Genomic DNA, 64022 nt, shown 5'->3' with positions numbered 1-64022 from the left:
TACGGAGGCGCTGTAATGTTTGCGCTGGCCCGAGAAAGCTTCTTGCACGAGCCGTTATGGAATGTTTAGGCGGCGATTGTGGACGAAGGCGTGTGTTTGTAGGTCTGTTTGTGTGTGCAAAGGTTTATGTGTAATGCTCATCTTTGTTCGTGTGGTGTATCTAAGGGAGAAAGTGAAGACAGAGCCTAATAATTTGATGGATAATATCTCAAAACTCAGATGAATTCAAAACAATGTGACACGCGTCATCGCACAGCCTCGTACATAGTTTATCTATGCGGCAACAACTCAGACGACGAGGCGCTAGACAGGGCTCTCACATATCCCATGTGATCAACGCCCAGACTAAGAGCTGGTAACAATTAGGTTGAATGCCAAAGCTAAATAATGTGATATTTTCTGGGCAGCCCAGTAAAATGAACGTCATTCTAGCTAAAATAAGCGAGATAAGGAACGAACTGTCGCTGTTATATGTGTCCAACGTATTGTTGAGTGTGCATGTGCTATTGTTACGATCTTACCAACCGATATATAGAATGCATTAGAATTGACATGCTCGCGCTCACAGGTCTGTTTCAGCCTGCACAGTCGGCTCCCAAAAGCCTCCCTGACCCCACTGCCAGGACCGGGTCGCACTGAGACGAGCCTCGTGCCAATTGTGTACTGAAGTGGGCCGACGCACAACGAGCCGGTCCCTGCTGCGGCCGTATCCGCCTATCTGTAATTGCATCGCAGCCGGAGACGCGGCGTATTCCGGGTGACCGGTCAGCCCGGACAGTAACACGGCCCGCGCCGGTCCGCCTCCGCAGCCCCGCCGCGCGGCTCCGACCTGTTCTCGGTGCCACGGGGCGACTCGCGTCGGCCGCTGCTGGGAGATGAATGAATGCTCCGGAGTCAGCCTGAGGCAATCAGCCAAGATTCTGACTCAGATTACAAATCGATGAATTGAAGCTGTGGATGTCTGCATTTACTGAAGCTTCCAGCAAATACATGCGTAAGGAAGACTTATTAGATCTTGATACGTCTAAGATTGACCTATTAATTACAAAGTTCAACGATAAAAAGACAGCACCGCTAGATACTGGTTTAATTCGGTGAATGGTTCACTGACAGGCAGGTGGTATTGATTAACGGACTAGGCTTTCAACGACTACAGATAGTAGGCCAGCGCACATTTTGTTCGAATGCGGTTGGCGCGCAGTGCAAGACAAGTGGTTGTGACTGCAGACTGTGCAGAGCTTGTCTGGCCTGTTCTAGTCTGGTGTGGTCTGGTCTGGTCTCTCTGCACAGCGGTCTTCTGTAAACAGACCAGCTGGGGTAAGTGTATTTTTCAATTTCGTCCGAAGCATATATCACCGACCCACATCAGTCTGTGTGTGGGGTTTCAGTCGCTGCACGCGGGACTGCACCGGCGTGGGGCTCTGTCTGCTACCGAGACAAGTTGAAAGTGAATACTCGCAGGTCACGTTCTTGCGGTCAAGTGCAAAAGCACGCGGCCGGTCGTCTTGCTTCACTGACATAGCATTTCTCCTTCCACGTCAGCTCACGTACGACTGTTGCCTGTCGCACTCTTTGACTTGCATGTCGCTCCGGGCCGATGCAGTGGTTACTCGGCAGTCCCCGGTACCATGCAGACGTCGCGGTCAGCGGTTTGCTGGCGGGTGATTGAAGAACAATCCAGGCGTCGGGACTACCTCGTGCGTAAAGCGGAGTCACACCTACCTCTTGCACTCCGACAATGTGTTTCCAGTGAGGAAGTGCTTGTTTTGTTTTGTTTATTGTTTGTACACGTGCTCGCGTAGGGTGGTCAGCCACCCCACACACGCACACGCTAAGGGCTTTCAAAATAACTACCAATCAATGCGGCGTAGCCGCTCCGAACTTTGTGTAATTTTAGGCGATTTAATGTCCGATATTTTGGGTATGAATATTAGATATTTCTCATTAGGTTCTTGACCTGCAGCAGGTCTACGCCAGTCGGAATTGCGAACTTAAGCCATGGCTTAAGTTCGCAATTCCTACCCAATATCCCAAACTGATGCGACAGCTAAGCGTTCCTCGAAGTTCTGCATGCCTCTTTTAGATTTTAAAAATTGTTTGGCATCACCTTTGATAAATCATAATCGTTTTGATGGCTTGACAAAACATGTGTAAAAATGAAAATGGCATTCTGCTGAAAAAGTTGCCTACTTGGGTAACTTTTTGCGCTCATTTCTAATTCCTTGATCACAGGGGCATGAACAGCTGGCTTTTGTTAAGGAGACTATTCGAGCTGTTTGTACTTTTCACTTGCTTTTACATCAGACGTATCTAATTGATTTTTAATGCGTTTTCTCAAGATGCCTCTGAATGGCTCAGACTTTTTATTCGAAATACCTGACTCCTGCGGGGTAAGCTTCATTTCACTCCATGCTCACCATTATGGAATTATTGTGTGACGTTTGTGTAACAAATTTGCCATTGCGTGACGTTTGTGTTATAAATTCTACGAAAGCTTGAAACGCTCGATTCAGACAAAAAGACTTACAAAGATCAAGCTATTATCCTGCAAATTAGACGAAACGTCATACTATGGCTTTGACGTCTCCTTTATGATGTTGCATTTACCACAGTGGCTCTTGTCGAGACGCACTTTGGTTTTTGGAATGGGGCAGAGGGCCATCACCGCAGCTTGAGAAACTGGTCGGGCTGGCGCCTGGTTAACGTTAGGCGGTGACGTCACAAAGTCGCAGTGGCTCGCGTTGCGGTGTTGCATGGCAACGTCGACTGCGTCGCGTGGAAAGCAGTCGTCACGCAGAAATGCTGTGGTTGGTCTTGTCTATTATCGTCAAGGCTGTGTAATACCAATGTAATGTATCAAATGTAATATCGTGATTATCGTGCAATGTAGCATCAAGTTTGTATTGCTGTGGGGCCTCAGTGCGTGCTATTATGTCGCGGATGGGAGAATTCTGAAGTGGGGTGTGAGCGTGGGGCAAAATTGAGCATCAAAGGCAGTTTTTTCGTCAGCAAGATGCCATCCTGTGGGGTGGCCCCTTGCAAGAATGTGGAACGGCATAAAAAAGACAATTTTTACTTTTCCAAAAAACGATCCAACTGTTCTGAAAACATGAGCGCACTGTTGCTTTTGGGCTAACACCATAAGTGCGGAGAATGCAGAAATCTGATCTGAAAATTTTCAAGAGCATTGCTGTGATCCCGGCCATCTGGTTAAGGCCAGTCTCGTACCCAATGTTAACACGTGCCCTGGTGGCTGGCTAAATACCCTCCGATCAGGTGAGGGTTAATTTGACCCCCCCCCCCCCCCCTGACATCTCAAGAACTAAGAAAGCTAGAAACGCCAACTTTACAGGATGTTTTGACTGCACGTGAACTCACTTAAGTCAAATTTTGAGTCTCTTAGGCCATGTCCCTCAAGTCAAATAAGGCCAAACACAGTCAAATTCCAGGTTGGTCTCTTAAGTGCTCCAGAACTTAGGCAACTGTTTCTAAGCAAAAGGTCACAAGCCCATTTGAGGTCAGTGACCTTGTTTGACCCTTTTAAGGTAATGGTGACCAAAATCATACAAGACTGTTCTGAGTTCTGCATTTGAATAAGCGACAAAGATTACGATAGGCAGTATGTTTCTAACACAGAACATCGACCCGGTTCATCTTAGGTCCATGACCTGTTTTGACCTCTAAGAAGTCAATGAAAGATGCATAATTCGATTCCTGCCGTCAATAAATTTGAAATGAGCACCACAAACTATCCCATACAGCAAGCCCTAGAGTAATAAATCAGGCTGGTTTTGACCTTGGTCTGACCTTCGTGCCCGAACTTAGGTCAGCGTAATTTGCTTATTCGATATTTTTTGTCTGAGAAAGCATCTCAGAGATGTGTGGCTTAATCAAACTCTCCGTCGTTGTATCAAATTGGACGATTCCCTAGAGACTGCCTTCGCTCAAACCATCGTCTGACTTTGACCTGCCATGGGTCAGTGACCTTACAAGGTACATCTAAATTTGTTTTATGTCAAACGATTCGCTATTCAATTGTCTACAGCCGTGCAAAATTTGATGCGGCTACGCCGCGCCGTTCGGAAACCATTCCGGAAAAACCTTCGGGGGTTCAATTTGACCCGCGCTCGAGCGCGTGTTAAACCATGCCTTTGACCAGGTATAGTTCCTTCTATGCGACTGGACATCGCCGGCAGCGACTGGACATCGCCGCCGAAGTGAGTATGCGTGTGCTTAAAAGGAAAATTCTCGTCTGTTTTATGCAGAAATCTTTGAACCCGATTCACAGTCACTAATGCACGCGTAATCCATGCGGCTCTGTGCAACTTGTAGACTACAATACGAAATTAAAGCGAGATTTTCCGACCATGCTCTTGTTTACAAAGTGGGGCCTGACTACCACACAAGTGACACAGCCATCCATGCTACACGGGCGAAGGGGGTGAGGGTCAGGGACGTAGCCAGGGTTTGCGGCGGGGAGGGGAGGGTGAGTTTGCACGAGCGAGTCCCAGCCCCATTGACAGTACATCTATGCGCTGTGACCCGACCAACAAATCCCACAACGGTTAATAGGTACAGTACCTAGCGCATCAATGAGCTTCTAATATTGGTTTGCCCTGGTGCCTTAAACAGCTCTTTCACCTGCGTACCATACATGTTCAGTCGGCTTTTTGCGAGCCTTGTCACTTTTGAACCACTTTTGGGCTCTTCGTGTTACTGTTCACGATAGTGTCTGAGGTTTCAAATGAAAGCTATTTACCTGGTCACCAAACTCCGGGATTACATACAGTAATATCGTGGTGAAATAACTGCTGCTGTGCCTAAGCCATAGACCTTGAACTTCACGGGTAGAGACGAATGGAAGCGGGGGGGGGGGGGGGGTTGAAGCCTCGGAGTGCAGTGCATTCTAGCGTATTTTTGCGTCGAAAAACAGTAATGGCGGCGCCAGCCTCCTGGCGAAGCCGATGCAATGAAATGGGACCATGAAACGGGTCCAGACAGACAAATCTGGGGTTATGGCCAGGAGCGGGAGATATCAGAGTGGTGCACGCCGCGAGTACTCGTCGGCCGTTGACCATCCCTCTTACCCGCTCGGATTATGTCACGCTGGACCACAGAAAAGGTGGTTGTGTACAAAAACAAGCATGCGATAACGAGAGAATGGGCATGTCCGGGTCCAAGACCTTTTTCTGTCGTAATGAAAAACAAAACTGGTGATTTGTAAAAAGGTCTGATTAATGTGCCTGATAGGTACGCGGAAATGACCTTCGTTATTTCGCAGATCCAAAATCCAGCTGTGATGGAAGCGGCAGCGCATACGGACGACGTGGAGGCCGCCTGCCTGCAAGCAGCCGCGATGCCACCAATGTCCGTCCTGAACGAAGTGGACGAGGACAACGGGTTCAACGAGTTGGGCTAAGGCAAGCTCCATGGCGGTGACGGCGAGAGGACCAAAAATGGCCCCAGCTGCGGCGACGTGATGGACGAGGGCACACACATCAAGTACGAGGCGCTGGCCCTCGCTGCGGGCTTCGTGGCTGTCAAGTGGAAACACCTCGATCCAGGTGCGGGACTGTCGACCCGAGATGCATCACCCAGCTGTGTGCCAGACAACTGGATACACACAATTAGACAGGGTGGTCTGATGGTGCCGTTGCCGGCCTGGACGAGCGTTGTCGAGGCTTTCGAGATCGTGTTCCAACTAGTGATGGACCGAGGAATGGACCGAGACATTGGCTTCGTGGACCGCCCCATAAAGCTCCTGCTGAGAAAGTTCTGCGCTGAACAAGCGGATTGCTCGGAAGCTGGTGAAGACGCGTATCCATCTGTGCCTTAGATGGCTTAGGCCGGGGCTGAGCGAGCTGCTGCCAGGCGCGCAGCTTAACAGTTGCGACATTAGGTGGACAGCGCGAAGAGAACATCGTTGTGCTTATGTGAGCACACGAAAGTGACCTTAAATGAACATCGTTATGCCATATGTTTTGTCTTGCATGGTTGTGTGTCTGTCTGAGGCAGAGACGGTTCCTTCGCACATAAACGTTTGGGTTGTTTCAGGCTGGTTGTCATGTCACATAGTTGTGGATTTGTGCTGGAAAATCTATAGCTGTGTTCTCCGCCCCCCCCCCCCCCCCCTGTTTATTTCGTGTCCTCGTCAAGTGTGCACAATGAAGTGTATGCTGGGCGCAAGAATCGCTTTAGTAAAATACGGCGAATTATGAGTCATGCGTGTGTCCGATAAATCAGCTGCATGGCGTGACGGATATGATCTTGATTAACGCCATGCGCCACGACCTTCGGAGGCTTCGCGGCATAGTTGACGAAATGTGCAATGTCCACAATGTCCTATGTTCTACCAGTCAGCATATCTCTTCCGTCGTCTCAAACTGCCTCAATCGCACACCAGTGCAACCCAGCGCGTTATTATGTATAGTGCTGAGGCTCAACGCCACAGGTCGGGTGATGATCCTGGTGCCGCTCAGTTCTTTCTTCGGCAGTGGCTGGACCTTGGGCAGGTTCGCTAACCTGCATTTAAAAGCTGTGGGCTGGCCAACTTCAATGCATCGCTATAGACTCAATGTTTGGCATCCCCAGCAAATGTGAGTACCATGGGACATGGGGTCCTGGTTCCTAGGCCTATGCTCGCTGTTTTACAGCAGGGGTGACAAAAATACCCTTTCATATTTCCTCAAAGTACTTCCTGAAGTGCCCGGTGGCGGTCAACGGATGCATTTGTTAGTAGGTGCAACGGTGTAGCGGACGCGAAGGTGATGCAGGCGGCGCGGTGATGGCAGGCTGCGACTTTATAACGTCACTGTAGTGGTGAAGGAAAGGTACCGGAAAATCCCAGGATGATTATGCCCTATTACATGGCCTTGCATGGGAGTGTCACATGATCCATATGACGCGTTGGTTCCAACTTCAACCGATGTGCTTCTCGGTAGCAGGCCCCTGCCCACTGGACCAATCACAAACGTCAGTTTATTTGCACCAGTTTGTACGCGTTGGTTGTCATGACGACATGAATCGTGACCGCAGGGAAGAAGGGTAGTGGTGTTATAAAGCGTTGACACCGTAGTTTGGATTCGAGAATGGTCAAAACTGATATTCAAATTATATTTTGATGGTGTTGCAGTGGTGCTACCAAATTCTTGTACAAGACTTAACGAACACTGAGGTTTCACGGGACTACAACTGCGATATGTCCTAAAGGTGGGACACTCCCTTTAAAAGGTTGCTGTGACAATAAGACGCAAATAAGCTTACATAGAAGTTTTCTGACCCTAAATGACCTCAATCAACTTTTCTGAGAAACTTGCCGCCTGAGACATTCTTAATGTTGATTTAAGCCCTGACATTACAACATTCTCGAATGTCTCTGGCTATTCTTTATCTTTAAAAGTCAACTGAGATTACTGACCTGATGTAAACACGAGTGACCTTCTTTGGAAACAGTATCTAGGCAAAATTTGTCTGCGTGAGTAGGCTTGTAGGCACTTCGGACAGGGTGCTTGGATTTTGAAGTAGTTTGTCATTATTGGACCCGAATTTCACCACCTGGAGAGCTGCAAGTATTTCACAAATGAGTTTACATAGGGTCCTATTTGCTATGTGAATTTGGTGCCTCTGGCTCTGCCAGCTTTTGAAATATCTGGCGCGTATATGTCAGCTCATCCTCATCCCCATCCGAGTGCGTTGCACTGAGAAGCCACGCCGACACGCGTTAATTTAGAACTGCACCAACTCTGAATTCACCAAGATACGTCGTCGCCTCAAAGCAACGCGGAAGTAAACGCCCCTGATGATCTTTGACGAACAGGACCCACTACACCCCATGGAGCCCCCTGCTGCAGAGCCTCGCTCGGGACACGTCCGCTCCGCCGTGACGTCACTGCTCGCGCTGCTCCCAAGGCTCCGACGTGACCACGTGACCGGCCGTCGGGTCGCGTGGTGCGCCTGGCGGCGGGCGGACGGGACTGGGTGCGGGCGCGGCGCGCGGCCGGCGGGCGTTAGTCGTGAGCGGGCGGTCGCACCGGGTGGGAGCGCGTCTCGGTGCCGTCTGGGACGAGGACCACGCGTGGCGCCGTCCGCGTCCCGCCGCCGCTCCAGAGACTGCAGCACCATCGCCGTCGTGCGGAGACTGCAGCACTCCGTGTGACGCTATCGTGTAGGGAGCGCGGCGTTCCACGCCGGCCGGCGGCGGCGGGAGACTGCAGGAGCGGCCAAGTGAACAGCACCCCGGGAGAGCGCGAGTGGCCATGGACCCGGCCGACTGCGAGTGACTGGGACCGGGGAGCCGGTAGTAGCGCTGCGCCGCTGTCCGTGAGGTCAAACCTGGTGACACTCGGAGGAGGAGGTCGGCTGCGGCTGCACCATGCTCATCACCAGCCGCTGCTCCTCGCAGAGCAGTGTGTCGACGCTGAGCTGCGCTTCCAGCAGCACCAACACCGAGCTCAGCCAGAACCAAGGCCAGCTGGACAAGATCAAGGTGCTCGTGCTGGGCGCGCCGGGCGTCGGCAAGACAGGTATGTCACGGCGGGCTCGGGAGATGTTGCCGGCTGGTTTGAGTGTTCCCAGGATTCTTGCTTCGAGGTACCAGGCCAACCGAGAAGCAATCCTTCCGCTGAGTACTTGGGATGCTGAAGTATCTCCCTCTACTTCCAATGCTGTGTTTCTTCAATCGTTTTTTTCTCATTCTGCAACATTTTTGAAAAATGTTAGCTTGAACAGGGGCTTAAGGAGCGCATGAAGTTACAAAGTGGATCTAGGTATATGATGAAGTATCTAGTATCTATCTAGTATCTAAGAAGTATCTAGACCGTACGTTTAAGGCGCCACGGGCTTAACAAAAGCAAGTGCAAGGAAGGTAACTGTTTTGCTCTTTTTTATTGAAAGAACATGCGTTTAGGGTTACAATTTTTCTTGATTTAAAAAGTGAGTTGCAAATATGTTGTCCCAAACCTCTGTAGCGTCAGCGCCCAACGTTATCGCAGCTGTCCTGCTCGCACTGCAGTTCAACCATGTGCACGTATCGGATGCCGACATATGTGTGCATCTGACGTGCATCGGATAGCTTGCGAGTTGCGGATGTCACGTTTTGGCGGATGAACCGCGCCAACTTGGCCGGAGTCCTGCTATTCCCAGTCACTGACAACCGTACCCCGCTCCTCGTTCAAACAGGGGCCAAGACTATCTTATATGTCCCTGTGTTCTTTTATGCTGCGCTGGTATCAATGAATAACTGGGTTGAATGAAAGGTCTGGTGGTCCTTATTTCGGAGGTTTTCTGTCATCTATATGTGTAAGAGCTTCTTTGCCCTCATTGTCATGCAATTGAGAGATCAGGAAAGCTGTACCGAATGATGCGGCACGCTTAATGTCGGTATATTAATAAAAACGTAGCAAAGATGCACTGTTCTGTGCCATTTCTGTTTGTATTACAATGTAGTTCTGGGAATGATCGTCTTTATGCATAGCTTTTGTCACCTGTGCTGAATGTAGTTTTTCCTGCGCAGAACGTCAGGTGAGGCGTGTTTTTTCGAGGGTAGTAAAAAAACAGCCTGAGCGCGCGAGCGACTATTTCAACGACAATAGGTTCCTCCTATCCAAATGCGCACCGCAAAGCTTCTAGCGGAGGGCTTCATCATCAAACGTTTATGGCGTAGCAGTTGTAGCATTCGTGACGTCCTTTTCCAGTGCAGAAGCGATTTTACCTACGCAGTGGACAACCTCCCAAAATCTATCCAAAAGACGACTGTGAGATATTTTCATACGTGCATTTCATGTAGCCAGACCTTTCGTGGTCTCCCTTTAGAATGGCGAAATAGATGTTTGTTTCCTCAAGTCTAGCACATCAAATTTTCTTCTTCCCCAAATCTTTCCCAAACCTAGCCCACACCTAGCTCAGTCTTAGGAGTATGCGGCAAACACTGCACAAACATTGCACAAGTGGCATAGGCACCTATCAAAGCGATAGCTAAAACTCTCTCCATGTCAAGGCGTGCTGAAAAAACATGGTGCGAATCGCAAGCTAATTAGCATTATAGTCGACGTTTTGGGGATTTTGTAAAGGTGCTCGAATCTTTGTGTTTATGGATCCCGATACTCTTACTCAACCCAATCGGACATGATCAAGAAAATCCCAGATTTGGCGATCTGAAAGCATCTACCTCACTCTTCTGGGAAGGGAGTAAGTGTGATTTACTGCTTGGAATTGTGGGATCTCCACCTGTTATTCCGATTAGGCTACAAACAGTGCTCACATCGGGCTGAAAGCCGCCATCTTTATTGATGCACCATCAGACATGAAGGAATCACATCCAAACGCTTGTGTCGTCCGATCGCCACAGTTTACTATCAGCAGGCCTTCTTGTCGTTATGGCTAAGGGCTTTCCCTGGGTAAACAGGATAGCGTTTTGGCATAAGCAATGCCACGTATTCCATTATGACGAGTTTGTTTTTCGTTTCAGCTCTGTGCGTCCGATACCTGACGAAAAGATACATAGGAGACTACAGCTCCAGTGGCGGTACGTTCATCCCGGCGAACAGCACTACATATTCATGCTTGGGAAAAGCAGGCTCATTTGACCACATAACTCATCGTTTTCGCGCGCGTTGACATATGTGCGACACGACAAAGCCATCGTCACACCTTAAACGCCGCGGTGACCGCATACGAGTCGCCATGAATATTTTCGTCCGTGCCCACCGAGGCAAAAGCGGATAACCTCTGCTTCCGGGTGTATCCTCTTTGTTAACGCGCGGCTCGCATGCAAACGCGCCAGCTGCCTGCATATGAATCGCGACCGATACCGCGCCAGAATTGCCGCCGCCCACTGCCGTGGTGTCCCACCCACTGTGACGGGCGTGCCTGACCCGCTGGCCTTGTCTTGCAGACATGAGATATACGCATACGGTGACCTTCGACGGCGTCAAGACGGGGGTCGACATATTGGACAGCTGCAGGTGCATGGTACGTGGGCGCGGATAAAGAACGGCATTTGGAGACATCTTGGGTTCGTGGACCTGAAGAATAACTTTGAGTGTAATGGCATTCACACGAACCGTTGCGTCAAAGCATGCACCTCCCCGAAAGCACTGCGTTGTAGCCGGCGCCAACACACCCCTCCTCCGTCCATTAACCGTGTAAGCTGTGCGATATGCATACAAACCATCGCCATCCCGATTTCAGGGAAGACCGATCCTCAGGTTCGGAGAACACCGATCCTCATGTTCGGAGAACACCGATCCTCATGTTCAGAGAACACAATCCTTAAACCCAGAGAGAGAGCCGATCCCCAAGTCGAGAGAAGGTCTGGCAGATTCCCATGGCTCACGCGCGAATACAGCGCTACCGTCACGATTCAGCCCTCGGACGGAGGCGCCGCCTGACCTCTGTTTACTGACGCGGGGCCGGGCCATTATCCACCGAGCGCCGCGTGCGACGTGGGGGTGGCCTGATGTACCGGCAGCACGCCGCCGCCCACGCGGACCGCCGCCATGAATCACGCTGCCCAGGTCGCGGCAACATCCGTCTAATGGGCTTTATTTGACGGCCAGGTCATTAGCCGACATTCTGAACATGTGCCGACGGCCGCGGAGAAATCCAAAACAATGGGAGAAAAGCCATAGCGCGCGCGGCGGGCCGGGCTGGCGCTCGCCGGTGTCTGTTTACGGACCCTCGACGCGACCAGGGGGCTGGAGACCGTCGTCAGGACAGTCCATCACTAGAGGGGTGTGTGGCCTCCCATTCACCCACATGAGAAGGGCGCATGGTCGCTTACATGAGTAATTAGTTACTTTGTCGCACGCTTTACCATGAAGTGATCTAACGCGTCGAATGAGCGTCATCCTAGGAGTGGTTATAATCATCATGATGCTTCTGCTGGCTACTCGCGGTCTCAGCATCCTTCGGAACTTTTTGGAGCAAAATTGATTCGTCACTTTTTTATCGACATTACTGAACTGCTACTACTGGCGGGGTCATCGCATCAGCTTATTCACGGTGAGCCGAATTAATTTTTCTTACGAAAACACACTGATGAAATGCCGCTTGCGCACCTACACGCATACTTACGCAGATTGCATACACATATCACAGGAAGGCACCAGACAACCTACAAGGGTGCAAGCCACACTGAACTAACCTGTTCCGATGGGCACTCGCGTGAATCTTTGATATGCACATCATGCACTCACGCTTGCGTCATGCTCTCTCCGTTGGATCTTGGATCTTGTCATGGCCGCCCAAAGAACTAAGTGATCACATGTGATGCGATCTGTCGCTTCGAAAGCATTAGGTGCACTCCACCCGGATGATAGATTTAAACGTGGGCTGATTGCTCGCTCTGCTAATGGCAGCAGTAAAGCCTCGGATAGAAGCTTTGCATCGGCTTTGTCTCATTGGGTCTCACATCTCAGCCTCATTAGCGCCGACCGGAGTGGATCTTGCCCTGAGTGGATCACGCCCGGAGTGGATCACGCCCGGAGAGGATCACTCCCGGAGTGGATCACGCCCGGATTGGATCACGCCCGGATTGGACCACGCCCGGAGTGGATCACGTCCGGAGTGGATCACGCCCGGAGTGGATCACGCCCGGAGTGGATCACTCCGACCTCACGTCGTGAGGGGTCGGAGGCAGGGTGGTTCCGGACGGTCGGTGCGGCACAGGCCCCAGGTATGCGATCAGCCTGGGGTATTAACGCACTTCAGTCGTCACTTAGTGCCCGAAAATAGGTCATTAAGGATTCACCCAATACCTGTGTCTTCAGTGATGTACTTAGTGTGTAGTAAAGGTTGTTGTGGATCAATTCAACCCAGACAGGTTTTACAAAGTCCCGTAGCCTGTGAGTATCAGCATGGCGTCACAGCTTACAGCGAAGCCGTCAGCTGGCTAAGTTACCCAGAAGGCAACAACAAAACCCACGCGGACGTCATCCCGCTCAAGGCTTCAACGCTCACGACATGGACGGCCTTGGGAAGCAGGATGGATGGCATCGTCTCATCCCCGCACATGTGCCTCGCATTCAGTCGCGCCAAGATTCTCCGACCCCCGAGCCTCGCCCTCCCGAATTCACGTGTCATGCGGATTCCCAAAGACGTAACGCGTCTCTCCGGCGTTGCAATGTCTTTTTCTTGCCAGTTCTTAATGTCGGCCAGTTCGCACGGCGCATCTGCACCCTCGTGTGACGGCAGCCCCAACGGAGGGGTCACGGCCGGCAGTGATGATGATGATGATGAGAGTGATGATGAAGGTGATGATGATGCGGCCTTAGCGGCATGATCTGCCGGGCGAGGAGCTCCCTCACAGGTCTCCGTGCTGACCTTCTCACGGTCGGGCGCCACCTCAGGCGTGATTAATGAAGGGAGGGCATAGAGGAGGCTGGCCTGGGTCCGCGGTCAGACCCGTGACGGCGGCGAACGTGACGACAGCCGGCCGGACTTTATCACGTCCACGGTTTTCAGTCACTGAGAAAAGGCAGAAATGAGTTATTAGCGTCAGTGGTTTGTGCTTGTCAGGTATGATCAAAATCGAGTCAATAGAGGAGAGCCTCGCATGTGACTGAAATGTCAGTGGGGCAAAACTGGCTCAAATCGAGCTATGCTTGCCCTTGCAACCCTCGCTGCTATGTGTTAATAATTGGAAGCTGTTACTGCAGGCCAAATCGAGGGAAAGCTTGCATGACATTACTCCTCGATTCGATTGATTTACTCCATTTCTGTAAATTTTGTGTAGTCCGATGCTTTTGCTGACGCTTAGAGGAACACAAAGGGATATCCGCACATTCCAGCACCTACCAAAGCGTTCAAGCCAATGTTTAGCGCAAACCTTTACACAAAGTGTTCATATTCACCACGTATACAACATACCATATTCCCTCAAGGCTTGTTAATTTCCTAACTTGTTGTTCATCATGCGTTTCTGTCAAGACCTACGGGTTAAAGTCCCCGTCCTCTCGTGACGTGTGTTCATATCACCTCCACCACGCGAAGGAATCATCATGGCGCTCATGTCATCCCAAAGCTAACCCTCTGCATTCAAACAGAAACTGGCGTCAGTTGTCGCCAGAAAGGCCGGAAATCCCTCCTAAGCATGCCAATCGCTTTTTAGCATGATTATGGAGTTCCTAGATGCTACTTATATATGCTTTTTCACATCTAGCAAACAAAAAAAGACGCAATACCTTAAGTCATATTTCAGATGAGGTTTGAAGCTCTTGCATCTCTATTTGCCCACATTTATGTTTATTTTTATTCTAGCTTATGTTCATTCCCAGGATTCTTTATGTCTTGATTTGCTTAGCTTTACGAAACACGTAATCAAATAACAATTGAAAATAAATCACGGGGCAGGTCGTACAAGCAGCATCTTTGTTAATCAGATTAATGGAACATATAAGTCAACTGTATCCGGTATGAAAGGTGCATGAAATACATGATGACATCCTTTTTAGCCGTGGGTCTCCCAGCTTGATAATGCCAAAAGAAGTGACCAATGTGTTGCACCTCGATATGTGGTCTCTCGCTTAAAGGCTACGTTTTTTACTCTTCAAATTAATGCTCGAGCGCATTGGTTTGCCTCTGGTTCAGAGTAAAGATCAGTAAAACATGTCATACGATGGAATTGTCAGACATACTGTTTAATTCCCCGAACTGAGGTCACATATTGAAATCTCGGGTTGCCTCAAAAGCGTCTGATGTAGCTTACTGAGAGTTTCAGGTCGCTTTGTTGGCGGCGTTTTTCGCGCAGCCGTACCTCGTTTAAAAAAAGTGTATTGTGTAAAAAGTGTTGGAGGCACGCAGAGGGTCCCTTCGTCCGGACTTCGTCTTGTCATGGTGGGAAACCAAATAATTTGACTTCCACCAATCTACCATTCCATCTTCTACCATCGGGCCTCCACACTTGAGTAAAATGTGGCAAGAAATACATGCAAATAGCCAGCGGGAGTGAACATCAGTAGCTTTTGTTAGTTTCCTCATAGACTAAAGTGCCCTAGAATCAGTAACGAACGGTCAAGCGCCCATTTCCTTCCAGTTGCTCTTTAAGAGTACACACGGAATATTAGGGGTGATCTATATACGATTAAGACGGAGCTCATGCTTTAGATCACACTTGAAACCGTGGCCTATAACGTCTTTCGGTATTGGTTTTTCTCCCAACGAAGGGCCTAAGGTTCCTTGCGTGCAGCGAAGCTGTCTAAAAGCTTGTGGGATTATGACGATTAAGGACTAAAGAAGGCTAAGCTACCGCGTTCAGTCATACCTCATATGTTGGTAACTACCGATTGCATGATGGGAGCAACTATCACAGCTGAGTGTCGCGGAACTACTGCCCTCTAATGCGTAGGTTTGCCATACTTTTGGAGACGTCAGACTGTGTCACCCTAAATGGCACCTATTTCTGCGTGGAATTTCCCACTTAGAGCGGATTTCAGTAATAAAACAATGCGCACCACTACTCGCTCAAGCACTTTTGTATATAGAACCCCAAACCCACCATTTCATTTTAATCAAAACGTTTTCAGTTACACCTGCGGCTGCGCATCTTCCGAACAGCTAGATCGGATACTTCCGGCGGTCATTGACTGCCAGACGCGCAAAACGACTGCCATCTCACATGCTTCTTAACTCTTGCCTTAACCGGGTTTCGCGTGGTGGGCTTCCACAGCGTGGTCAGTGCCATAAGTAATCGCCAGAGCTATGCACTATCACTACGAAGACGCACCATCGTCCCGCCGCTACACCTGCCATGTGGTGCTGACGTTAAATGTACTTACGCGGCGCAGAGATTGGCGTATTGTACAGTGCCGTATCTGCCCGTTGTTGGGGTCAAGGGCACCGCATAATGGGCCGCGGTCACTGCCGCATTGCACGGAGAGCCGAGCCGAGCGGGCTCAGGTGCGCACACAACGGCTTTTGTACCGACAGAAGCGTCGATCAGCTCGGTTTTCTTTGCCTCGGAATCAGGTATGGAATTGGGTGGAATGGTTGTAAAGTTTACGTGGCTACGGAAGTGATATGCGCTGTGACGCTGTTTTCTACAATGTTAACGCTTGCATCATTAGTCACATCCGTTTTCAGCTCTTATTAGCGGTCTGTGTCCGGCAAAAAGTGATTTTGTGATAAATACTATCAAAACCTACCTCCACTGCGCAGTCCAACCAAAACAGCGCAGCATTCAAACATTTTACAATACGGACAATCAAGAGTTTTGATGCGGTGCTCAATCACAAGTGCAAGTGTTTGTTAGCGAGAGGTATTTTTTGTTAGCTTATCAAATGAAGGATGGTGCATATCACGGCGCTTCTTCCTGGACGCCATAACAAAAGGCATGGACGTGAGCACGGCGATGCGTTTTCTGTTGTTTGATATTGCCTGTTTTTACGCCACCCGCCGTTCCATCAGCGTCCTCCATTGATACGCGGCCCTCGCCTGTTTGCCTGTTTTCCCTATGATGCGCGCGGCTCGTGACCCGCTGACCCCTGCGTGATGCCCGCAGGCGACCGGCTGCCTGTTCAACCACCTGCGGTGGGGCGAGGCGTTCCTGGTGGTGTACTCCGTGTGCGACCGATCCAGCTTCCAGGCGGCGCGCGGCTTCCTGGAGACGCTCGGCCAGGAGAAGCTGCCCGGCTACTTCACCACCGTCTTGCTGGGTAACAAGCGCGACCTCGAGCACGCCAGGTGCGTCATGTTCGGGTGCGGCCGCCGGTATCGGGCCAGGTTGGCTTGCTCCAGTATGTTGTCTGTGCCCCGTAGTGACTACCGGCTGCTCCCGACTCAAGTACCCCTCTGTGCCATGCAGTTAGCTCCGACAGCCCAAGCCCGGTTACGGTCACAATTTCTCCAGCCCATGTAGCTATCTGCACCGCATGCCACATTCCCGTCACAATCTCCAGTGTTGAAGTGCTTTTTGCGCCGAAGCCATGACGGCTGCCGGGCGTCGGTGGTCATGGCGTCGTCACCATCTGGCGGAGGTTGGCGTGGTGGCCGCGCCGGCCCGGGTCGGTCATTAATCAGGCGGGACCGGCGGCGGGACGCCACTGACCCCGCCGCCGGTCCGCGGCCGCCCATGAGCGCCATTGTTGTGCCGGCAGCGCGCCGGGCCGCGCCGGCCCGCGCCGGGCGGCAGCAAGCGCCGCTGCGCTCGGCCCGCTGAGCTCAATGCCGCCACAAATGAGGCGCACCCCACAGCCCCTGCTCGGCGACGGCCGGAGATTTACGAAGGCCAGCGCTGGCACCGCGAGACGCCTGAGTGTCGGTCGCAGACTGTGTTTACCCGCCGGGACGGAGGCGCGGGGGCTGATTCGGGGTCGACAAAAGGACGGGCCGAGCATGAAGCTGATGAGGCTGGCTGCACCGTCACCATACTCACGCCTCAGGCACACTATAGTGAGACAGGCGCTTGCTGCCATCGGGCCAGAGCACGGCGTTGTTGCCTTCGTTCGCGCTGCTGGCTGGGTGGGAGCTAATTGAGCTGACATTGGTAGGCACACCAACTCTTGACATGGTGCGCCAACCAGCAGCGTGCCAGGGCCGTAGAGGGAATGGACACATGGTGGCATTAGTCCCTAGGACTGACTAAACATGACAAGTGCCACGCATGGATGTCTTGTGAACATCTTGCAGCTAGCCATACAGCGGTGGGAATCATCAGGTGGCTGTGTTGTACTGGCGTACCATCGGTGGCTGGCTAGCTAATCCTTCTGCTTCACATAAGTCCTGCTGTGTATATCGGAACAGTGTGGCTATGATTACATCTAGTCAGCCCAAGAACAGGCAGACCGCACGGTCCGCCACTAGCTGGGAATCGTCAAGCCGTTAGGAGGTAACTTGGACGGCCAACTGGGCAAGTTTCCACTACGTTTAGCGCATCATCCAATCGTACCCCACTGCTCGGACCCGCAGAACGCTCACCACGTCAACCCTCCCTGGCATTTCTCCGGCACATTCCTTCGTTCCGTCACGTCCGGACGGAGCCCGTGGCGCGTCACGTGCGCACCGACCGTGCGCCGCCCCCACAGCCGTTGGACAGCGCGACGGCGGCGGCGTCCGGTCGGCCGTCGCGGCTCGGCGCACAGAACCCGTCGCCTCCGGTGGGCGCCTCAGAGCGACGCCGGGTGCGGACGTGAGGCGGCGCTGGCGCCGGCGCTCAAAGCGCGGCGTGATGTGCCTCTAATTAAACCCAGCGCAGAGGCCGGCTAATTGGCCGCCGCAGCGTCGTTTATCTCGGCGACAGCGACACAGATGAAACAAGCCAATTATTTTCGGCGGGAGTTGTTGCGGTGCTCGGCCGTAAAACGGCCGCGGAGAAGCGCGTCAGGTGGCGCCCCTGTCACCCTCCACGGCGCGGAACAAGAGGGCCGGTTCCGCAGTCGGCGGACACCGAGCGGCGACAGGCTCTCGGTGGCGTGATTTGGTAACGGTCCCTCCGCTGCTCCGAGCTGTTTACTCTCAGCGGCAGGCCGGCGGTAAATTATCCCGATTATACCGCAGGGCGGCGCGCTGAGTGGCAGCCGAGACGCCTCCGTATACGGCACGACCTTAAGCCCGCGGATGTCATGTTTAATTGGCCCAGGCTCTTTGAATCGAATCCCCTAATGGCACCGACGCTGCTAGATGTTAGACAACCCACTTTGATGCTGAGATAGCCCAGGAAAAACGCGGTCTTTTCAGGCCATCGTTTACGGGAGCAAGCACCTCTCGCGCCCCTACTCGCACTTGGTATGCGATATTCCGTGCTCGGTTTTCCTCGGGGTGCGGCTGTTCATCACTTTCAAGGCTCCATTTGCATAGAACACTTCGTGACTGCAAACGAGAACTAGAGAAGTAATTCATCCCTCCGGGTGATGAATACCCAACGCGAGAAGTTCGATGCACCGATCCTGGGGTGCGGGAACTCACGGAATACGGCAGGAACTAAAACGGATGTTACACCTGCTTTGTTTTTCCTACAACGCAACACAATTTCAAAAAGCTAGCGCTGAGTTTGTCTCCAGACCTGACGTGCGTCCATTGCCAAACTTTAATGAAGTTAGAGAGTGGCTTCCCCCCACCCACCCACCTCAACCCACGTTCCCCGCTTCTTTGCAGTTCCGTGCTGATGTTATTGATCACACCTGATTGGCGATAAGGCATCGCTGGCAACTGTCGCTAAATATATGTACTTACTAGGTGTTGTCTCTGCCAGTCGATATCATGCTTAACATGTTTCCAAGCGGACAATGCCAGGATGAGTAACATTTCGGCATCTGTCGAAACTGCTCACTCCAGAACGTTCAGGAATGTTTAGAGTAATACGACACTACTAGCGGACTCACAGCGTGCCGCCGAACACGACACTTGCCTATGCGCGCCATGCGGGCAAACTACGAACGGTCAGCACGCCCGCGCCCCTGCTGATGCGTGTCTGTCGTTTCAGACAAGTGGACACAGAGGACGGGCACGAGCTGTCGCTCGCATACGGCTGTCCCTTCTACGAGGTGTCGGCAGCCGAGAGCGTGACCGGCGTCTCCCTCGGCTTCCATACCCTGCTGAAGGAGGCCAGGAGCCTGCAACTACTCAAGATGCTGCCCATCCGTCGCAAGGCAGGCGTCAACAGCGTCTCCAAGGTCCTCGGAAACATCTTTGGCAAGAACGGGAAGTACAGGAAGAAACGTCCGTCGCTGAGCATTTGAGACGGACTTGGCCTGGAGCCTGCCGGGTCAACGGATTATGAGTGGCTAGGTCGAATTCGGTCTGAGAATGAGCATTTGGTTCGGTACGTGATTGTGAGTGTACTCGGGAAGCTAGATGTTTTCTTTTGACCGTAGATTCAGGCAGGACCTGCGTGTGCCTGATTAAAGACAGCTGGGTTGACACAGGTAAACAATCCCACAAGCTTCTAGACTGCCATAATTGCTCCCAATGAGGGACGCGAGAGCTTTGTTACATTGTCTTCAGCTGGTCTCTGATACGTGTTTAGATGTGCGCTGTTGATCATTGTTGCCATGTTGTTATGTGCCATTTGCCTTTGTTCTCCGAGGTCGGAGGGACTTGCGAGAGGACGCTGCTGCTGTAGGCTGAAAAGAGTACCTGTGTTGTGACCGTAGCAGGACTTGCATCAGAAGTCTAGTTGCATCAGATTCCAGAGGCTTGATGTTTGTAAATGTTAACAGTGTCCGTCTCTGGGATGCAGGGAGGCATGTCCGCACCGCGTCGGTGTTCGACTTAATGAGCCTTCTACTGACGCACGTTCTATAGTAATCTGACGTCATCAGCTCATAGCAATCGCTATGGAATGCAATGGCCACCGTAGATGTCTAGTCAGCTGCCCATGTTCTACTTCAGTCTGTTATTTCGCTTCGCACATGGACGTCACAATAAAGCCAATGTACCATGTGTCTGTAATTTGAGTCCATACAGGCTCCTCCGTTGTTTGTGTATTATCATATCAATCTGATCGGGTATACTGGTTGTAATACCCTGGAATACACCGGAGTTATGAGAGAGCGCATCCCCCCGAATATCTAAGATTGGAGGGAAAAATCCCAAGAGGTGGAAATGACGCGTCACCATCGGGGTTACTCTACGAAGCTCGTGACTGGTTTGTCCCACAGACCGGTCTCGTAGCCTGCAGCACACTGTACAACAGCCCCGATCTGCAAGCACGCATACGCGTCTGCAGATTGTCCTACACATATATTTCGCAGATAGCAAAATGTCCTATACATAAGACATTACTCCGCGGGTTATGAGAGTTCACGGGCGCCATTTGGCGTCTGACCTTTTATATCCTTTCACAAATCTACGCACGAAATATCCCGTTTTCACGGTGCTGGTTGACAGACATAAGTTCATCGAGCAATGCATGCAGCTGGTAGCTGTGTGCATGACGGGGCTGCCAGTGCATGACCATCTGGGCGATGGAGGTTGATTTTATACGAGATGTGCAGGGACCAAATGGACGGCTGTTCATCTTAGTTGCGGCTCGTCTTTCGTTGTGCACCCCTTGAAAGTGTGTTTATGCAAGCCAAAACAGCTTCAGGTAATGCCAGGCTGCAAAGAGGGCTCTGAGGCCGTCATTGTGATTCAGAATGACGTTGCTGACGATTACTTCGTCCTTTGATCCCCTGTAATGGCTTATGACGTCATTTGCCAGGAGATTGGGATGCTCGGACGGCGTTTTTTTCCCGGAAGGACGCGTTGAATCCTGTGCATCGTCTAACACATTGCCGCTAACGACAAACCCCTACGCATGGTGTTCCGGCAGGGCAGTGGTTAAGCTGCCTGCCTGCGACAACAGAGGCACTGGGAGCCATTCCCCTCCCCCCCCCCCCCCCATCCCCTTCCCGTGCCCGCTCTTCCTGCCAGCGTGAGAGGCAGACGACGCCATACAGTTTTAGCAGTTGAGTGAGTCGTAAAGCCCCAATAGCAGCAACAGGCAACCTCTGCGCATGGAGCTCCAAACGACGGTCATCTGGCAGTCCGGCAGAATAGTTCTGCCCTGACAACTCCGGCTTTTTTCTCATTCGAAGAGCCCCAAGGCTTGTTTAGTTTGTGTGTGGCGCACGTAAGCGCTACGGCTATTTCGCTCCATATTCCGCGCCGTCTTTAGTTATGAAGCCAAAGCACAGCCGGTAGCTAGTCTCGAAGCTACAGACCCTCGTCCGTGAGGCCAGCAAGCTTCCGCTGATCAAAGCCGCCATACCACGGGCAGGACGTTTGCGACCCGTAGCGTGCATGTCATCTGTCCTCAGTGGCATGAGCTCCCACCATTACTGTCAGTTCCCGGCAGTACCTGCGCGCTAACACGCCCCGCCCGACAGCACGCGCCCCGCCTGACAGCATGTGCAGCAGGCGTCGTCCGTGTTTGGCAGAGGCGGCGGGTCAGAGCGGCAGATCCGGGATAGTTTACGGCACGGCCCGCCCCGCAGCATGCGGCCCACGCGCCGAGCGGCCACGAGCCGCGTGTCGCGTGTCACGTGACTGCGTCACGTCGCTTCTCACGAGCGGCTTGACCCCGACCGGAGGTCCGCCCCACGCCACACGCGCAACGGCGCCATTGTCATGCACGATTGCAGCCGTTATTGAGGCGTTCATCTGGCAGAGCTGCAGTTGTGACGCAGCTCCGTGATTTGCATCGGTCGATGTAGTCAGCGCGCCGCAGCGTTGGCGAGCTATGCCCGTTCTACCTGCGGAGCGCGCTGTCGGTGGTTAAGCTGGTCAAATCAGGTCTGTGCTGATCAGTGCGCTGTAATTGCAAGTGCAATCACATGCACCTTACCATCGTGGGAGATCACGCCAAGCCACGGTCAGCTGCATGACTTGGCAATAAGCTCGTCCTAAATCGGCGAAATGTTACGGGACTCCGCCCTAAGCATGACGCATGCTCATCTGAGTCTCAGACGGAGTCCCATTTCGAGCAGAGCGATTTACCATTTTCAGCGGACGCGCGGGTGTGGCGCGTGACTTGCTTGGCCATGACGCACACTCGGCCAGGCTGACCGGCGCGCTGGCTAGGTTGACCGGCGCCCTGGCCAGCCTGACCGGCGCGCTGGCCAGCCTGATCGGCTCACTGGTCAGGCTGACCGGCGCGCTGGCCAGCCTGACTGGCCGCCCACGGTGACCCGCTGCCCCGGCCGGCCGCCCAGGGTGGCGGCTGCTGTCTCGGCCCGGCCACCCGTGCGGCGTCAATGCGAGAACGCGTGCTGTCTGGCCGCGGGGTGTGGACTGTGTAGCGTTGCAGCTGTTTTCAGTAAGATGTGTTGTTTTGGACTGGGCTTTCGCTGCTGAGTGGGACGAGCGCGCACTTCCTGGGTGGTGTAGCAAATCAACATTGTTAGCCATCGCGCTCGTCTCACTCGCAAATAAACCAGAACGGTTTGATGCAGTCTAGGGATGGTCGCCGCAGAGAAACGTCCGAGTGTAGTCGCTTGCAGCTTACCTTAGTGTGAGAATACGCCGAGCCACGGCCAGCTGCGGCAACCGCACAAGTTTCTCTTTGCTGGCACTCACGTGAACCAACCAACGGCGGCTGCAAAGACCCAATCGGCGAGAAATACTGGGCCAAACGGTGCTGGTCGCGATCGCTACAGAACAAGTGCTCCGGTTGGTTGCGTGTGCTATATTAATGGAACAGGCAACGGAACCGACGTCTGGCCAGCTCCCCCTTTCTGGGAACCAGTTCTCGACTGCTTATACACTATCGCCACAAAGGAAATTAAACGGCCATCGCAGATTTATAGGGATCCCCTACACAGCAGGAGAAAGTGTCTCACCATCCGTCGTCGCCCAGTTTGAGGCCATCCCCGCGCGACTGAACCGTCCTCAACGGTCCCGTAAACTCTCACTTGTTCACGGAACAGCCGCCGAGTCGGAGCCGCGAGGCGTCCGAAAACACCGCATTCAGCAAGAGACAAAAAGATGCTGAACACTTCACACACGAGCGGGTAAACAGAGCAGGTCGAAGCCGTCAGCAGGCCAGTGGTGAGGTGACGCCGGCTGGCCTCCCGCTGCCGCCGCCAGAGGCGGTAGGCCGGTGGTGAGGTGATGCCGGCTGACCTCCCCCTGCCGCCGCCAGAGACAGAAGGCCGGTGGTGAGGTGATGCCGGCTGACCTCCCCCTGCCGCCGCCAGAGGCAGTAGGCCGGTGGTGAGGTGATGCCAGCTGACCTCCCCTTGCCGCCGCCAGAGACAGTAGGCCGGTGGTGAGGTGATGCCGGCTGACCTCCCCCTGCCGCCGCCAGAGGCAGTAGGCCGGTGGTGAGGTGACACCGGCTGACCTCCCGCTGCCGCCGCCAGAGACAGAAGGCCGGTGGTGAGGTGATGCCGGCTGACCTACCTCTGTCGCCGCCAGAGACCAGCCGTCGCCGCTGCGCCGTTACACCGTCACACGCCGTCACGGTACTGAGGTCAGCGCGTGTCGGGTGACGTGGCGGTGACGACAGCCGGCCGCGTCGTCCGGCTGCCCCCCCCCCCCCCCGGCGTGATGCAGGACAGCTTTTTGCGCGTTGTTTGCGGCCGCGTGAAATCTGTCTTCGTGGTCTATCTGGCAAGTCACGCAGTGACAAATCGCAAACGCTTCACTGAGAATGCGGACCTGCAACCACGAGGTACGCACCATGCGACGCGTTATCCGAGAAAAGCACTTGTTGTGGAGACTTGAAACGGAGCGCCGCGCCTATTTGCGGCTCGCCTTTGGGCGAGCCGCCTTGCCTTGCTTTGCGGCTTGCCTTTGGGCGAGTCACTGCGCCAGGTGAGTGCGTGCCGCATCCGCCCGGCGCACGACGCCCGCCGATGACGGTGCCGTGATGACGTCACCCGCCTCCGGTGACGGATGGCGGCTGGCGGCGCTGCCGTGGCGCCGCCACGCCGGCTTAGCCTGCTTCTGGCGACGGCGCCGGAGTGGGCCGGTCCCACGCGGGGCGCACGCAGCGTCTGCGGAATGGGGGTGTCTCACGGGCGACCGTGCCTCAACTGGCACACGGCGTGTCCCAATGGCTGTTGTTCCGTGACTTTGCACCTCTTCAGTCAGTTCACGAGGGCGTCTGGAAGGATGCGAATCTTCCGGACGAAACGAATGCGGTGGCTATTATGTGAGGCTGAATCGCATCATATGATAGGCACGTCTGAGACAGTAACGTCTCTGTGCCATTGGAGTTAAGGTGAATGCTTGCTCATGGATATTGAGTTGGTCTTTTTTCCGCCAAAGAGTTCAGTCAAGTTGGGATACTCTGACAGTAGCTCAATATTGGATGGTAATGCGCTTATAAGGGAGATCAAAACTGGGAAATGAAGGGCTTCGGGAAGTCAAGTCCATTTGATAGCCACAGGGGTATCCTAGATGTAGGTGTTAACCTCATGTTGTCGGTCAAAACACACTGTTAGCAACCTTTCCCATCATGAAGCAGCCTTAAAAACAGTGAGTGTTTGAATCGATGCCGTTTAAAAGGATGCGCACTGGTTGTTCACTTGATGTTGCAGAGACAAAGGAAATTCCACTGCTTAACATGAGAGAGCGGTAGAGATAAATCCGTTTAGTATTCGTTACATCATGTGACCTGTCATAAAGAAAGCGAATTAGAAAATTGGAACACGAGACCAAACAGTGCCAAGAATTGTATACTTCGCTTCTTTAGTGATCTCACATCATAAACTTGGCGCCCTCTGGGAGCGAATGTTTCATTTTAGCATGTTTCATTGTGCGCGATGACCGAGTACTTCCATCTTCACCCGCCGTCGCTGGCGAGTGCTTGCGCGAAAAATAGTAACGAAGTGACATCGAATCATACGTGGTACAAAACGGACAAATCTCCGACTGGATTTGAATGAGCCATTCTGTTTTACTTTATGATCGTTGGAATTGATGAAAGCCAACGCACGTGACACGATTAGTGCAGGCAATGTAGTAGATAAATGATATTTGCCATGCATGTTCATGGTGCGTGTCTGCGCCATGAAATGGAAAAATGGCATGGCGACCGACGGTAGCAGCGATGTCCCATTTGCTACAACTTTTGTTCATGCGCAGTGTGCACGCATGGTCCTAAAATAGGAAAAAGTATTGCTAAGTTATCCGTACTGTTTCACAAACCAAACACTTCATTACCATGGAATAGTTGACGGATCAGGCACTAGCCTTTTCACTCAGCATGCGCAAGTATGTGCCACCGTTAGATATGTATTGGGTATCCAACACTGCACCGCAATTTTTCTGACGTTCACCTTTAGTCAGAGAGAAACCTTTAGAACTGATTTGACACATAGCACGCAAGCGGTTGGTGCATGAGAGCCTCGGCGCTCCATAACCGGCGGCGCCGCCGCGGCCGGCCCATCTGCAGCCCTCTCCCTCGGTCTGCGGGAGCAGCTGCCCATATGGGTCGGCGCGCGCCGGCCTGCGCCGCATAAATCGCCGCCCGGGCAGCGGCCGGGCCGGGCGGGCGGTGCCGCCACCCCCTGCCGGCCGCGGCCGCCGCCCGAGCCGGCCGCTGACCGCCCTGCAACGCCGTGAAGTGGGCTTAGGACGCCCGCGTGCCGTCAGCCGGCGGGCTCGGCGGCCGACCGAGGAGGGTGTCCGGGGCCGGGCCGGTCTCCGGGCCTCGGAGAGCACGGCGCGACCGCAGAGGGCGCCGCGGTCTCTGCAGAATCGGGCGCAGACGGTGGCGCCCGAGTGCCAGCGTGCTAGAAACCGCTCATTGAGCGGCGGCGTCTCCAATCAGACTCGACATGAGCGGCTGAGAGTCACGACCGCCCATTGAAGACGCACTTCTGAATGCACCCGCTCGCTGGCTCTAATTGGCAGCCGCGACCCGATCGTCGCTTCCCAAACGCGGCGCGATGCGCGCCACATTTGACTAACGGAACGCCGCACTAAGAGCGCGACGCATTTGGCGCAGCGGCCGGATAATGGCGAGACAATATCAGCTGCCGCTCGTGTCTCTGCAGTCTATCTGGCGTCATCGGAGGGCGCCCCGCCCAGCGGCTCGGGCCGTTAGCGCGGGACGCTCGTAAAAGCCGGCCGCTGGGGCGTCCAGCTGGCAGTAAACCCGGCCACGTCGGGCTCGAGTGCGCCGCGCAGCCTCTGATTGAAATACGCCGATCAGGTCTGAGCGCGGGGCGACGCCCAGAGCTGCGCCAGTCCGTGAGGCGGGCGAGCTGCGGACCCGTCCACCGCCGGCCCTGGCGGAGCGGCGAAACATGACATGACATGACATGACATGACATGACATGCGGCCACCGATCCGGTCTATTTCGGAGCTTGCTGATTCTGACGCATGTGCTGTGGAAGGCAGAGTTTGCGGAAGTGATTGAAATGCGGGATAAGACCGGAGGGAGCGCCGTATAACCATTTTTAGGTGCTCGTTCGGTTTGCAATGTCAACCTACAAGACGTTTCACAAAATGGCCGGGAGGAAATCGGCAAATGAGTTAGAAGGCACCACGCCTACATTGAACGACGCGCTGGGCTTATACTCGGTTCGCAGAAAAATGCTGGTTGGAGAAATTAATTTATTTTTCATTTTGTTGAAAGTGGGTATGTGTTTCCGGACATGCAACGTCTTCCATTCAACACCACCCTTCCCTTTCTGATCTCATCCACGCAGGCAGGTTGTGAAATTAGTCTGCATAAGTCCAGATATAGCAGCTATTTTGACGTAACCAGCCAGCTTCCCCACCTCCCGATCGAGCCCTTCCACATATGGACAGCAGTGTGAGCCCAGTTTTCGATGCTGACTGCGCCGGCAAAGGGACATCGTGGTGTGTGATCGCACATAGGTTCATCCCACAGCACTACAGCACTGATTGTTCTGGAAACTATCGTACTTCCAACTACTGCATACCCACAATTAAGCCTGCTCTCTCCCACGAATGTCCAACTGCATCTGCTGTGGGATTGAGCTCGAAACAATCTTATTTTAGCTGCCACAGGGGGCTGACCCCATGTCACTATCAGAATTGCAGTCTTTGGAGGCGCTGAATGCATTGCAGAATGCACGTCGTTGTTTGTGCAGGTTGTCAATACGTTACCTGTCAATAAACGCGCCGTCGGACAAATACAGCATTTAAGCCAGCAGACTGGCGTGCACAGCCCGAGGAACGGTCGCCCCATGATGTGCTCTGCCCTCCGAGTGGATCAGATCGGCGCCAAGCCGGCCCAGGTGGGTCAGATCGGCGCCAAGCCGGCCCAGGTGGGTCAGATCGGCGCCAAGCCGGCCCAGGTGGGTCAGATCGGTGCCAAGCCGGCCCAGGTGGGTCAGATCGGTGCCAAGCCGGCCCAGGTGGGTCAGATCGGCGCCAAGCCGGCCCAGGTGGGTCAGATCGGCGCCAAGCCGGCCCAGGTGGGTCAGATCGGTGCCAAGCCGGCCCAGGTGGGTCAGATCGGCGCCAAGCCGGCCCAGGTGGGTCAGATCGGTGCTAAGCCGGCCTAGGTGGGTCAGATCGGCGCCAAGCCGGCCCAGGTGGATCAGATCGGTGCCAAGTCGGCCCAACACTGTCGCCGATCGTGCGCTCATCCCGCCTTCTCGGCTCTTCCCCTCCCCGCCTGACCCACCCGAGCCTTCTGCGCCGACCTAGCACGCCTGGAGCCCGGAGGTGAGCGGTGAGCGGGAGGGGGAGGGGGGGGCTCCACTGCCCGGACCACCGTCCCTCTCTCCCTCGGCCGCGGGCGGATCCGCTGAGCGATCGCCGTCCGACGACCGCTGGCAGTGATCGGTGACGACCGGATGGCGCCGCTCGCGTTCGGCCTCAGACCAGTCCACTTGCGCGGGTAACCACCCACCCCCGCTGAGACCGCCGCCGGAGTCGGGGCGGCACATCACCCTCGGGTTCGGCCTCTGAGCGGGGCAGACAGGTGGCAGCGATGGGCTGATAGGGCCACACATCGGCCCTCGCCTCGGCTGGAGCACGCGTTGCACAACCGGATGTGACCCGGGTGGCTGGCCGCCCTGCGCTCCCGGCGGCGGGAGCCGGTGTCGGCGCAGCGGACAGCGCGCCGTAAATCTGCAGCGCTACGTGGGAGCGATGCGGATCTGGTGCGCCGGATCGTAGTACTTCCGATTGTCTCTGCGCGTCTCCGGTTTCTACCATTTGTCTCGGCGTGTCTGGCGGCGGCTGTGGCGGCCGTCGCCCCGGCCGCCTGGGCGGTGGTGACCCTCGCCCTTGCGTGGTCGCGGCCACCGGTCGTCCTGTCGCGCCAGGGACTGGGGCGACGCCGCGGCGTCGCCCCCGGTAGCGAGTCGGCAGGGTTCGGTCCTGCACCCTGAGCAGGTCAGGGTCCGATCTCGTACTCTGAGCGGGTCAGTGGCCGGTCCTGTACTCTGAGCAGGCCAGGGTCCGGTCCGGTACTCTGAACGGGTCAGGGTCCGGCCCGATACTCCGAGCAGGTCAGGGTTCGGTCCTGCACCCTGAGCAGATCAGGGTCTGGTTATGTACTCTGAGCAGGTCAGGGTCCGGTTCTGTAATCTGAGCAGGTCAGGGTCCGATCCCGTGCTCAGCGCAGGTTGGGGTCCGGTCCTGTACTCCGAGCAGGTTGGGGTCTGGTCCTGTACTCCGAGCAGGTCAGGGTCCGGTCCTGTACTCCAAGCAGGTCAGGGACCGGTCCAGTACTCCGAGCGGTCCGGGGACCGATCCTGCACTCTGAGCAGGTCACTGTACTCCGAGCAGGTCAGGGTCCGGTCCTGTACTCCGAGCAGGTCAGGGTCTGGTCCTGTACTCCGAGCTGGTCAGGGTCCGGTCCTGTACTCAGAGCAGGTCAGTAACCGGTCCAGTACTCCGAGAAGGTCAGGGTTCGGTCCTGTACTCCGAGCAGGTCAGGGTCCGATCCCGTACTCCGAGCAGGTTGGGGTCCGGTCCTGTACTCCGAGCAGGCCAGTGCCGCTTGTGTGTGAGCGTCTGCTGTCAGCCCGCGACGCCGGCGAAGTCAGCCACTGCCAGAGCCAGCACAGGGCACGATCCGTCCTGGGTCTCTGTCGCACGTGACGGGGGCAGCCTTGTGTAAGGAGGGGAGGTGACTGGATGCTGTCTATAATCACAGCATCACAGCTCCTAAACGACATCGGCACCGCATGACACAACAGCACGGTGCTGTGCTGGGTCCATAGGTCTGCATGTCCATCTCTACTTTGCTTGTACATCCTGGCATGCATATGCTATGCATACACTAATTGTGTATGCAAGGTTTTCTTCGCACAGAACGACCCGTTCCAAATATGCATATACTGTGCATTACCCTAGATGACAGATCATTGCATTACATAAGCTGGGTCTAGTTCAAGCATATTCTCGGAATGGCGACCACATGAAGCGGCGCACTGCGGGGCTGCATGCCCGGTATGTATGATATATGCTCCTTGAAATGCGAATACTGCTACAGGCACACACGCACGCCGCTCAGAACGTTGGAAAGTCTGCGTTCCACTGCGCATTAAGATATTGGTCCGACTATAGACAGGTTTGAAAAGAGCTGATGATCCATCAGTCCCGCATGAGATAAACCGAGTGCCGTTGATGGATATGGATGGGCCAGCTCCCGTCTGACGTCGCGTATTTTTGAAACTGAAGACGACCTGCAATAACTTTCGCTTTAAGAAGCTCCATCCTGTTCACGATGAGCTGAGCTGTGGCTTTTCTTCTCGATGAAAAGGCATATCAGACCGCGTCGGAAGTGCATTTTCTTGCTCTTTGAGTAGATCACCGAAAAAGGCATCCAGACCAGCAAAATATGACCCACATGAAATCAAGCTTCGAAACGCGCAATCGCCTGCGGCTGATCTAATCAGAAGTGGTTCTACCCACCGTCAGTAGGACAGATGAGCTCATCGGGCTGGTCATCATAAGCCTGACAAGCATGTCATACTTCAGCAGCGGATCACGTCCTGGCGCACCGGCGGCAGCACAAACCTCAGCAGCGGATCACACTCGCTCACGGCAGCTCCCGCAGATTAGCGAACATGGGACAAATCGCAGCGGATCCCGTCCTGGCGCACCGGCGTCAGCACAAACCTCAGCAGCGGATGACGCTCGCTCACGGCAGCTCCCGCAGATTAGCGAACATGAGAACTCGTAGCGGCAAGGGCCAGCGGCAACAGACAAGTCATGATTGGGGCCGATACGGCGCCATTTGCCGGCGCAGGCCCAGCCCATTGGTATTAGCAGCATGACTTGGCGCAGGGGTAGGGGACGATGCGCCTGGAGAAGGACGTCTGGCACCTGGAGAAGGACGTCTGGCACCTGGAGAAGGACGTCTGGCGCCTGGAGAAGGACCTCTGGCGCCTGGAGAAGGACGTCTGGCGCCTGGAGAAGGACGTCACTCAGCAGCGTACAGATGCGCGATGGTGGCCGGCCGCAGCTCAGACAGTCCGAGGCACCATTGCGCTGCATTACAGTTTTCAGTATCAACAATGGGATGCACTGTCTGACACTCTGCTCGTTTTTTGCTGAAGTGAACAACTGTTAAAAGCATGCAGTTGTTTATTTTGACCTGTAGTTGTATTTTTCTTCTTCTTTTTGCTGCTCAGCAATGTGCCTCACCCGCTGACCATGTTCAGCGATTGGCAGTATCACTACAGCACTGGCAAGCCTTAACTCCAACACGCAGCCATCACACCGCGTGTGACTCAGCTCAGCATGTAACATGCATCAGCTCAGCACCACACGCACGCGACTTCACACACGTCTGGATAGTTGCCCTCTGTTCGAACGAGCCTCCGGACGTGGAGCGTGACACCAGCCGTCGAGGTTTGGCGTCGGCGAGGGCCGCTCTTGTACCCGATCGCTGCGGGACGGCTAATTGTTTACCGTTGCGGAGGCAGCCCCCCGGCCTTGGGTACCTCCCACTCGGCGTTAGTAGTGAGGCGTTCGCCCCGACCTCGCAGTCGGCTCGCGAAATGAGCCGGGAGGAGGGGGGCTGCGCCGCGCCACCAGCAGCGGTCCGGCACCGCGGCCGGCTCGCTCTCCTCCGCTGCTGAGGTGGCGCCCTCGTTAAAGACGTCAGTGGTAATGCAGTGCGGCCCTAATGGATCATAGATCTGACGCTAGATAGGAGGCTAATGATCTGCGCTATCAGTATCAAACACTGACATGGCAAGATCGGGTTTTGCTGTGATCGATACTTCATAATCAACGCTAGAAAGTTATCTCATTACGTGCTTGATTTAAGGTCGGCTACACAACAACAGTGATGTACTGGACCGCGTCTTACGGCTAGAAATCTCCAATTAAGGCCAAAGAGTGGGGCTGGCTGCATCGTGCAGGGAGACGCTATTAAATTGTTTCAAGAAAACATCGTCATTCCGTGAGCCCGACAGCTGAGGGTGAGGTCTTTATAATACCAGGACCGCCAACGAAAGGCACGCGTAGCATTCGTGTTGTGGCATTCTTGCAACAACGATCACCAGCCAGGCGGTCCCTGCACTTGATGAGGAGGATTAACAATGCCAGTGCGCTGGTATTATTTACCCTGTGAATCATCCATCTCAACGTGTAGACAATATCGTCAAACCACGCTAAACCAAAAAGGATTGGAAAAGAAGAGTTTTTGGAGCAAAAAAGTTTGATATGGTTTCAGTATCACCCAACTCGGACCACTGAAAGAAGACTTCACAACTCACCAAGAGGGTCCTTGTATTTTGCGTTCACACGCCGCTTCCCGTTTGATGCACTCATTGCTACCCCTCAGAACGAGGCGAGCAGGAATGGAAAACCAGACAGATCAACTTCAACCTCCAAGTTTGGACTTGAAACAGTTAAACCGGGCTAGGGGCATCACCGCAGTGCGAGGGAGGAGACTCAGGTAACCTCTAGTGGCGCGTGCCCCGCGTGGTTCCCATCAGGTGTGTCTGGTCTGATATTTTTACCACACGTTTTGACTGATCCATACGCTGCCATACGACACGGCCCAAAGCGGCGTGGGCTCATGCAGACCAGTCTCCGATTTCGCTCGCTAGATCGTGATGACGTTTAGGCTAGCTAAGTTTGGAACCTTTCATGCCTGAATGGAACGTCTCAAGCTACAGCCACGACATGTCATTGACCTTTGACCTCATGGGTATCATTTGGGCCTTACGACGCACTCAGCTGCAAAGGCTATAGTCTATATGGCGCTATATGGCGTCGCTTGCCTCTCACCATGGCAGGCGGGGGGGGGGGGGGGGGATCGAGTCCAGTACCTCCGGTTTCTCAGAAGCGCAGGTTAACCTCTACACCATTAGTTTCCCAATCGGTATCAGTACTGTCACCTCGTTCAGTGTGCTGGTAGTGTAGTAGTTACGCGGACCTCCAATTTCTAGGAAACAAGAGGTAAGAGATCTAATTTGCCGTGGCGCCCACCCCTCCTGCCGGAGTGAGAGGCAAATGACGCCATATAGCCTCAGCAGCTGAGGTTGAGTGAGTCGTAACGCCCCTTGCCCCCCCCCCCCCTCTCACTATGACCCCGTTCTCATAGATCTGTGTGGTGATTAAAACTATGACACGCTCTGGACCATTTGTGGGCTACATCTTACTGTGTCTGACGATAATAAGGTGTAAGATATCACAGTATATTTTTCCGTCTCGTAGCTTAATAGGTCAGAACGTCTTCCTTTCGATCCACCCACCCGTCGCGGGGCGAGTTTCGAGTCGCTTCATGCGCCCGCTATGTGCCTTCGACAGGTATAGCATGCGGCCGGTGCCAGATGCAGTGTTCAAGGTCAGGTGGCCTCAGAGGGCAGGACTGGCCGTGACGGGCATTGCTGTAACTTAACTTTCGTCACCGAATGTTTCCGTTGGCCTGGGATTGCAGTGATCGGATGGTAAAGGTCAGGGCTCACGCAAGCACTGCTTAGCGTGAGCTCTGATCCCAGAAATCCCTCCATTCAAGAAGATTCGGATTAAATCTTAAAAAGAGCGTCATTAATTTACGTGATTTTTCCAGGCGTCAATCAGGGTTAGCATTACGTCGCTTCCACTTTTCAATTTGATGTGAAACTAGCTAGTGTGACCAAGACGTCGTAAAGAAAAATGCCTGGCGCGCGTTGATAGTGACAAACGAAGCCTATTAATGTGGCAAAGAAGAAACGACGTAATTAACATATTAAATCCAGTCCGTAAAATTGAAGTGCATGGCGTTTTTATCGCCAAATCCATCCAAGGACAGGATCATGACAGATCCTGGAATAAGCTCGAGTGACCCCATGTTGTCCCCCTTGAATTAAACGGTGGAACACTTTGATTTCAGCCGGTTTTGGTCCACAGGCACACTGACAAGCTAAGATAATACTAAGACGACGAACAAAAATTTGATCTGAAATGGTATTGCCATTCTGGGAGACATCCATGACGACATCTAGCCCTGAAAGGTGCGTAAAAATTGTCGAAGAAACGCAACCGCATCTCCGTTTTAAATGCAGCCCGACTCATAGTGCCTTGTGCTGATCTACCTGAGAGCAGGGCATGTCAAATCAAACCCTGAAGATCAGGTTATAAAGATCAGTAGCCGGTACTACAGCGCACGTGTACTTACTGCATCATTTGTGAATCCCACCGGGTGAACCACGCATGCAGGTGCATCAGGAACTGCTCAATTTTACCTCTATGTCAGTTAATATGTGACTGAAGAAAGGAGAAAATGGGTGAAACGTCAATATTTTAATGCATGCGTTTCCACGGTGAGGTTAACAATAGACGCGGTTTAATGTGCCATAAAGTTGACTTTAAAGTCAGTCCCAAGAAGATGCAGGGAAGGGGGCAAGGGGTCGGACGGACGGACGGATCGGCTCGGTTTTTGTGTTAAGATATCCCGGGCGGATCTTCCTTTCATGTCCACGTTGCACTATCAGACACTGGATACAAATGCAGTGTCATCAATAATTAAACGCTTGGGAACGTTACCATTCCCGGCATGGGAGGGTGAGGAGCACCACTGGAGACTTGAAAATGTGTCACGAGAAATCTACATTTAAAGCAGCAGGTATTGGTCTACTGCGATTATCGCAGACTGGTATGGGAGAGGTCAATATCGTTTGCCATAATGGAACGCTTCCCACAACACGTCTCCGATTTTATAGCATTGCTGAATGGTAAGCACCCTAAACTCACGATTTGATGGCATACCTACCAATTAAACTCTGCTAGGAAGACCATCAAATCAGGCTTCGACGAAAGAATCCCATTTACGGCCAGTCGTCACCGAAGTCTACACACACACATACTCTATGTAAATGTTCCAAACTATGCAACTGGCTCGTATTCCATGACAGATGACTTGCACGTAGCATATATTCTTGGCTGCGCCTCATATAACAAAATGCAAATATGTAGCGATGAGTTTGATCCCAAACCTATCTCAGCAAAACGCTGAATCGAGTTAACTGTTTTTAAGATAAAAACCACGAACGCATTTGTACCTAAGTTCGCGAGACTTTGTGGTCAGTTACCCGTGTCATCGATGGATCTGCGCTAGAGCTGCCAGCTACAGCTCATTTTCAGCGCGTCACAGTGTTGTGCGGTGCCGGTCGCGTTCGGCCTCCGCTCAGCCCTCGCGTGCTCCCAGCGTCCGTCCGCGGGTCACCTTCCGTTTCTCTGACCTGAGTGCCCCGCCCGAGTCGGAAGCACCGTCCCAGCAGACACAAAACAGCCGCCATATCTGCATGCTATCAGGGGCGCCGGTCGGTTTCACTGGTGGCACGCGCACTCACACGCGGGGTGGGCGGGGGCCGGCCAGCGCCAGCGCCAGCACCGGCCCGCTGCAGCCGCTCCTCAGCCCGCAGCAGCGCACAGTTGGCCAGCCGCGGACGCCGAGCGCGTTTAGTCTCTGTAGGCTTGGCGCAAACTGCTCGCTGTGCTTGGTGAGTTCTTGGTGCATTGATCACCGCAGGTGAGTTTTCGTTGGCTGTAGAGAACTGGCCTACGCACCCAGCACGTCGTCCTCCGAGGGCTTGTAATGGATTTTGGGTTTTTATTGACGAAGTCTCCGGTTTCTGAGATGGAATGTCGGTAAAGCTGCCGGCAAATTTGTGTCGTCAGCGCGCTGATGTGGAAGCAGCCGTGGAATGCGGGCACGCGGCAGCGCAAAGCGAGGTTTTTGCCTAACTGTAAAAGCTAGTTAGGAACCACCTGGAATAAGCATCGTGTATCCAGCGCTGTGGTCAGGTCACAGTCTGCACGGAATGCTGGCGCATGGCCAGAGCTCTGCGTCGTTAACGGGCGTCACACTACGATCCACCACAGCAGATCGTGGTCTGCAATATGCGATGCCCGCCGGAGCCGTTCTCCCACGCACCACCGGCGCCAGGTGGGTGGGCACCACGGGCGCCATTCAGAGTGGAGATCGCGCCGCGCCCGCGCAGCACAGGCCGAGGACAGGCTGCGCGCGCCTGCGTGCGCCTGTCCTCGGCCTGCACCGGGTGCCGGTGCCGGACAGCGATAGGAGACAGCTGGCGGCGGGTGCAGACGGCTGACCCTGACCCAGCGGCGAGGGGCGGCGCGGGGCGGCAGGGACCAGGCCCGTCCCCTCGCCGGCCAGCCGCCACCTGTCAGTGACGGAGCGGCTCATCCCTGGCCGACGGTGAGCACCGGCCCGGCCGCCGCCCGCGGCTGCCCTCGGCTCCGACAGGGCACAGGCGTGACCGAGGGGTGCAGCGGTTGAGCGTCTGGGCAGGCCACCATAGGTGACTGAATACTTGTTATGTCATCATTACGCGATGATGTTCAGCGGATCTCATAACATCAAGCGCCCGATGAGCATCACGATTCTTGGGTGATGAGCAGCTCGCCTGTGATGACATGGCCCAGTCGTGGGAAGAGTCGTCCGTGTCGGCGTGATTCGTTCGCAAGGAAGCTCCAGTGGGATGCGAACACCCGGTAGTAATGACGGGACTCAGATGGGATGCTATGACCCCGGCTGTGATGTGATGTTCGGGAAAGGGTGCTGCGACTCAGAGGGAGACCCGACGACGATCAGACCGCCAGGACCCTGACTCGTGGTCCAGATCGTGGTGAGATTCAGTAGTGAGCATCAGAGCCGCTAGTCATGACATCGGCCCCTGGTTAAACAAGCGGGCGGCTTCGGCCGCGTGACCAACTCATTTGCGACTTCGTAAACATGTCAATCACCCAGGACGTGGTGCTTCTTTACCGCGTTCTGCACAAAAAGCGCTTGTCTGAAACACGACACCCGACGAGAAGACGCGCGAGGTGACCCCGGTAGTCGGCGCTCTGTCTCGGTAGCAGCTCTACCCAGGGGTCGGGTTCCCGCCCTCTTGGTGCGGGCTGCAGGAGTAAGACGAGACTCGCCACCGGGAGTGGTGTGGCCTGCCGAGGTTTTGTCTTCGTTGCGCCTCGTTTTTCGCCGTTCTTCCTCGTTCTTCGGACGAGATTGCGCCTCGCTCTGCGCCGTTCGGCGTTGCCGAGGTGTGTGCCAGACACCGCTAGAGAGGGAGGGAGAGCTTTGAACATAAAACTATGAGGTCGTCATATTAATAGCGCGCCGGACTTGCCTCGCACTTGCGTATTGCGCACTCGTGCGATGCATCGGGATTGATCAGAGGGTGGACGTTGATAACTTCGAAGCTGGATATTTAGATGTAGTTGATAGCATAAATTGCAGGTTACAACGCACTGAGAGATGTTTGTCGTGCAATCAAGGCTGCGGCACGGTCTCTCCATGACCTGGATGACCCGTTCTGATTTGGGCAGCACCACGCTGCTACAGATGATTGAACCCACAGCGTCCCACCACCGGTAAACGTCGCCCAAAACCACGGAGCGGGACAAGAATATACATCATCTCGGTGACTGAAACTGGCCAATCTGAGGGCCCACCGCGTCCTCCAGATGTCAGCCCGCACGCCCTCCACTGGAACAATGCGATATTGAGCGAAGATTCACATAGTTACCCAACAGCCGGAATGCTTACGAATCGAGCCCCGCGGCGGGGACCGCCCATGCTGTTCGTTGGCGGTCATTTTTCTCCGACCTGACAATGGCGCGAGCCGCTCGCGCGGCCGTCCGCGGCGGCGGCGGCCGCCGCAGACAGCCGCTCTGCGCCACGTCTAATGGCGACCATCGATCACGGCGTCTTAATTACACCGGCGGCGTCTCTGGGCCGGTACCGTGCGGCCAGCTGGAATGTACACCGCTGTCCGCGTGGGAATGATTCGGAGCCGCTCACTTTTGAGACCGATCCAACGGCCATGGCTCGTGCCCTCGCGACAAATAGACAGGTGTGATGCACACCAGGGAAGTAAATGGAAAAGACACGATTGGGCGCTCAGTACCACTGCCTGTCTGGGTGACATAAAATGCTGGAGATTTTCCCGTTAAAGAGATCGTACATTTTCCATAGAAACTGAGCTGGTTCCAAAAACGGATAGATCAGGGTAGTCAGAGTCCACCGACGGGAAGCAACATTTGCATATTCGGGAAATGGCTTCATTCGCAACGGATGGTGTTCCAGAGTGGGCGGTACCGCCCCCCCACCCCCCCCCCCCCCCCCACTCCCCGTCACTCGCAGTGTAATCGGTCAACGTGATGCCCGTCAACATTGAAAATGCAGCTCAGACAGCTTGTTTATAGCATACAACGTGTATGTTTTGGCCATTGTACTATTTAGATACCCGTATTGACATAAGACCGCTGCGGTAAGAAAAAGACGTAACTTATGCTCAAGTCGATGATGAAGTCAACTGTTGAATACTGTAGTATTCGATATTAGCCTTTTGAGCAATTGTTTTCTTCGACAGGGATTCAAAACTGCATAAGTTCTGGCGCTAATTATTTCCGAGGCATCAGTTTTCATTGGCAGTGGCATGCCTTCCAATAGTGCTCTGACTGGGCTGCGGCTGAAATCAACGCATAACCGCTCTACATTTCAGAAAGGATGTGACTTTAAGCTCGCAGCAAAACCTCGGCTAGCAAGGTGCTGAAAGTTGGATACGGGAAGCCAAAAGTGGGTTGGTGGCTTGATGTGATGTCTCATCTTCCCGAAAGTGCTGAACAAGCCTACGCAATACGGTAGTAAGCGAAATACGTTTCAGTTATCACAATCACAGACAGAGGCAGGGCAGTTGCCAGGCTCGTTGTCACATGATGACTAAAACTTGTCCCACGACCAAGTTGTCGGACTGCAGCTTGTCCCATGATCACACTGTCGGATGACCACGTCCCACGACCAAGTCGTTGGACTGCAGTTCGTCCTATGACTAAGCCGTTGCACTGCAGCTCGTCTCACGATCAAGCTGTCGGACTGCAGCTCATCTCAGGACCAGGCCGTTGGACTGCACCTCGTCCCATGACCAGGCCGTTGGACTGCACCTCGTCCCATGACCAAGCTGTCGGACCGAACCTCGTGGTAAGTGAACCCCCATGGCCGGCCAACGTGGACCCCGCGCGACCCGACCCGGCCCGGCGCCCCTCCCTCCGTTATCTGACACGGGACAGGCCATTAAACGCGCTCACGGAAGCCGGGCGGCGGCCGGCGCGCCGCGATCGCCCTCATCTGTAATTCCGAGCGGCGGCGTGCCGCAGTTGTCGCGCGCGCGTGCGGTCTGGCATTGTGAGGCGCGCGGGGCCGCGGTGCGCCACAGCTGCGCCTGTTTGCGCCACGGTGCGCCGTATTTGGCGCCGGCGGCGCGGCTGAGGACCGGGGAGGACTGACGGGTCGTGGTGGTTAGTCACACGCGGCGCGCGGCAGAGCCGGTGACCCGGACCGTGACCCGGAGCGGGACCCGGACCGTGACGCGGAGCGGGACCGTGCCGTCAGGATGGCTTCTGTCCACCGCTGATTGCAAGACCCGTGCCTGCAATTATTTGCGTCATACAGCTGGTGCACGTGCTGCTACCGCGTCAAGTGTAGGGGCTTTTTCCTTGAGTGACAATCAAAAATAGCATATTTCTCTTTCTAATGTGCTCACATTTCCATCCCCTACCGCCCTGGGTCTGCAGAGCTAGCGAGGCCTACCAATACTGGTGGAGAATATAAGACCGGACTGCAGACACAGATAGTCATGCATACTGAACTCCTTCAAAATACATTTTATGACGTACTCACGCCGCTCATTAAGATAACTGACGGCGATCCCATTCGCAGAATCCCTTACACGTGTCAACATATTTCGCCTGATTGGTGCCTGTTACCAGCAAAAACATATCATTACCAATGATTGCAGCCGGCCTGTGACGCTTACCACGCACAGGACTGCGGTAACCCTCTGTGTATGCATCACGTACCACGCCGCGAGCAGCACTCTGGCCTTCACCTTCTCACGCTGCGCCGTGGTCGATCACAGTTAACGAGCGGAATGCACCCTCATCGCCGAGCTTGGCGATTTAGCTCGCTCCTCCATGGTTCAATGCATCCGGAACGAATCGGGACTGGACCTTTGACCCTGTCCCAGCTTGCAGTTGGGACGGCCGGGAGCTGACGAGCGGTGAGGGGACATCCCGGCCGTTACGGGACATCCTGGCAGTGACGGGACAGTCCAGCCCTGACGGGACAGCTCGGCCGTTACGGGACAGCTCGGCCGTTACGGGACAGTCTTGACGGGACAGCTCGGCCGTTACGCAGGGTCCGCGCTCCGGGCCAGCCGTGGGTATGGTACTCCCAACAATGGACGATTGAACTGCCAGGTCGAACCGGAGCCGCCACAAGCGCAGGCAAAATAAAAAAAGACCATGTCGTCATCATGCGTGACATTTTAAGTGTTTTGCACAAACGTACGAGTGCATAGCTATGCCAACAATCAAGCTGCCAGTAGCTTCATCCGATCCATCTGGTAATCTCGGTGTGGAGTTTTTACCGGTCTGTATCTTGCCTCGCCAGGCCTCGGCGGCTGTCAGGCTATCACGAAAGTTAAGGCCAAGACGACACGAGCAGCAGGGGCTCTGTGCTTTGATGGAAGGGAGGCTAGTGATGACCAGAGCGCTGCTGTGGCGAGCACGGCCTGCGCTGTCCGAGATTGTACAAGACGTCCTGCGCTGTCCGAGACTGTACAGCGGGGGAGGGATGAAGGGTGAGGACCGAGGACACAGCTGGAGCGCGGTGGGGAGCGGCCCGAATCTGGCGACCCAAACAGTGGCACGGAGACTCAAAACAACTCCCGTCGGCGCGTTACCGAGTAATGGGGCTCATCGCCAGCGGTAATCTACAGTGCCGAGGCGGGCTACGGCGCGCGGCGGGTGACTCCTAACGGTGATGCATCGTACTCAGGGTGGAAAGGACCCCATCGGCGGGTCCTAGGGCTGTGTCGCGCGTCATATCAGGAGAGCAGCTGCCCACAACGCAGACCGGGACAGGGACAACACAGAGTTTGCATCAGGTGCTGTGGGGCGGAGCAGTCGAAGCATTTGGTCCGCGCAGTCCTCTTGCAAAGCGGTGAACGTTGAACAAGTACGGGTTTAAAAACTCGGTTTACAGTGCGATTAAGTTTTTCAGCTGGTTACCACTCTGTAGAGTCGCATTGCAATGTTGCATCGTTTTTTGCCACGTCACAATGTGGAAAACGCAAGAATACATAGATACATTGCTGGTTCTATAAGAAGGTAGAATAGGCTGAACAGCAGGCACACCGTTCAGCTCTTGTGCGTGAGAGTTGTGACATGAGCGTGACTTAAAACGGAACTTCTGCTGAGGGCAGGGTGGAGGTGACTCCGCACCAGTATTTTATCATTGACTAGCCATTCCTATAGCTCCAGTCGCAACTGCGAACGGGCCTTAAACTTCCAAAATCAATGAAGTTTCTGATGCAGTTTCGGGAACGTGTTCACCCTGCGCCCAAGTATACTTCGCTGGGCTTTCTCCTTGGTCCTTTGGCAATAACCGCAGGCCAGGCAGGCCCGTTCAGGCCAGCTGTGTTTAAGCCGCTCTCGCGGTGGAGTGATTGTGAGGAACAGGGTGATCTTTACAGAAACAACGTTTGAATTTCCTGCAAGAAGGCGAGGATATCAGCCCATTTTGACGACAGAGCCCGAGATACGGTGCCCCGAGTCTCGCGTCACATGTATCGCCCCGGTCAGTCGACGCCGATGTGAGTGGCTCCCGGTGCTCAGGACTGTCTATAAATCAACCGGCCTCCTCCGAGAACTCCAACATCGCAGCGGTAAAACACTAAACGCAAACCTCACGCGAATGGAAGCCCCTGTAGCGCTTGTTGCCCAATGGCAGATGGTCACGGTTTGAATAAATCTGATGTAGCTTCTCATAAAGCGTTCCGTTCACTGCTCTTATCAGATAACGACAGTGCCACTGGTCGTCACAGGCTCACGAAGAAAGAATCGATATTGTATCAGACGACGCTGCACTGTTAATGGATTCAAAAGTTCGAGTGGAGGACACTAATCTGGGAGCTCGTGGTAAGAGGGGAGATATGGTCAGCCAGATAGCACGCCTCAGACTGTGTTGCACCACACGCTGCTCTTTCCGACTCGATACACGACCGTTATGTGGCTGGCTCAAAAGGGTGTTCGCTTTTCGTTTCTTACGTCACACGTCGTCCGACCATCGGATCCGTACTGGGGCTGTTACGACACCATTTCGCGGACTCCTTCAGACCTTCGACGAGAGATGATGGTGCGGTCAGGAGTGTAGGGTGCTTAAGTTCAGCGCGGGGAGTAACAAATGGATTAGGAGGATATGTGTGCGCTAGTGCACGTACGACTGGGCAGCACAAAAATGCACTGTTGCTTCACAGCTGCGCAAGAAAGGCTGCGTTCACTAGGCTGGTGAACCTTCAAGCAAATGTTATGGAAGGATAAATGTGTGCGAGGCCACAGGAACTTGCTGAACAAGTTATGCAGCTTAATGGTATCGATTCAACATGACATAAACAACCACATTAAATACAGTTTGCATTATGCACAAGATATAAAGTTGCGCCTGAAATTGACCCAGAGCTCCTCCCAACGGGGCCAGTCTGAGCGGTATCTGTGCGCTGCCCGCGGGCCACAACCAACACGAGCTCTAGCGGAGGGTCTTGCCCACCGTGGGCCACAGCTGACATCACCTCTGGCGGAGGGCCGCGCCCACCGTGGGTCGCACCAGACTAGACCTCTGGCGGAGGGCCTCGCCCACCGTGGGCCACAGCCACGCGATCTCTAGCGGAGGGTCCTCGCCCACCATGGGCCACAGCCGACACCATCTCTGGCGGAGGGCCTTGCCCACTGTGGGCCACAGCCGACACCACCCCTGGCGGAGGGCCGCGCCCACCGTGGGCCACAGCCGACACGACTTCTGGCGGGGGACTGCGCCCACCGTGACCGCCGGATCCAGGCGTGCCTCCGGCCGGTGGCCGCCCTCACTGCGGCTGGCCGGGGGAGCGGCCGCCGCAGGGAGAGAAGCGCCATGTCACGCCACCCTCACCAGCTCACGCGCAGCGCAATTTAAATATAAAAGGGCGGCGCTGGACGCGCGTCCGCGTGACGCGGCGGCGCGCGGGCGTGACGCGGCGGCTCTCACGCCGTCTGGGCGGCGGCCGCATCGGGGCGTCTGCACCTCACCCACTTATCGACTCCCCGACAGAAAGAGCGCGTGAGTGGCGGCTGCACCCTCCGCGCGCTCGTCATTTTCTGCGAGCATACTAAAAAAACACGTGAATGGTGCTTCTGCTCACTGTAAGATCACTGGACGGCCTGGACCGAAACAAAAGCCGAGTCTGCGGCTGGTCGACCGACGACGGAGGGGTTCCGTTTCCGGGAGGAGTTTTACGCCTGACCGGCAGCTCGGTCCGCGGCAGCTGTCGGGACGCGCCTCAGGGGCGGACCCGCTGGAGAGCGGCTCGGGTCGGTCCGGTCACAGACGGCGTCCAGCTCCAAACTAAATGCCACTGCATGGCTTTAGCAAAAGTGCGCATGAAAAAAATTACGTAACTAACGCATGTATTTTTTACTTTGCGTGACAGCTTAACTTTGATTTGTGCTTTCCGTATAAATTGTGTATGCATAAATGGCGTACCCAATTGTTCGCAAAAAAATGTAGGAAAGGTCCAAAGTTTGTATGGAAAAAGTACGTATGCTTGAGCTTCAAGGCAAATGCCCGTATAGTATAAATTACTATGTAAAGACCTCACATCGCCAAAAGTCTGTCATGACAAAAGTTCTTATGAAAAAATTCGTGGGCGCAAAATGTGCACGCAATTGTTTTTGCGGAAAAGTTCGTGTGCACTAAGCACATGCGTAATTGCCCGTAAGCAATTGTACGTATGAAAGGGTTCGCAACGAATGAAGTTTGCTTCACAAAACCACACAGAAAAAGGTCGTATGCATTGATCTTCCTCCATGGGAAGTGTTCAAGGAAGGTCGACCGCCTGGGCATTGAATCATTTACCGCCAGCGCTCAGATTTCGCTGAACTTGGGTCTCCGCGGAGGATCCCAGACGTGGAGTTCGAACGCGCATTTTTCAGCTCTATTTGGCGCACAGCGTAAAAGTAATAGCCTCGGGCAATGTTGGACCAGGGGCAAGCAAGGCCGTAATCAGAGCGGGCGCTTCAAAGTGGATGCAGTGGGCGCATCTTTCCCCATGAAATCTGCTTGACCGCATGCAAGTGATCTTTTCAGGGCGTCACTCGTGCGTCTGCCCCCCGTACTCCACCAGCGAGCTGACTGTTGTCGCGGTCGTCAGCCAGCGTTAGTGGCGCGCTCAGGGGATGTCAGGAGGGGTGCAGACAGAGGCGTCGTGAGAATAAGGGGTCCCGGAGGGACACAACAAACACAACAGGTGATCTGCGGTAGTAATGTTTATGAGGCTGCTTTTTAACCTCTGGTCCGTCTTATTTCAGGGGCATTTTGCACTAATCCCATCGATTCGGATGCATTTGCTGGTTACTGAAGGGCGTTTAATTTTGCAGCATGAAGAGCTCAACTCTGCAAGCTAGCTTGAAGCCTAAAATCTAGTCATACCACTTTGATTAACCTATGCAGTCGTCGCTGTCCACCGTCATCTTCTATACCCCTTCCCTTCTGTTCTCGGGTGACGCGGTGTGGTGGCCCCTCAGTGGCCATTCATCAGATGCCCGGCACCCAGGATTGGGCTTTGCACTCGAACTTGCATCACACATCTGAACACAATCTTTTGCGTACGTACTTTTTCAAACGAACCTTGTCCCAGAGAGGCATTCATGGACCCACGAACTTTTGGGTGCGTAGTTCCGTCATACGAACTTCATCTCTGACGGACATTCGAGCACGAACAACCACGGACGGATTTGGTGTCACACGAAGTTTTGCGCGTGCGAACATTTCTCCGATGAACAATTTACCATGCACACATTTTACACTACGAACTCTTGACGTAGTGAACTTCACACTCTTTGCACTTGTTCTTGACGAACTAAAGGCGCACGAACTTTCCTTGTGATTGGAGATTTACGACGCATGCTGCTGCTGAGGCTATATGACGCTGCTTGCCTCTCACCCTGGCAGGAAGGGCGAGCACCGCAGGGGATTGAACCTCGTATCTCTGGTTTCCCAGACGCGTAGCGGTCCACACAGGTGCGTTAACCACTGCGCTATCAGCACCTGCGTATGAGCAGGTGGGGTCATAGTGGTCCTATGACCACTTTCCATACGAAATTTTTCTTTACGTAACTTTGTCCGCAGCTTCCGCCAGAACTCTGCAGAAAATGGCTTTAACGTGGACGCTGAGGGAAAGGTGATGTTGACATAGAGTCGATGGTTTTGGAACGCACGATCAGTCATTGCCAGTCTGCCAAAGATTCAGATGCATAAATACGTTTAAACGTTGTTAGGCCCTTGTAGAACCTGAATCCCTGACTTAAAAGCCACGCGTGTCTCCGTTCTCTCCGCTGAACGCAAGAAACACTGTTGGCTATGCCAACATACTTTATATTGCCTATTCTTACTTCGGTCCCACCTTGCAACTATCAGCCTCTTGCTCTGGCCTTTTACATTGCCGAAAACGCGTGATTTTAGTTGTAGTTTATAGCCGCCTCGATCATTTAAGTTTCACCGATATCTTGATATCATCGTAGCACCGACTTTCGCCCTGTCCAACGCTTCCATGGTGCCGCCACAGGTAGTCCCTTACCAGATCGGTGCCAAGGTCCAAGGTCAGCCTGGAAAGCGCTGACACTCGGCGGTATATTATCCTTCCGGCGAAATCCAACAGACTCAGCGGATCAGCGTCGCGAAATAAGCCCATTAAACGGACACCTGTCGCGAGACGGGCTCTGGCAGCCCTCCAGTGGATCTGAGAAGCTGCATGCCGCTGACCCGGCGTCTCGGTGCACTTCGCGCACAGAGACGAGCGCGGATGCGTAACGGTGTGTCTTGCATTCAGCTGTGACTGAAAGGCGCAGTAACACAAGCGGAGCACCGCCGGAACGGCGTTAAGAGCAGCCTTACTCATCTGTAGCGCGGTAAAACAGCAGCGTTCCAGCCACCACTCACAATGGACTGGGTGACGGAGCGGTTTTTTCTCCTTTCAGTGGGGTAGATGCTTAGCAGGGAACAATGAGCCAAAAGCCTATTCGACTTTTCAATGGTCACTCAGACAACCATTAGCTCCAAAAGGTATGAACACGTGACGCAGACGCGGTTTAAGTTAACTGCCCGGCACACGTGCCTTGGGTCGCTGCCAAAGGACCACAAGCCTTCCATTCGTCAGCCGATAATCCTGCGGATGCACGGCGGCGCCGCCTTGCCTACATCAGGCACACCATCCTGACGTAAGTCTCGTCCTGATGCAGCGGCCGGGAGTTCGCGACCACGCTCTTTGCGCAGGATTCTGGCCGGTCCCAAACCGTTCTTTCGGGCCGGCTGCCCGAGGCCGCCGGCCAGCGCCACTCCCGCCGGGCGCGCCGCGCTGAGCGTGCGAACTGGGGGGTGGATGCACGCTCGCCAGAGATGCGGTACGGCACCGCCACGTGCAGTGCCGCTCCAGACCGCGACAGAGGCGCAGCGCGCTGGCGATGCCGATCGGGCGCCCGCCGCGTGTTCTGTGACGGGGGCATTGTGCGCCCTGGACGTATCGCCACCGGTATGCGAGGCGAGCTGACAGTGGAGATGGCTCGTGAGCAGCCTCGGCGCCCGTCTTTATGCTGGAGGTCGACCCTCCGCGGACGGATGGCGGCGTTTGTGGGATCCGATGAATTTATTGACGCCGATAAACCCACTCTGTACGGGTGGCGCTGTCTATGCATGCTGAACAAGCTAAAGCGGCCATCTAAGGCCATCAAAAAGGAATACGAGCACGTTATATGTAATTTTAGGGACGTTTGGAGACGTTACCATACGAGGCCGGGCCTGATCATCGGGATAGCTATCAACTGGTCGAGAATGGTTTGAGAGGTTTCACTTTTGGAGGGGTTCGAGGTCATCATAAGTTGATAAAAGTCCATCCAAGATCATAAAAATTATCAGCATCGCAGTCTGCGCGGTTTTCTAAAAGAGAACTTCTCTTATGTTGGCGATAATTTTAAGCGTAAAGGATTACAAATATTTCATTGCACGACGGCATAAATATTAACCCACGCCCTAGAAAAATGACGTAAAATGGATTCGTTAACAGTCTGGATACGACAAGCCAGCAAAAATTGGTTTACACCGCTATATTTCATAATCAAGGGTAGTACGAGATAACTGACGCAGGACGTGCCTGCCCTGATAATACGCTCGACCTGACAGCTGAGGAATCAGCAGAGACTGCCAATGCTGAAGACCAGCATCACCGGAGCAGCTCCACCGCACCGCATTGCTAGTTACGTGTATGTTTTAAGGAAAAGGCACACCACATAAGCTTTCAAGTGGTTTCCGAGGCCAGGTGCAGTGCATTTCACACGGGTCTTTTTTGCACTATTTGCCGAGCAGTATAACGTTTATTTTTGTGAAACTTGACGCCGCAGTTGAAACGTTGTCATAATTCCAGCGCCATCGTTATAATCCTAGTGTCACCAGGTGTCTATAATCCTGATATCAACAGGTGGTTATAATCCTAGAGCGACCAGTTGCCTCAGAAGCCTTTTATCACCGTGACCCCGTATTCTGTGATACTAGCGCCCGGAGGCCCACGATAACCCCAAAAACTTTGCCAAAATACCTCATCGTAAATAGCGAGCAGAACTTAACACGACATATGTGCCAGGAAGATAAGCCGCAACGTCTCACGTATTTCGCTCAAACGCAGCTTTTGGGCGTGCTGACGCGCGCAATAAGACATCCAGGCCAGGGCGGATGATGATATTTGGATTTTTCGGGCGTGCCAACTACAGCGGTCATTTTGCGCCTACTAAGTGTCACACATCCCTAATGTATTTGGTAGCGTGCGAGTGTCGCACGTTTAGCGCGCTGATCCACCGCGAATGAGTTAGGCACATTAGAGCCCGTGTCTTACACTGACTGAACGGGTGAGTCATGATTTCAAAGTTAACAGGTTCTACATAATTGCAAACTTCCTGGGTATTACAGATTGGAATCTCGCCAATCGGGAGACAGAGACAGTCCCCGCAAAGCGTAAGGGTGAGAGGGGCGCCTACGTTCAGCTTCCAGACGACGACACTGGACGGGTATCGAGGGCAGCCGACAGTCGGTGGCCGCAGCCGCGAAGAGCAGTGCTTTAGGATAGAGGGTGGGTGGATGGGGAGCGAGGATCGAGGCAAATCAGTACCAAACTGCGATGTACTGTATTACGACGCACAGATGCCGTGCAGCACTCTCCACGTCACTGGGCAACCGTCCACGGTTAGCATTCTGCTGACGGGAAATGCTACCTCCAGGATAATTTGACACTCTTCTTCACCGATCGAAAGGTCTTTCACACGTTCCTACCAGATAGGCTAGCTCCCTGACCCTGCAGCAAACACGCCTCTGCTAAAATACTTTGTATTCACTCCCTTATCGCAGTTCGCTTTCGTCTCGCAATGTTCGCAACCACGCCGCTTCGACGCCGGCCTCCACACCACCAGCACAATTTCACGTCACCCCCGCTGAGTGCCACGGCCCCGCGGGTCCGGACGGACGGGCCGACCGCTGACCGGGCCAATTTCGACACAGGACACCTGACGAGACCGGACGGCCGATTTAGACAGCGCCCGCCGCCGGCGCTAGTACTCCTCGCCCATCTCGATGCGCATGCGGCGCTGAATGTTGCGCATGTCCCGCAGCACCTTCAGCTGGGCGCAGTGGATGGGCGCCGCGTGCTTGGAGCCGGTCTTCTTGGGCCGGCACTGACCGGCGGTGCGCGAGCGCGGCTGGAACGGACGCATCGGGAAGCTCTTCTGCATGGAGAAGGTGACGCCGCGGGGCCGCACGCTGTTGGGCTGCGGACGGATAGCGCACGTCAACCAGCGACCGGCCGTGCGCGTCGGGGGGGGGGGAGGGGGGGGGGGCAGGGCGACGTCAGCCCCCTCCCCTCCCGCTGAACAGGCAGGTGCATGATGGTACGGCGTGTCTCCAACGCATATTCAACAGAAGCTGAAGTCAAGTGGGTTCTGACTTGAAGGTCCGGTCACGTCCTCGGTGCTTGCACTGATGATCGCTAAGCGTGTCAATGTCTAGAGATAATGTATAGAGATATGCCAGTGTCCGAAGATGGCCTGTGCCCACAGTCGGCACGTGTGTCACCGTTCGCGATGGTAACGGCAGAACGTCCCACCAAACCCCGATTTACGGTCAATTAAAGTGTCTGGATAGTCCGTTTCTTTACACGCGGAGCTATCACTAACACCGCGTGAGCATACTTGGGCATGTAGCAGGGCGGCCCCCCGTCGCGCCACAGTGTCCGATGCATCAGCCGAGACAGTCTGATGCTCCCAGATGCAGGCTTGCCCGCGACCAGCTAACCCCTAACACAGCTGGCTCCAAAAACGCAAATATCACCAAACCATGCGGCTAGAGCTACTTCGATCCATAAAAATAGTGCATGCGGTGACAAAAGAGAACTAGGACACCGGACCCGCTCACATGTTCACCTTACACGGCCATGCTTCGTCTGAATGATGGACAGTTCAATCAACAGTACTTATTCGAACTAATTTGCGCCAGCTACTAAAATCGCGTATGACGAGAACAAAGCGCGAATGACTGGTATTCCACTGCATATAGCCATTAACTACTGATGGCATCCGACACACACTTATCGATTGGACACACTTATCGATTGATAATAAGGAATGGATTGGACCCGACTGAGTGCAACGGTTTCCAAAACGCATTGCTTTAGAATTTCTATGGAGTTAGCATTTTACCATTATCACGAGGGTTGAGCCGATTTTTTTGCTTGTAAAAAAATAACAAATGTCTTATCCCACATTGTGAAAGAGAAGCCATGTCTACATCCTCAAACAGTTCAGAATGTTAATGTACAGGTTTGTATCAAAACCATACACATTATGGTGATTTGGTGTTAACCTTACTGTTGTTCTGGGGTAATGTTCGTGTTTTGATTGACGGGGTCGGACTGGAATCGGAATTCGGAAACAAGGCGGAATATTCAAATCGCAAACTAGGCGGAATATTTTCATTCAAAGTTGATACGTTAAACGGTCTGAATGCGGGCAATTCAAATGCACGAATGGTTGTATTGTGTACCAAACACAGCTGTGTGCCCATGTCACACAGTGTTGTATTCTGCACAAGCGGTCAGTTTGTCGCGCTTGTAGCAGTCCGAGTCACGGACGCATCAGAGCGACACTGTCGAATGGAGCGAAGGCCATTCAACAGACTCTCCCGCCAAGCCACCGGGCGGCGGCAGATCAGACAGGCAGTGTCTCAGGAGCAATAAATCAAACGAACGACATCCAACAGTCCTCTTACCTCCCCCCCCCCCCTTACCCCCAAAGACTACTCTGCTCTTCATGGGCAGGTAACGGCTTCAATACGTACAAGCGGCATGTAACACGCGTCGCTAAAAAAAATGTCGACCCGTCTCTTTTCCAGCCGGACAATATATCAGTGTACCTTCCACGCGGCCTGTCTGAGTGGTTGCCCGGGGAAGGCTCACCTGCACGCGCGTGTTGATCCTCAGGGGCCGGCCGGGGCGGGAGGTCAGGCCGCGGCCGCCGCGCGGCGCCGGCCGCCGACAGCAGCGCGTGCTGCAGCCGTCCTGGCCGCCGCCGCCGCTGCTGCGCGACAGCTTCTTGATCTGCCGCAGCACGCGCCAGTCACAAATCACCGCACACTGAGCGTGTCCGGTGGACACCGGCGTATGCCGGACACACTCGCGGACGGGCACGGCTTCTCAGCGAGAGAGCACAGCTCCAATCGTCCATGAGACAAGCATGGGATGAATCATTTTCTGGACGACACGCTGTACATGCGCAAATACTTGGAATAGGAACACACGATCAATGAAACCCCTGAATGTGCCCTACTTCAGCTTGTGCTGTCGCGGAGCCGCGCGAAGGAAACCCAACAAACCCAGTGCAAAACTGCGTGCGCGCCATGAAACAGGTGCGCCGGGCTGTATTCCTGCAGCGATTGAAACGTATGAACTGTTTGCACTGTGTGCAAAACGAGCCTCAAAATGTGCGCGTTACGAGTGTAGTAATAATTGTGGCTTTCGGTTACATCTTCACATAAAACTGAGCCACCTCATGAAAAATCTTGCAACATGAGTTAATAACGACCGAGACAATACCAGGGAGCGGCTCCTACTCGATCACACCATTACGTCCAGCACCACCATTCTCGAAGTGCACCAAGCACGTTATCACCGAGTGCGCCATCACCCCAGTCCGGCGCCCAGACTGGCGGGCGGCGGCCGCCACTGACCTGTTTGTAGAGCTTGAGCAGGCAGCAGACCTGACGCCGCCGCTCCTCCATCATCATCTCCAGGCGGCCGATCTGCTCCTCGAGCTCGCAGCGGTCGACGCTGCCGTCCGTGCGGCCCATGTCCGTCTCCAGCCGCTGGCAGACGCACTCAAGCCCGGCGAACTCTTCGGCCAGCTCCTCCAGCAGCTGCTTCAGGCTCCGCTTGGTGCGTCGCAGCGTGGCCGGGTTGCAGAGCATCTTCTGCACCTGCGCCGAGGCCGCTGAGCGCGCGTCCTCGTCGCCGCCGTAGCACTGCGGCGCGGCACCGGCGGCGCGTCAGGCGAGGTGGCGACGCACGCGCGGCTCGACACACAACGTGGCAATACGCTAACGGCGGGAGCAACAACCAGCACGAATCGGAAGAGGACACACGGAATGCACGCCAGACGCGAACAGGACGGCTGGGAAGCAGTCTCGCCGTAAGAAATGAGTGACCACGTTCCTACCCCACGCGCCGGTTTACAGCATCGCCTCTCACCGAGCCCCGTCTAGGACAGCCGGCTCCCGCGCCGCTGACAGGGCTGAGGCGCGCCACCCGAGCGCCAGTGTGTCACCTTGGCCGCCGCGGTGGATCGGAACGCCCGCCGGGTCACCGTCTCCGTCTGGTCGGTCACGCAGCCCTGGCGGTCGCGCTCGTACCGCGCGAAGTCGGCCGTGTTGTCCGGCCCGCAGCTAGGCGGCACGACGGCAGCACACAGCCAGTCACGTGAATAGGTGGCGCCACCAACCGTGCAAGTACAACACCTTACAGCGGCCACACCACACGCACAAATGATAGGTAAATGACGTTCTAAGCTCCATATATGCGGCCTATATGCCATATAATGCACCATGTTAGTGTAAGCGTATCACGCATGTATCAACACGGCGCTGTGTGAGTGCAAGACCAAGACTAACATCCGTCAAGGGGACAGGAGTCATGTAATCCGCGCAGATGGCAGCACGCACATATTAAAACCGAGTCCTTCGTGCAATAGCGCGAAAAACGACACGGAATGGCGCCATAACGCCACAAAAAGTAGCGAGCAAAAATCCGCCTTCTTCACTGCATAGCTTCGGCACGCAACGCGAGAAATGAACAAAAGAAGGTATATCACAAATTCGCATGCATAATAGAAAACGTTGACCCCTCCATTAAAAGCATTGCAACGTGTCGGCAGATAACAGCCCACTTCATCACTTCATAAGCGAGCTTCGCTGTTGCTATCACTAATTAATTCCCCGCAATTATCTCCTCTATCGCCTACTGGTATTAAGCGTCGAGGAAAAAAGTATGTGGACGCGTTACAACCAATCAAATCAATTACATCAACCACAATTTCTGGCGCCTGATGCCGCTGCGCACTACATGTGGACGTGGGTGGTGATGGTCATCGCGCCCAGGCGTCCAGCCAGCCTGGCAAACAGAGAGCACACCGGTCACGAAAACACCCCGCACGTGGGCAAATCAACCTCGGAAGCAAAGCAAACTTATTCACGCATGTTGCAAACGAACACAAAAACCAAGCCACGCAAGAATCTTGTAGAAAATCAATGTGCCGTATGTGCCACTAGCCTGCAAAACAAAGCAAAGAAAAGCGGCTGGCGCCTACCGCGTGCAGTGCACGACAGGCCCACGGCGTGCGGCCTGCGCCGACACCAGCGCTCTTACCTGCGCGGGTCCACCTCGATCTTGTACTTGTCAATCTCCAGTTTGTCGTAGTACTTGAATGGCTTGCGGCGACGGAAGCGCAGGAAGGGGCCCCGCTGCGGCATGCGGCCCACCTTGATATCGGGCAGCGGGGCGCCGGCGCGCGTGCAGCCGCCCGTCTGCCTGGGCCAGGCTCATCACGCGCTGGATGTTTGGCGCCGCGATTTTTGTGGTGGCTCTTGCCCGTGTTCTGCGGACGCGGCGCCAGGACAGTCAGCGCGCGGTCGGCACCGAACGACCGAGACAATGACTGTCAAGAGGACACCGAGCACCAGCCGCCGGCGTGGCTGGCCGGGATCCACGGCCCGCGACAGGCAGCGACGGCGGCGGCCCAGGCGGGCGCGCGCGTGCTCACCGACGACGAGAGGAAAGGGCAGCGATAGCGGGCGGCCCGTCGGCGCGCGCGTGCTCACCGACGACGAGAGGAAGGGCAGCGGATGGCGGCGGCCCAGCGGCGCGCGCGTACTCACGACGACGAGAGGAAGGGCAAGCGACGGCGGCGGCCCGGCGGCGCGCGCGTGCTCACCGACGACGAGAGGAAGGGCCAGCGATGGCGGCGGCCCAGCGGCGCGCGCGTGCTCACCGACGACGAGAGGAAGGGCAGCGACGGCGGCGGCCCAGCGGCGCGCGCCGTGCTCACCGACGACGAGAGGAAGGGCTAGCGATTGGCGGCGGCCCAGCGGCGCGCGCGTGCTCACCGACGACGAGAGGAAGGGCAGCGCCGGTGGCGGCCCAGCGGCGCGCGCGTGCTCACCGACGACGAGGAGGAAGGCAGCGATGGCGGCGGCCCGGCGGCGCGCGCGTGCTCACCGACGACGAGAGAAAGGGCAGCGACGGCGGCGGCCGGCGGCAGCGCGCGTGCTCAACGACGACGAGAGGAAAGGGCAGCGATTGGCGGCGGCCCCGGCGGCGCGCGCGTGCTCACGACGACGAGAGGAAGGGCAAGCGATTGGCGGCGGCCCGGCGGCGCGCGCGTGCTCACCGACGACGAGAGGAAGGGGCAGCGACGGTGGCGGCCCAGCGGCGCGCGCGTGCTCACCGACGACGAGAGGAAGGGCAGCGGCGCGCGGCCATCTGGTACTGCCGGGTCGCATTGCCGGCTGGTGCGCTGCTCCGCTCCATGGTGTGCCGCGCCAGCCGCGAACGGGCGACTCTGAGTCAGAGTCGATGCCCGAGTCGGGGCCGCACTGGCAGACAGAGAGTCAGTTCAGGCTGCGGGCACGCCGGGACACGGCGCAACCAGGCGAGACGGGCGCCCGACCGGCAGAGCTGAACAGCCACCCGATCATTACAGGACAACCTGCCCACACCAACGCTCCTGACAATAACGTGTCGTTATCATCACATATAGCTTCCAGCATCATTTGCGAAGCCGTATGCGGAGTGCATTGCTTAGTCGCAAACACGGCACACTTCTAGCCATTCCGAGCACCAGCCACGTCATGAAAGCTATTCAGGCACATTCCATTGGCGAGACGGGTCGTTTGATTGAACTGTTCCTCGTCCGTATATCCCAAATCGCTGGCCGCGGCTTGCTTTGTTACATGAAAGCGACCGACAGATCCTTACAACATTTCGGATCGATGATACCCTCCACGCACGGTGCAAGCCAGCGCAAGTACCAGTAAGCAGTGGTCATGTTTATTCGCTACTTAAACTGTCCCAAGACCCTTGGCAGCTTCGAAAGATATGGCGCCGATGTTCAGTCCTGCCATCCTGCGCACGCACGAACCGTTCCTCCCAGCAATGTGCCGGCATGTCCAGGAAAACACTCTCTACTGCTGAACTGGAGCCCAGGCCAGCAGCCAGATCGGCGCGACAGTGGCGGCCGCCGCGGATGGCGGGCAGTCGCCGCAGGTGGCAGGACTCACCCGGCGGCCGGCCGACTCGCTGGCGGCGCGGCGGCGCGGCCGGCAGCCCCTAGCACGCGGCGGCGAGCGGCTGGCGCGCGACGCCAGCGACGCAGCGCGAGGAGCGCTCGCGCAGCTCCTGCACGAGCCCGGCACGTCTGCAGGTGCAAGCGCCAGTCAGGCGCGCGGACCAAGAGCTCACACAACTGGCTAACAGGCGGGGGCAGAGGCACTGGCCACGCAGCAGAGCACATGCGGCATATGGCCAGGGAATAGGCAACAATCAGCATGGAGGAGGAATGTCACTCCTTTGAACAAGCGGAGAACTGGTCGCGTCGCCATATAGTCCACCACGCAGTCCGATGTCCCCGGCTGCGCCGCGCATGTAGTTACCCAGCAACAGAGGGCGAACAGGCGGTCAGTGATCGTGGATCCTCGAACGCCACACTTACCAAAATGTCTAATAACTATGAACAATTTGATTGTCACTCAAGCGTTGTAACCCCTCAGCAGTGTTTGCGGGTACTAAACAGGTGTGTGGTGGTGGCCAAAAATCACCCCTCTCCCAAAGTATGCTTACTTACTAGCTCAACCGCAAAATTTACACCTCGCTACACACCATCCGGCCCCGCATATCTTTTAAAGTTCCAGGGCCGTAGAAAATCCAGGCCGCTGTCGCAGATTCACATCCAGCTACGTGAGACAGGGGTACCGGCCACATTTCAGAGGCCGTCGAGCGGGCCACCTACATTTGGAAGGCGTTGGCCAGTATGCCGGCGCCGCTGCAGCGTGACTTGGAGCGCTGGCGTTTGTCGCACCAGAGGTGGTCGCCGTCGCCGTCCGTCTCGTCGCCGCGGTCGCGGCGGCCGCCGTCTGCTGGATCAGGCTCTCGGCACGCAGTCGGACGCCCTCTGCTCGACACCGCCAGTCGAGTCCGCGGCCGTTCAGACGGTCAGTGGACACCCTTGCCGCGCCGCCAGTCGAGTCACGCGGCCGTTCAGAGGTCAGTGGACACCCGCCCGCGCCGCCAGTCGAGTCACGCGACGTTCAGACGGCCCGGCAGCCGTGGTCAGTGGGCACACTTGCCCCACGCCAGTCAAGTCACGCCGGCCGTACAGACGGCCAGTGGACACTCTTGCCCCACGCCAGTCAGTCACGCGGCCGCACAGACGGCCAGTGGAAACCTCTGCCGCGCCGCCAGTCGAGTCACGCGGCCGTACAGACGGTCAGTGGACACTCTTTGCCCCACCGCCAGTCAAGTCACGCGGCCGTACAGACGGCCAGTGGACACCCTCTGCAGCGCCGCCAGTCAGTCACGCGCCCGCACAGGACGGTCAGTGGCCACTCTCTGCCCACCCGCCAGTCAAGTCACGACGGCCGCACCAGACGGCCAGTGGACACTCTCTGCCCCACCGCCAGTCAAGTCACGCGGCCGCACAGGACGGCCAGTGGACACTCTCTGCCCCACCGCAAGTCAAGTCACGCGGCCACACAGACGGCCAGTGGACACTCTCTGCCCCCACCGCCAGTCAAGTCACGCGGGCCGCACAGACGGCCAGTGGACACTCTCTGCCCCACGCCAGTCAAGTCACCGCGGCCGCACAGACGGTCAGTGGACACTCTCTGCCCCACCGCCAGTCAAGTCACGCGGCAGCAAAAGGCGGTCAGTGACACCCTCTGCCGCGCCGCCAGTCGAGTCACGCGGGCCGTCTCAGACGGCCCCCGACAGCCGTGGTCAGTGGGCACACTCTGCCGCACCGCCAGTCCAGTCACGCGGCCGCAAGAGACAGTCCGCGGCACGTGGTCACCGTCACGCAGTGTCAGTCGGTGGGAGTGGGAGTGAATGAAGTGAGTTAGCATTGTCAGATGTGGGCCATGACGTGGAAAGGTCAGTGGAAAGGAAAAGACTTGGTTGCCTCAGATTGATTTGATTTACTACATTCTCTCGGGTTGAGTCCGCACATCTATTGAAAAATGGCGTCGTCAGTCCGTGCCTTCTTTCAACGGGCCGTACTTGGAAGGCACCTTATTGCGCGTCTTGAATCACAGGTAAGCAAGCATGGTCTCTCACGTATGTTGAAACAGCGGTGGGGATCAGCCAGAAAAGAAATGCGAATTGAGACAGCCTAATCAAGACGGCATGTGAAGCCACAAGTGGAAGGTGACTACGCCTGCTATGCAGTGGAACGTCGCATCTGCTGTTTGTACGTCATTAGCATTTCCATTTGCGCCGTCATAAATACTTCATGCCACATCAGGACATGTCGCTGCGGTATTTCACTAGAGCCTTGGCACAACAACCTTATCGACATAGCGTTTGCGCCAGTTCATCCTCAGCCACAGGTACTAGCATCTGTCGCCTAGCCCAGTGACTCACGCTTGGTTTGTGACTTTGCCGCGGGAGCATGGCGGCTTTTCTGGCCGGCGAGCGGGTACGTGCAGGGGTTCGAATTGCGCAGAGACGGCGAGGAGCAGTTCTGGCGGCGGCGCGGCGGGCGACCCGGCTGGCTTGTGGGTGCGTCGAGTTTGGACAGCGACCGTCGCCGCTGGATGATGTACTGGAAATCGATGCGAACACCGCAGTGCGTCAGTGGTCATACAAGGCTGCTAGGGCTTAACTGGACGAAGCGCCACACTCACGGGCACTAACCAGCGGTCGACCGAGGGTTTCAGTTGACTGGGGGGAACAACAATAGATGGTAATCCATGACAAGACGCATATAGCACATCCAAAATGTTCCTCAGCACTATTGGCGGACATGCTGCGGTAGAATATGCAATTTTGCATACTGATGAAATGTGTTTATGCTCAATTAACCGCGCGGTGTTTAAACAACCGTGATCGATTAAACAGGGCATTCATCAGGTTCTGAGGTTTCGAAATGCTTCCTAGCAATTCGAACTTCACATAGCCACATAATTGGGCGGAACACATCGTGTCGTTTGGAGTGTAACCAAACTGGCAAGCGTTTCCCAACATGATGCTGCCACGAAACGCCGTCCGTGGCATCAGCATATCACGCCAGCCACATAGCGGGCCGGGGCAGAGCTCCTCAACCTCGTCAGTAAAATGCCAACGCTCTGGTGGTGCTCGAGCTCACGGAAGTCTCTGGCGGGAGCAGCTGTTATAAAAAGCAAAACCAGTAACGCGACGCCGGTCCAGTGATCCTATGTTAACATAGCATAATAAGAACACATTCGTGTAAGGATGGTTCTGTGTGAGGTAGACACTTGAATAAACCGCATCGCAGAAGCCCAGCATACCAGAAGCAAATACAGTTGTCATATAAAGGCATGAACGCGATAACTATCTAACGTTGCCACAGGTGACCACGCGATCGAACCTCTGCTGCCAATCTAATATGTCAACACACTAATTACTCCATAGATATAACACTACTAATATGAGCAGATAGCAAATATGTTTAGTGTCCAATTACCTGCTGCACTTTTCTTCGGACTGTTACTCTGGCAGGGTGCCGGATTTCGGTTTCTAGGTGTCGTGCTTCGGTTCCGACAGGGTGCCGGGCTTCGGTTCCGACAGGAAGTTGGGCCTCCGGTTCCCGACAGGGTGCAGGTTTCCGTGCTTGAGCACATCGTTCTGCGTTCGTATACATTTTCTTCATGAAATCCAGCTGATCGTGGAGATTGCTGCATCTCGACTCCGCTACATTCAGCTGGCTCAGGAAGTCTTAAACGCAGAGTATGAGCGATTAGTCCAGTGTGATGCGAGTGCCATCCGAGTGCTACATTCAGCTGACTCAGAAGTCTAAAACACAGAGCATGAGCGATTAATCCAGAGCGATCCGGGTGTCATCAAGATCGCTTTTTCAGTCGCACCTACAGCTCCTTTGAATTGGTGAGATCTGCAGCAAGCCGAGGCGCACTGACTCCCACAGCACGTCACGCTCGACGTTGGACAAGCGTGGCGATCACAGGCGCGAGAGCTGTCAGTTGGTTGTCACGCAAATTATGCCAAAAAATGAGCTAATGAAGCAGACACCTTGTGAACAGCTAATACCATGTGCACCATTTCGCTAATACCATTGCTTGAAAAAAAAATGGCTGCTGGCTGAATGAAGAGAGCTGATGCAGCTCGGGCAGGTAATGGCAGCTGCAGTCCATGAATCATACAGTTTGCAATGTTTCACGGCGTTTGACGGTACGATCAAAGTATTCTGGCCAAACTAAATACCTTCCGTGTCTCATTTGGCAATGATACGTATTTCACGTTAATCGAATAAGGAAGATGAAATCGTATAGATATTGCGCTATTGCTGAAGCCACCTGATCTAACAGCTCGCATTGCAAAAGCTTAACATCTTTCACAGCATGCACGCGTGCCACGGTAGTTGAAACTACCAGAACCCGCAACCGAGAAGTTGCGAAGACATCAGCCTGAAGAAACCGTCACAACCTAGCCGAGCCAGGCAGCTGAAGTTGAAAACATTTGCATAGTTCCAGTAAAACTAACTGGGATTGTGGACTCTGTCACACAAAGGTGTGCACAGAGTGTGTCACCTTGCATTCGATCGTCGTTTTCGTCTTTGCTTTGCAGACATGTAAGAAGCTTATCGCGCTCCTTCAAAGCTCTCGACACTTCCTGTTGAGCATCGTCCTGTGCCGATCGCAGGTCAGAAAGCAGTCCGGAAAGACTGTCAAATCCCTCTGAGATCTCTGAAATAAAGTAATGATGTGATAATCATATGAAGTAAAATGTTGATATTGGTGGCTTAGGGGGCCTTGGCTACACTGGTCATAGTGCACTCATTCCCAGTCAGGAAACAGGCAATGTGATACATGATGTTACATGGAACTGACCATACATTTGACCAGTGGAGACACAACACAAAATCTGGGCACAATACTAACACTTTTCAAAAATTGGACCCATGCACATGTAATAGATCATTCCATGGATTTAAGGAGTTTGTAAACTGTTGGACTGGACTGAAAACTGTACTGACACAGACTGGAGCCAGTCGCACATTCAACACAGCATAAAAAATACAATACCAAACAACAATGCATATAGCATACAACAGACTGTTATGAGAAAATTTTGCTTTAAAAAGCTGAAAGTAGTTTGAACTTGGTAAAACTGACACAATAGCTAACAGATCAGCCTGATATCTGACTATATTTAGACTAGATCCTGGCCATGAAAAGATGCCATAAGTGCACCAGCAAATTCAACTCACAGCACATTCCCAGAATGATCTTGAAATATTGAATGATTCCTTAGCTTGGGCTACTTAGCAATGAAGACATTGCTGCCCATTTTGTAAAGATACAGGCTTATCATTCACCACAGGGTGGTACTGTAGTCACAGAAAAATGCAAATTATGCAAGTGTTATTTCCACCTACCATCTCTCCTGGATGTTTTCACATGATCTGACAGCAGGGTGCTTTGGTGGACAAGGATCCTGCTGAGATATGAGAGTAGAGCAGCTGAAGCTTGATGAAATGTCAGTTGCCATGTCTTCAGCTGTTTAGCAATACTTGACACTGGAAAATATGGCAATAGTGCACCAATGCCATGACAATCAGCCACACACATCAATAAAAAACTGATGTCTGCTATGGTAAAAAGAGTAATACTCAACAAATCAGAGGTTCATGTACACAACTGAACTGCCTGTTGTGGATATATTTTTCCACTTAGTACCAAAGAGGCTGTACCTCCTCACTCTTTCCATTCAAAATACCAAGTTATGACAATCAGTAAATATGATAATACTATCTTTGATAGTATTATCACTTTAAACCACTGATCGCAAGTGGTGCTGGCATTAACCAAAGCTTCAACAAGTTATCTTGTTAAAGTGCACAACACAGTTATCTTGTTACTAAGTTATCATACATACAAGTTATATTAACTAAGTTATCTTGTTGCAAGCAAAGAAAACAGATCACCAGGGTGATATAAATTTCTGCATAACTAACACAATTTGTCAGCAGGCCTGATCCTTGTAAAAAACTGAGCACAATTTGTGTGCTCATTACATATGAAAATCTGAGGCACTCTCCTGACTCACATGCATCTTTCTCTGTACCTATCCAAATTCCAGTAGTGCTGTGAGCATTTACTCATAGAAGGAGACAATTGGAATGAAAGAACACAGGATATTTTTACAGCGTATGGGGCATTTCAGTTGATAGTTTACGAGGCTGAAGGCAAAGTGCATCTATCCAACATTCCAGGCGCTTCCAGCCTGTTGGGGGCCGAAAAGCTGATATTGATAGAATTTTTACCTGACCTAGATGAAAAAGCCAGGTACAATGGCATACTGCTTCGGAAGCCAAATCCCTTCTAACCGTACATGAAACATTGAATCATCGCGCGGAAAAGCAGACAGCGGTACACAATCCTCGGCGCATGAGCACAAAATGACTTAAAACACTGGACGAGTGGGTAAGTTACCTCACTTACACGGTACAAAATTTACTAAAGCATTCTTGGTCACTGTCTCAAGGGTTTTCCTCAACTACTGTGTCAGAAATTTAAATCGACCTCCACAGCCTTGTACGAGCAGTGGAAGTGGGTGAAAGTAAATTCGTCACAGGTAATATATTCTCCGACCCTAGCGGTTATCAAATTTTCAAAATAAAATCATGAGAATTATTGCCTTTTTCTGATGAGTTGAGATGAGTTAAGCAAGTTTTTTAAAAAAAATTAGGATTAATATAACTTTCTGTTTTTTTCTCTTTACACATACACTAGTTTGTATTTCTACGAAGGAGGTAGATGAACAAGCCATAGGGTAACTAGCCTAAGCCTTTTTGTTGTTGTGTGTTGCTAGGCGACAAGATCTCCAAGCCATGCGCCAAAGACCTGCCAAATCGGCCGCGCGAGCTGCGCAACAAGCTGGTGGCAAAAGCACCCGGTACGCATAAAGGGTAGAGTGAACCAGGACAGGAAAGGACTGGACAGAATAGGAAGGGTCGACGCGAGCACTCAGTTTGCTTTTGTCCTTTCCTGAATAGACAACCGGATGGTGTGGACTTGGGCGACAACTAAAATAAATTTGGGGACAGCATGCGTTTAAGCATCAAAGTAGCAAACGAAGCAATGACCATTGAGCACGCAGCCAAAAGCTGTGGCTGATATCACGTGTCCGAGATTGAGGGAGGAATACCGGGACTGGAGAGAGCAAACTGAAGTGAAGCGGTGCATTGAGTGTAAAACATGAGAAACGTGCCGTTTGCGAGCAAAATTGTGGAGACAAAAGCTAATTTCTGGAAAAGTGAAGGACATTCCCCAGCATGCCGATCAACAATCACCACCACCAAGCTTTTTACGCCGCCGGTGGACCGACCGTTTCCCTTTGCCTCTCGTCTGCTTCATTACCGGCGAGGTCATGCTCCACCAGAAATGCACCTCCAGTAGGGCGGCGATACAAGAAGCAAAGGGTACCGTTTCCCATCCTGAATTTGCTAAAGAATTATGGTGCAGGGACGCTGCCATAGTAAGTTACACGCGGTTTGCCAAGATTGCGTCTCGGTCCTCGTCGCAACGCCCTCTTTCCTTTTTTAACGGTTTCGGCTTTGTCGCTCTTTTAGATAATTATCTTTGGATCGACAGGCTTCTTTGGATCCCTGTCGTTTTTCGTATCCCGGCTTGTGTCGTCAGGCGTATTTCGGGATATGACACCATGATGTTGCTGAGGACAAACACAAAGTGTCGTTCAATATCACGTCTATTTCAGAAGCGGTGCAGATTCTGGTATACAGACTGTCCATTGATGAATATTTAGCGTAACAAAATATTCGCAGCATAACAGTATGGGTAAGCAATGGGTTGCCTGATGCCAATGGCGCCCTATTGATTTTTGATTAAGGTCACTGAGACTGCAAAGAAAAATATGCAACGCAGTAAGTAGGTATACGCATGGACGTTAGTTGTTTTGTACTTTGCCCCATAGTATACGCAATATGGGTGTTGGATGGCTCCACAAATACCCTGCACAATCCAATACAAAGTACAATAACGCAGCTTACCAACTGCAGATTCATCTATGCTTAGCCCTAGCTCTACCATGGGTCTGAGCCCATGATACCATAGACCATGAACCCCACAACTCACCATGATCTATAAACTCCCGCGGCTCATCATAAGCCGAGGATGGCCATGCGGCCATGAGCCGGGGACTACCCTGCAGCTCACCATGAGCCGGGGACGACCCTGCAGCTCACCATGAGCCTTGAACCCCCGCGGCTCACCATGAGCCGGGGACAACCATGTGGCTCACTATGAGCCGGGGACGACCCCGCGGCTCACCATGAGCCGCGTACACACCTGCGGCTCATGGTGAGTTTTTTGTTGCGCCACATGTCAGCGGTCATGCCATGTAGTTCCGCATTACTTTTAGCTCCTGTGTGCGAAACCACTACTGGTTTCGGTAGTGTCAAGATCCCAGTAACTTTCTGGTATATCTATTTTTGCGTTCGATGTGCCTTATAAGCAAGGAAGCGTCGGGCAGTATGATTTTGTTAGTCTTGCTTGGAGTCGATGGGATTGTGGAGTTTTTAACACCTTGAGTTTGGAGTTCTTATGCTGACAGTAAACAACTTTAATACACAGGGAGGCGTCGGCTAAATGACGCTACCAAGCAAACATTGCTTGTCTTGCGAAAACTCGTCGTGCTTAGCTGTGCTCATGATCAATCGTAAGCCGTTACCGTCGTCACAGCCAGATCACTGTATTAGTGAGCGAAACCACTGAGTGGGCACTGCCGGTCGTGCTGAGTGGGCACTACTGGTCGTGCTGAGTGAAAGCACGGTGAAAGCCAGGTCGTGTATCTGGCTCCCCTCGCTCTTTGGCGACGTCGATGAGCATTTAGCGACAACACAAAGCACGCCACAGACCCACCGTGCAGCGGAGTCTTTGACCACAGCATCGAAGATGAGGGGGTGACGGGAGCCTACAGCCAGATACGTGCCGGTCTACCTCAGGCACTACCACGCCACGACCCGTGCGGGCTCAGAACGTCGTCCTTCAGGGCTTCCTGCGGTCGTGCTGAGTGGGCACCTCTGGTCGTGCTGAGTGGGCACCACTGGTCGTGCTGAGTCGGCACCTCTGGTCGTGCTGAGTGGGCACCACTGGTCGTGCTGAGTGGGCACCTCTGGTCGTGCTGAGTGGGCACCTCTGGTCGTGCTGAGTGGGCACCGCCGGTCGTGCTGAGTGGGCACCGCCGGACGTGCTGAGTGGGCACCGCCGGTCGTGCTGGGTGCGCACCACTGGCCGTGACGCCCGCAGTTCCGTCCCCACGTCACA

The 64022-nt window shown here is 54.2% G+C and overlaps 1 protein-coding gene across 1 annotated transcript; it reads left to right on the top strand.

Annotated features, from left to right (window-relative positions):
• Positions 1-8134: 8134 nt before the first annotated feature.
• Positions 8135-19772, top strand: LOC119101521 (ras-related and estrogen-regulated growth inhibitor-like protein). The gene is made up of 5 exons (XM_037224869.1): positions 8135-8522; positions 10466-10522; positions 10892-10968; positions 16496-16677; positions 19415-19772. Exons 1-5 carry the CDS (start codon positions 8372-8374, stop codon positions 19668-19670), a joined length of 723 nt encoding a protein of 240 aa, XP_037080764.1. The 5' UTR covers positions 8135-8371; the 3' UTR covers positions 19671-19772.
• Positions 19773-64022: the final 44250 nt, after the last annotated feature.

This window comes from Pollicipes pollicipes, unplaced genomic scaffold (genome assembly GCF_011947565.3).
Source record: "Pollicipes pollicipes isolate AB1234 unplaced genomic scaffold, Ppol_2.1 Scaffold_4881;HRSCAF=5763_pilon_pilon_pilon, whole genome shotgun sequence".
NCBI lineage: Eukaryota > Metazoa > Arthropoda > Thecostraca > Pollicipedomorpha > Pollicipedidae > Pollicipes > Pollicipes pollicipes.
This window is presented reverse-complemented; position numbering and strand designations above follow the sequence as displayed.

Excerpts from the sequence above, each read along its gene's own strand:
- LOC119101521 (XM_037224869.1), top strand. The coding sequence starts at position 8,372 with ATGCTCATCACCAGCCGCTGCTCCTCGCAGAGCAGTGTGTCGACGCTG. Across the intron at positions 8,523-10,465 it reads GCCGGGCGTCGGCAAGACAG|CTCTGTGCGTCCGATACCTG; the intron begins GTATGTCACGGC and ends TTTTCGTTTCAG. Across the intron at positions 10,969-16,495 it reads TGGACAGCTGCAGGTGCATG|GCGACCGGCTGCCTGTTCAA; the intron begins GTACGTGGGCGC and ends TGATGCCCGCAG.